At 44.1% G+C, this 72,089-nt stretch overlaps 2 protein-coding genes across 2 annotated transcripts; both read left to right on the top strand.

The window, feature by feature from the left end:
- The first annotated feature begins 5,063 nt into the window (after positions 1-5,063).
- Positions 5,064-7,031, top strand: rgs16 (regulator of G protein signaling 16). Its single transcript, XM_056276669.1, has 5 exons — positions 5,064-5,204; positions 5,445-5,528; positions 5,658-5,719; positions 5,868-6,034; positions 6,223-7,031. The coding sequence occupies exons 1-5, from the start codon at positions 5,161-5,163 to the stop codon at positions 6,430-6,432; spliced, it is 567 nt and encodes a 188-aa protein (XP_056132644.1). The 5' UTR covers positions 5,064-5,160; the 3' UTR covers positions 6,433-7,031.
- A 40,317-nt stretch (positions 7,032-47,348) lies between these two features.
- Positions 47,349-68,549, top strand: LOC130108931 (regulator of G-protein signaling 5-like). The gene is made up of 5 exons (XM_056275571.1): positions 47,349-47,484; positions 50,083-50,196; positions 55,563-55,624; positions 63,201-63,367; positions 65,540-68,549. The coding sequence occupies exons 1-5, from the start codon at positions 47,441-47,443 to the stop codon at positions 65,702-65,704; spliced, it is 552 nt and encodes a 183-aa protein (XP_056131546.1). The 5' UTR covers positions 47,349-47,440; the 3' UTR covers positions 65,705-68,549.
- The last annotated feature ends 3,540 nt before the right edge of the window (positions 68,550-72,089 follow it).

The following is a 72,089-nucleotide window of genomic DNA, read 5'->3' as shown; positions in this document are numbered from 1 at the left end:
CTGGATTTCATGGTTATGTGGTTATTTTTTTCCTCTGTTAAATATTCTGGCATGAAATATTTGAGATAAAATTATGTTTTTGTATTGGTTTCCATTGGTTTGGTGGGGGTGTCCTTAAGATTACTGTACATTAGGGGCATTTGGAGTAAGTTCAAAGCAACGAACAACTATTTTAACAATAATTAATGTAAATATTCGTTGTTTATGACTGATTGAACCATCTGTATTTGCTGATTCTGATAAAATTAACCAATTTGTGAAATAGTCTATTAACATTAATTAAGGTTAATTCATATATTAAGTAGTAATAATAACATTCATTATTAATAAAGGTACAGTTTGGCGACAGGCACGGGCGCAAGTCCATGAATACTGGGATGCCATCCAGTGCTTTACCTGTGCCCCCGTCCATAGGGTTAGTGGCTGTGTCTGGAAGGGCATTCAACGTAAAATTTTGCCACATCAGTATATGGATTGATAAGACCACACCAGATTGGTCAAGGCCCGGGTTAACGACAGCCGCCATTGGTGCTGTGCCCTCACAGGGTACCGATGGAAACAATAAAATCCGCTGTGGTGACCCCTGAGAAACAGGGAACAAGCCAAAAGAAGAAGAAGACGATTATTATGAAAAGTACAGGCACCGTCGCGGCTTTGTGGAATCCTGTGACAACAGAAGCACTCTACTGACAACAAGAAACATGACATATGTCGCCGTCAGGTCGACGTTGCGTATTTGTTCCGAGAAATGAGGACGTCTGAAAGGCTCGAAAGGGAGTGGCATCAATACAACATTGGCTGGTTTTCTCATTCACAAGTAATAAAGCAAACAATGTTTATAAAATCTGACCGAAACAACGGCAGAACTGAGGTGGACAGTCGCTGCGTGCAACAAATACGGACTGCACCTTTAAGTACCACAGCATCCTCCCTTATGCCAAAGATCTGATATGAAGGATCAACAGCACTTAAATGAATCTGTGAGTATGTGAGATCATAGATTAGTGATATGTGCTACACATTGGTGGCAGTTGAGGTGAGTTACCCCCTTCAATATGAAGCGTTTGGGTGTCTAGAAAAGTGCTATATAAACACAATGATTATTATTATTATTATTATTATAAGTAACCAGGTGATCAGTTTGTTACAGCTTGTACAGTATGCCAGTTTCTCAGTGTTCACCAGACAGGGATTTCTTGGAAACAAGTATTTCTTCGAAAATCTCCAAGAGATGCAGCGGACAGGGAACGGCTAATCAAATCGACAGTTCAACACAAAAGAGCTTAAGTTCAGATAATACTCTGATTTGATTCGGTTACGAGGCGCAGCATTTCTTAGAATCTGAAACAAATCTCGATCGGTACTTTCATAACATAACCCAAAAGGAAAAACGTGTTCCCATGTGATTTGATGAACAGGGTTACTGGACAGGTGGGGTAAGTCTGCAAATATAACATTATTTTGCCGAGCTTGTTCAATGGATTTCAATGGATTTCCAGATCTTGAAAAGTTGGGAATGACACCAAAGCCATTCCCACGTGGCTGCCTATTCAACAATGTCAGAAAACTGAAATGTCACACTCTGCTTTACCTTTTCGGAAAGAATAATCATTGGTTGTAGTGTTGACCCTGGTCATGATGTCAGTCTGATGGAGGTATTAAGTTAATAGAAAATGTGTAACTCTCGTATTTCGTTATTTCCATACATCCTTCAGTAAAAGCTGAGGTCTAATACCATTATTCAAATAAATGGTCATTGGAGAACTTTCTAGTCACCTACAGGAGTTAGATCGTGTCATTTTCAACAAATCAGAGGTAAGAGGGACTTCTATATATTGGACTGGGATTCAGTATTTTGCCACCATTACTGTGTTAACCCTTAACCTTTAACATTTTCATGACTGAAACGCATGATTTTATAACCAGACTATTATTATAATTCATGACCATCAGGTAATGTTAGCAGAATAACAGAAACAGCCCTTATGAAAGAAAATTGTGTGTGTGTGTGTGTGTGGGGGGGGGGTGTAATTCTTATATCAGCTAGTTATCCAAGGACAGTAATCTCGCTGCTTCTGGAAACCTCACTCGTTCTTCTACACCTTTCAAAGCAGACTTTCAAAGAGCAGAACCCCTCTCTCGCTCAAACTCTCATTCGCTTTCCGCTCCCCTTTGTCACAGGGGCTGATGGGAGTGCAGACGGCGTCTGAGTGACCTGACGTCACAGCGATGAGTGCGCAAGTGGGCGGTTGCATTCCCCTGAGGCCTTTTAGACCACCAAGAGTCTTTTTCACTTCCTGGTAATGAAGGACGGAACTGAACCCTCCTCAAGTGCTGTGATGCTCTTTCTTTTTCTTCAATTCCCCCCCCCTTTTTCTCCCAATTGTAGTATCTGGCCAATTACCCCGCTCTTTTTTTTGTGAGCCGTTCCAGTCGCTGCTACACCCCCTCTCTGCCGATCCGGGGGGGGGGGGCGCCCCGACCGTCCAGAGGAGGCGCTAGCACAGCGACCAGGACAAATACCCATATCCAACTTCCCACTCGCAGACACGGCCAATTGTGTCTTTAGGGACACCCGACCAAGCCGTAAGTGTTCTGATGCTGGATAGATTAGGTAACCCCTGGTTTGTTTGTTTTTAGGCATATATAATGGACATATTACATGTCATATGATGTTGTTGTGCCAACAGCTGGAAATAAAGCACATCATGGTGCTCTGTACAACGTTTGTTATTCATTGCACAAGGTCTATGAGTGTGGCTTGAGTTGTCCCAAGGTTGAATTACTGCCCCATTTAGCAACACCATTTGGCCCCGGATGTGTTCTTAACAATAACCAAGAATAGCATTGAGGAAATTAAGTTAATGGACTAGGAGTTTAAGACTAGATATATTTGAGACTACTGTAAGCCAGTAAAGTTGCTTTTTTTCCTCAGATGAAATACAGGTTGTACATACAGGGCCTGTCATAGGGCTCTATTATAAAGGCATTTACCCCCACACTGGCAGCAGTCCATGGATGGGGGCTGTTAAACACTTTAGAAAATAATAAAACCTCTCTGATTTTGTTGTTCAATCTGGTTAGCTAAACAGTAAAAGTGCTATTATACTGCTGTACTGATCTTTGAACTAGAGCACGGAGACCGTTTTAAATGTAGACTCGACTCTGGGGGCGTCCGGGTAGCGTGGCGGTCTATTCCGTTGCCTACCAACACAAGGACCACCTGTTCGAATCTCCACCTTGCCTCCGGCCTGGTCGGGCGTCCCTACAGAGACAACTGGCCGTGTCTGCGGGTGGGAAGCCGGGAGTGGCTATGTGTCCTGGTCGCTGCAGTAGCGCCTCCTCTGGTCGGTCAGGGTGCCTGTTCAGGGGAACTGGGCTGAATAGCGTGATCCTCCCACGCGCTACGTCCCCCTGGTGAAACTCCTCACTGTCAGGTGGAAAAGCGGCTGGCGACTCCACATGTATTGGAGGAGGCATGTGGTAGTCTGCAGCCCTCCCCGGATCGGCAGAGGGGGTGGAGCAGTGACCAGGACGGCTCGGAAGAGTGGGGTAATTGGCCAAGTACAACCAGTGAGAATGGGGGGGGGTCCCAATAAATAAATAAATAAATGTAGACTCTATCGAGGTATGTTGTCAGAAATGATCCAGAGATGGATAATTGAAGTATTCAATAAAGTTCAGCCATTTTTTTGGCGCACTGAACCATGAAGGTCCGCGGCCTTTTGTAATGGTAAAAATGAGGCCCCGGAATAACATTCGTTCATCACGCCACTGATCCTTTCGGATGAGACTAAATCCTTATGTAACCCTGCAGGTGTGTGATCGTGTTTTTCTCAAAGCGATCGTGGTCGGGTGTAATTTAAGTTTGAGACCGTCATTTGTGGAGCTGTTTGTTGGCATTTGCAGTGTTCAAGCCGGTTTATGTAAAAAAAAAAAAAAGCTTAATTGGGTACTTAAAACCCATCACGCCTAATTCAATTGTCTATTTACTTGCTCTTTGGTGGCGCTGAAGAGATGCTTTGTCACAAATTCCCCGCTTTTCTTCTCATTTACGGTTCCTCTTCCCTGAAAAACAATAAAGGTTATAAAGCCACGTCAGAGCAGAGCGGTTTTGCCGTACGGAAAACAGTCCGGTTCATTGTCATCAGTACCCGTCATCCAATCTGTTTTAATACAATTAAACATGCCGAATACCACATTTCCTTCTCTGAATCACTCCCTCGAACTAATGTCTTTATTATATTGCGAGAGAGAGGTTGATTGTCCATGTGTTTACCTCCTGGGTTTGCTTTATTAATCCACTTACAGGCTCAGTTATCTCTCCTTTGTGTGTCCAAAAAGGAAAACGTGAACCCAAGTCAAGCCAACTTTCATTAAGGGATTTTATAACCTAGGATGCTACACGCGCAGTAGGTAGCACGTGTATACTCCAAAAATGTACACACACACACACACACACACACACACACACACACACACACAGGATGGTGATGTATATGTATGCTTTGCATCTATGAATCACATGTTTTCAGAGGAGCGGATGGAAACTAAACCCCCTAAAAAGATTTGCTTTGGCATTTTTCAGGGACACCCACAAGCAACATGGCTCAGTGTAGGCTTTTATCACTCCGACAGCCATTTCCCAGCCTTGTCCTTGACCATCCTCCCCCTTTTTACCCATTTTATCATGACTGTCTCTGCCTCTGCCTCTCTCTCTCTCTTTGTCTGTGTGTGTGCGTCTCTCTCTCTCTCTGTCTGTCTCACTGTCTCTCGCTCTCTCTCTCTGTCTCTCACTGTCTCTCGCTCTGTCTCTGTCTCTCTCTCTGTCTCTCTCTCTGTCTCTGTGTGTGTGGGTCTCTCTCTCTCTCTGTCTCTCTCTCTGTCTCTCGCTCTGTCTCTCTCTCTCTCTGTCTCTCGCTCGCTCTGTCTCTCTCTCTCTCTCTCTGTCTCTCTCGCTCTGCCTCTCGGCTGTGATTGGCCGGGCGGACTAATGATGCGTCAGATGTAGGCTTATATAACCCCGTGCTCTGGTTCAGTACAGACACACTGCTCATCTCACGCTCACAGCAGAGATCTCTCCTAAACGGATATATTACCACTTGTGTGAGGGACCCACCCGTCTACCTGCCGGCTCTTACCCGTCTCTGCTGCTGCAGCATGTGCAAAGGACTGACATCACTGCCCAGCTCCTGCCTAGAAAGGTTAAAAAAAAAAAAGATAATTTTATGCAAATGCCCACATGTGTTGATGTTCATGCATATGTTGGTCACGGTAATTTAAGAAAACGATAGAGAATGTCAATTTCTGTTCTCATTTTCTTAGTATGGGCATTGCTCCTGTTTCATGTCAATTCTGGATTGTGATAAAGGGAATATTTAGCTATCAGAGAACCAAGATTCTGTATATGAATCATCTAATGTGTTTTCTTTTTTGTTTCCTAGGGCAAAGGGACTGAAAGCAAGGCTGGGAAGCATCCTGCAGAAGTCCGACTGGCGTCTGTCTTGCTGCAAAATGGGTAAAAACAGGTAGGCTTCGAGCATTTTACTCGCCACATTCATTTGTAGCTATGAAAAGTAAGACTGTACATTTATCAAAACTATATTGTCCAGCAAAATGCAACGTTAATTCTAACCTCAGCTCATCTTTATCTGCAGTCCAACCCCTGAAGAATGCCTGAAGTGGAAAGAGTCATTTGAAAAGCTCTTGTCGTGCAAATGTAAGTGAACTTAAACTGAGACCTCGGTATTTTCCTCCAGACACATCGAAGCCTGTAGACACATAAGCGCACACATGTGCCAACCACTGCAAGGCACACTGTTCACCATAACTGACCCCTTCCTCCTATCTGTATGTCTCTCTCTTAGATGGACTGTGTGCCTTCACGGCCTTCCTGGTGTCGGAGTTCAGCGAAGAGAACATCGCATTCTACTTTGCCTGCGAGGATTACAGGAGCACCAAATCTGCCGCCAAGCTGCCCGCCAAAGCCCAGAAGATCTATGACGAGTTTATCGGCAGCGATGCTCCCCGAGAAGTAAGGACTTACCGAAACCTCTTAGACTGAAAACAGAGCTCGACTCAAACCTGAAGTCAGAAATAGATGCCCCCCCCCCCGTCAGTATTATAAGTCTCACCTTGTGCCCTGTAGCCCTACTCTCACTCAGACAGACAGGATATGTCACATGGACTAATCTAGCAACCTGCATTTCTCTCCCTCTCTAGATCAACATCGACCACGAGACGTGTGACATCACCAAAGCCAACATGCTGTCACCTTCATCCTCCTGCTTCGACCTGGCCCAACACAAGATCTACATGCTGATGGCCAAAGACTGCTACCCTCGCTTCCTGCGCTCTCCAGCGTACAGGGAGCTGGCCTTCCAAGCCAGCAATAAATCCACCAAACAGACCCGGCTAGGGAAGACGGCGTGAAAACGAAATGAACAGATGACAAAAAAAAAAAAATGAGGGCAATGGATGTGTTTGCCTCGAGGCAGGATGGAGACGAGCAAGGCACCATGGCATTATAAACGCTGCATCAGGAGGCCTGACCGAGGTGAAAGACGGAGGACCGGCCAAGCGACCGGCGCCCAACAGATGAGGGTGGTACATCACTACCGGGAAGAATTTTGAAAGAGGATGAAAATAGAGAGAAAGTGAAAGAGAGGAGGATAGCGGTAGAAATTAGAGACACACTTTATGTGGACTTTTGTAGGGGGGGCTGACACATGCAGCTTTGATAGACATGTTGGGGGGGGGGGGGGTGAGCAGCCTGTCTCATGTGTGATGCACAGCAGATGGCGAGACAATCCAACAGGACGACGGCATAAATAGGAGAAGGACGAACTCTCGTGTACTTGTGATATGTGGTGTCGCTTTACTTTTCTTTGTTTACTGACACTGTGAACAGGCATGAGGATTACTGTCTGTCCAGCTACTGTATTTGTTTGTTCATGTCTGGATTTTTTTTATGAGAAAAGCAAAACCGACATGTTACTTTTGTCATATTTATATTACGGTTGTATTTTTTACAAAACAGTAAATAAATTATTTGAAAAAAAAAACTGCTCAAAATGTGTTTATTTTGAATTAGACTCCTAAACACTCTATTTACTTACCCTATTTACTTACTCTGTTTACTTACTCTATTTAATCATTTTTAAAAAAAGGCAAAAAATTTCAAAAAATTATTTTTAAAAATGTACTTTTTTTACACCTTACTCTATTTTTTATTTATTTATTATCATTAATTATCATTGTTTATTTATTTATTTATTACATTGACAACTTACTCTATTTAAGAATGTCAGTTCAATACTTATTTTCACATTTATGATATTCACATACACATATGTATATATAAAGAGCTCTTACTGGTAATCAATATACTAGTGATCTGATTAAACTGATAATCAGCATTAGTATCATGTAAACAATAAACACCAATTTGTGTTTATATCATGAGAATAACCATTTGACGCCAAAAGGAACTGTCAAGATTTCATATACTATAGGAGACAAGAGGGGGACCCTATAATCTTATTTATACAATCAAAATGCCTATATTTACTGGACAAGTGATTGTGCAAATACCCTAAAAAGTCCATATTGTTTGATTTGATCCCCCCCCCCCCAGCATTTGTTGGCGAGGCCAGTGCCAGAGTATATTTGCTTACCCGGCCATTCATTTGCGGAGCAGGTTATAATACAGTACTGTTGGTCCAGTCACCCAGGAAACTGCCGTCGGCTTTATTCTGGGCAACTCTGATAATGGCTGTAGGTGTTAGCTCTCAGCTTTCGCTGCAGATGCTGGATGAAAAAAAAAAACCCAAAAAACAAAACAGTTCCCCTGAGAAAGACAAAAAAAAAATTTTTGGAAACAGGAAGCAACTGTGGATGGGGTGAGAGCATCAGCGTAGTGTGGACAGCCATAAAGCGGCATTATTGGCCTCATATATTTGCTCAAACTATCAACGGTGGGTGACACAGGACAATAAAACTGCCATGGGCTGAGGAGCGGCAACTGATACCAGCCAGCCAAGCTAACAGCCGTAGCATTAACGGGCAGCTAACGAAGCCCAGTCATTTCAAGCTGCAGACTAATGTAAAACACCCCAAAACCGCTACGTGGATAGCGTTGCAAGTGGTCAGTGCTAAATAATGCTGATTATCTCAACTGTGGTTCTTAAAACGTTAGACGTTGCAATGGCGAGCGCTTGGTAAGCAGCGTTTCACCAGCAGGTATAAAGTACAAAATGTGACCGAACGTCTGCTTTGTGTATTCAAATGTTATCATGGTAAAGTGGAGCTGGTGGAAAACAGGTGGTACCCAGACCCGCTGCATATTAACATCCCATAATGCACTGTCCCTCTCCATGGCAACCCACAGACATCCTTATCTTATGGATGCGAGTGCGGCATATTGTATGTTATGTTGTCTTGTGTAAGCATTTGTCACTTACAGTGAGTGACGGTGCAAGGACAAGAGGCGCACATTTAAGAGGGTTAGGGTTAGGGTTAGGGTTACAAGGTTCACCCTGGAATGCCAGCCTACACACTGCGATTCCTCGCCTAGCTCGTCTGACGCATTCTGGCAGTGAGCAAACCTTAAATATAACAGGGTAAACACCTCTGGGTTCTCTCGTTTCCTCGCGCTGTTGACAAAAACGCATTGTATCAGATGAATAGATATGACACAATCAGTGTAAGAATGACAGGTTCCTCTTTGGCTGACGCCAAGTCTGGGCAACGCAGGCAGCAAGATGACAAAATTTCATTCATAAAAAATAAGGTTACTCAAGACCGTCTTAACTTGCTATCAGCATGTATTCATGTGTCCATTTGTAAAACTCTCCAGCCTTCTCCAACTCGGTCATCCGAGATGTGACGTTATCGATTCGACAGCCAATTTTACTGCGAGGATTCCGGCACGAAAGACGTAATTAGTGTCCGTTTGGATTTATTGATTATCCTGCCTCGGATAACTGTTACAGCCATAGAAACTGGCACTGAAGAGGGCGAGTCAAACACTGCAGTACAAATCTGTATCGTACAATCTGCACTGCAGTATTTTATGAAGATTAAACTAATAGGTGGTGGTAAAGTATGAAGGGCAAGGCGTTGCCTTAGTCATAGGTGGGTCGTGTATGGCAGGTAGAATATAGCGATGAGACCGCCAGGGTTGGTGATTTGTGGTTCACTGTGGCGACCCGTGCACATATATGTACATAGGATTGCTTCATAAGAAGGTGTAAAATTTGCCCCAGATTCAAGCGAACCCATATTCCTCATATGTAAGGAGTACAGCAGAATTCAGGCCCTCACAGTCCAGCAAGCATTACACACAGTAACAGACAGGGAACACAGAGTAAATGCAGTAAAGACAATAAGGTGCAACATATGTTGTGGACAACGCGTCAAGATGTGCATAACAATAACTGTAGCTTAGCAACAGTAGATGAATAGAGTAGCAGACCTTGGTGGTCATTAAGAGAGAAGAAGAAACAGGAAAGCCACTTGACATTGTATTCTCACCATGAATGTGTTCTCTGCATTTAACCCATCCTATTGTGTAGGAGCAGCTGCAGCTCTTCTTTCCATTGCCTTGCTCAGGGGCACAGACAGGAGTATTAACCCTAGCATGCAAGTCTTAATAAATATCAATAGACAAAAAAAAATGTAAACAGTAGCTAGAGGAGCATTCAGTTGAATGTAAACTGTGATAAGAATGGTAAGGCAGTGGGGGCAAGGAGGGGTGCATGAGGTTTGACTGCTGTTAGTCAGTTGCGCATGAGGGGTGTGTGAGATTCACCATTCAAAGTTTTCTGTTTAATATGCATGTAGCCTGTGGTTAGAAACGGTTTATGAAGCTGGTGGTTCACATTTGGACACAACAACCGTTTCCCCTCCCCGACACGTTATGGTCAGAAAATATGTCGTACCTCACAAAGTGTAACAGTCACAGCTAAGAACAAATCATCAGGCTGACACTACAGTTTAACCTTGTGAGATATGATGACGTTTGAGTATTTACAAGTAGACACAGTTTGCAAACAGATCTGTTGAATTACCGGAAGGAACAATTGAGATATAACACTGACACCTAGTGGATTGATTTGACATCGCACCATGTTACAATGTAAGTTTGGTCAAAGTCAGGTTTCACGTGCATCCATCCATTCTCCGAACCGCTTATCCTGGTCTCAGGGTCGCGGGGATGCTGGAGCCTATCCCATCAGCCACTGGGCGGCAAGGGGGGCAACACCCTGGACAGGCCGCCAGGCCATCACACAGGGCCAACATAATACCCACACACCCACCCACACATATTCACACCTAGGGACAATTTAGTACAGCTGAGTCACCTGACCTGCATGTCTTTGGACTGTGGGAGGAAACCGGAACCCCGGAGGAAACCCACGCAGACAACATGCAAACTCCACACAGAGGACGACCAGCGGCAACCCCCAAGGTTGGACTACCCCGGGGCTCGAACCCCGGACCTTCTTGCTGTGAGGCGACCGCGCTAACCACTGCGCCACCGTGTGGCCAGTCATGTTTTACAAAGTTTTTCAAATTCAAAGAACTTCAGATGTGGATTACCTCAAAATGAGAGTTAAATGTGTTAAAACACATAGCTCACAGTTAGGTTTAAAAAAAATCAAAACTTTGTTAGCTAGAAATAGCCTGAGAACAACCAATATTCTGCTCAACCCTTTCTCAGGGCCTGGTACAAAGACCAAACTGACACTTGGTGACTTGATGTAGTTTGACTGAGTTTATTTAACAAATATATCGAGTAATAATCAACTGAAATGAATATATAGGGGCCCTGGGTAACAAGAGGGTGGTAGTGGTTCTTTTGTGGCACTTGAATGTAGGTTAAGCTTAACGCGCTAGAGGGCGCTCCAAACCTATGAATAAATCTGAAAACTACAACTTCCAACCTGGTCTCCTTCAGAATCAGAATCATGTTTACTGGCCATGTAAGTTTGCACTACATGGAATTTGACTCGGGTTTCGTGGCTCTCTCAGTGTACTTAACATAGAATAACAACACTACAACAAGCTTCAGATATACGTATACACAAGGACTGACTACATACAGGTGAATGAGAGGTGATAAAGTGCAACGGTGCAGAGAACATATCGGAGATGCTGTAATAGATGTTAGCAGGTTACTTACATACATGCCTGAGGTAGATGGACATGACAGAGGGTACCGGTATACCTACAATGTACAGCACAGTATATACAAAATGGTTGGATTTATTTGACAGTGTTAAGCATTCATTTGAATGACAGCCCACAGAAAGAAACTTTTTATATCTGGTTGTTTTGGGGTACAGTGCTCTGTAGCGCCTACCAGAGGTGAGGAGTTGGAATAGCTTGTGGGCAGGGTGTGATGGGTCTGCGAGTCATGTTGCCTGCCCGTTTCCTGAGTCTGGAGGTGTGTAAGTCCTGAATGAAGGGCAGGTCGGCACCAATGATTTGGCATCTTACTTTAAGGGTTATCCTAAACATTGCCATGCAGAGTAAGTAAAGTCAAAATATTGTCTGGCTTGCTCATATTCTAAAGGAGTATATATCCACGTTATACTGAACAATTGTCAACCCACAGCTGTTTTTCTTCCCTATACAGCTGGACTGACCCCTCAGATATGGACTTAATGTGTTTGACAGATGCTCACATCATGTACCATGTATGTCTGAAGGGCAATGTCTGATTCTCTTGCTGGTCATAAAAACAGCTCTAGACGACCTAATGTGCACATTCCTCGGTGTGATAGGAGTGGACATCTTCTCTCCATCATAGCCACACCTCTCCTTGGCCTGCTCCCACTCGTATTAAACCTCTAAGGGGATTATTTTCCCCTCAAAGCACCCCTCCCCCACCTACCACCCACCCCCGCAAAATACTGAACATATTTCAGAAACAGAACGACGCAGGTCATTATTGTACAAGAGGAAAGGAAGGAGATGAGACGCAAAGGAGGGGCAGGGTTAGGAGAAGTAGGGGAAATATGAGGAGAGGATGGAAAAAAAGAAAGGGACGTGAGGGAGAGAAAGGGAGTGTGAAGAATGAAGTACAGAGACGGAGGAGAGCAGACAGGAACAGAGAGAAGGGCAGTCCATGACAGAACATATGATAATGATGAGATAGGGTGGGGGTAGATCTGGTGGGTTGATGGATCCGAGGGGTGGGGTGGGGTGGGGGTGATAGGCGCAGGGGCAAAGAGCAAGGAGAGAGAGAGGCAACAGCATGTTACACTCCAAGCGTGGGAAATCTCTTGTTGTTTGTCCCCAGTGAAAAGGGAAAACTGTGCTACGTAGTGACCCTGGGTTCCTCAGGGTTCAAACCCTACATCCTCTCAGGATCACACACCGACCAGGGCCAGTAGATGATGAATGCATGTTGAGTCATTCATCCTCTTAATATTAAGATCATGCAAAGCTGTTTGATGTAGTATGTATATGTATGTATGTATGTATGTATGTATGTATGTATGTATGTATGTATGTATGTGTGTATGTAGAGGTTGATTTGAGAGGGAGTGCAAGAGGATGCTAACGAAAAACCAACCCCCGTTGTAATACTGCCACCCCTCCCTTTACATCCCCATTGGGTTAAAATGAGACTCTGTGATATATCTTAATATCTGAAGTAATGTCGTTATGTCTAAATCTGTTATCAATATTTAATTTCTATCCATGTGACTTCTGCGGACATTGTAGTGAATGAATACTGTAATAACATGAATCCTTAAAGTAGTTACCCTCATCATAAAGATGGCGCCGGGTATGGCAGCCATGGTACAGCGCTCTCTAGTACTTTCTTTGTTTTTGTTTATTCACTGTGTATCTGGTTATTCAAACCCGATTACTTTCACTAGAGAGGCATTGCTTAACATTACGCAGTTAACTCCAAATAGTTTTCCATCAGTTTTCACAAGCCTGGAAAGTTTTTTTGGTGATCTTAGTTGGAGGAACAACGGTTCTCTGTGGAACATGGAGGCTAGGCAGATGGGGGAAGCAGGCCGGTTCATTGGTGAGGCTCCGGCAACGGGGATTGGGCGGCACGGTGGCGCAGTGGCTACCGCTGTCGCCTCACAGTAAGAAGGTCCTGGGTTCGAACCCTGGGGTTGTCCAACCTTGGGGGTCATCCCAGGTCATCCTCTGTGTGGAGTTTGCATGTTCTCCCCGTGTCTGCAGTGAGTTTTCTCCGGGTGCTCCGGTTTCCTCCACCATCAAAAAAGACATACATGTTAGGGTTAGTACTCCTGTCTGTGCCCCTGACTGAGGCATGGCAAGACGAACTGGAGTTGGTCCCCGGGTGTTTCACAGTAGCTGCCCACTGCTCCTAGCTACACAGCTAGGATGGGTTAAACGCAGAGTGTAATTTCCCTACGGGGATCAATAAAGTATCTCAAAATAAAAAAAAATTTAAAAATTCGATCTGCATTCCCAGCGATTCCCCTGGTGAATCTTCGCTCCATGCCCAACAAAATGCACGAGCTGCTTCTCCTCACATACGAACAAGAACTTTGTACCTTCTGCTGCCCTTGGTTTCACTGAAACCTGGCTCGGCGAAGCCACCCCCGACAGGGGATTACATCTGCCGGGCTTCCGCCTACACCTAGCAGATCGCATAAAAGCAAAGGGCGGAGGAATTTATTTCTACATAATTGAAGGTTGGTGTACATATGTCACAGTGTTACGTAAATACTGCAGCCTGAACTTGGAGTTCTTGTTCATAAACTGCAAGCCATTTTATTCACCATGGAAATTGTCATTCTTCGTCCTGGTCTGTGTTTACAACCCACCCCGGGCAAGCATGAATGGCACACTGCAAATGATAGCTGACCAGTTTACAAGCAAAAACAAACTGATTCACTTTTCCTAATCCTTGGGGACTTCAACAGAGCAAATTAAACCACAAACTACCAAAATACAGACAGTATATTAATTGTCCCACCAGGAAAATTAACACATGGCATTCAACACCATCATTCCAGAAATCCTCTCCTCCAAACTCTCCCAGCTCACTGTATCCCCCGCCATCTGTCAGTGGATAACCAGCTTTCTGATATGGAGGAAACGGCAGGTGAGGCTGGGGAAAGTCACTTCTGGCATATGGACACTCACTGGTGCTTCCCAGGGACGTGTCCTCTCCCCACTGCTCTTCTCCCTCTACACCGACAACCGCACCTCCAAGGATCCAGCTGTTAGACTACTTAAGTTTAACAGACGACACTACGGCCATCGGACTCATCCAGGATGGTGACAAGTCTGCACACCGGCGGCAGGTTGAATGGCTGGTGCAGTCAGAAAAACTTGGAGATGAGCAGGCTCAAGACTGTAGAGATGACAGTGGACTTAAGGAGACAACCCTCAGCACTGCTCCCCCTACACAATATCCAACAGCCCTGTGTCAACCATGGAGACCTTCAAGTTTCTGGGAACTACCATTTCCAAAGACCTGAAGTGGGAGACCAACATCAACTCCATCCTCAAAAAGGCCCAGCAGAGGATGTTCTTTCCGTGGCAACTGAGGAAATTTGGTCTGCTACAGGAGCTGTTGAGCCAGTTCTACACCGCAGTCATTGAATCTGTCCTGTGCACATCTATCACGGTCTGGTTCGGAGCAGCAACAAACAGGATAGGGACAGAGTGCAGTGAACAGTAAGGACAGCAGATGAAAAATCATTGGCACTCCCCTGCCCATCCTACAGGACTTGTACACCTCTAGAGCCCAGAAACAGATGGGCAGAATCAGCACAGACTCCTGTAAAGCCAATTCATATATGATGTTTGCTTACTTTTAATCTTTGACCATGTGTGATCTAGACCATGTTTAACTTTAGTCTATACTGCTTAGATAGATTCATGTAACATAACAAAAGTAGTGTTAGTTTCTTCTCCATGTGAACAAATAAAGGATTATTGTTAACTGTTAGTGAGTTTCTTACACATTCTTCTGCTAGCACCTGAGTGTAGCAATGTATGTACACAGTAATTGGAGAAATGGCCTTGGTGGGATGTGAGCTGGAATACATGAGATAAGGAGAAGAACAGACAACTGCCCTATAAGAGAGACTGTACTGTACTGATTGGAGTGCACTTGAGTTATCTGTGCTTAGTGTATCTGTTCGTGAACATATCAAAACATGTGACAATACTGCAGGAGCTTTTTGTCTCGCTCCTCATTTATTGTCAGAGGGGAATTGAATAATTGCCATGACACCCCCCCACACCCAGGACACAATCTCTTTGAACTCCTACACTCTAGCAAGTGCTACAGAGCAATGGGCACCAAAACCACCAGACATAGGAACAGTTTTTTTCCCCCCACAGGTCATCTCTCTCATGAACACTTAACAGTATGGTATAGGAATAGACACTTATTATATAAATATGACACTTTGTAAATAGCCCCCTCTGGTCAAGAATGTCTGACCTACATATCTATGTTGTGCACTACCTCTCTAAACCAGATGTGCTATACAAATGTTTGTGCAATACAAACGTACAATAAATAAATATATATTCAACTGCTGTATACTGGTTACAAATGACTAATGTTATTGTTGTGGTTGTAACATAGGTGGATAATATAGTATGTGGTTGTGAGGTGGATGGTAGGTGAATATATAGTGTATACTTCTGATACATATGATAATATAGTGTAAGATAGTGGGAGTATATAGCATTGTATATGGGTATGATGGGTTGTGGAGTCATGGTATGGTATATGATATAGTGTATGGGTAATATAGTTCATTCATTCATTATCCAAGCCGCTTATCCGAATTCGGGTCATGGGATGCTCGAGCCTATCCCTGCAGTCATTGGGCGGCAGGCGGGGAGACACCCTGGACAGGCTGCCAGTCCATCACAGGGCCGACACATTCACACGTAGGGACAATTTAGTAAGGCCGATTCACCTGACTTACATGTCTTTGGACTGTGGGAGGAAACCGAATAATAAAGTAATGGTAATGGGAAATATAGTATATAAGCAATATGGTATAATATATGGGCATAGTTTGTTGCTTACTCAACCATGATAAAACTCTGTATAGTAGCACCTGTTGTGCATACATGCTTGCCTCCAAATCCTGCCATTAATCCCTATATTTCTTGTTTTTTTTTTCCCTTTTCGTTTGTTGTTTTGTTTTGTTTTTTATTTTATTTTATTTATTTTTTTTGTGTGTGAGTGATATCTGCAAGTACTAGAAGCTGTTGTGAACCGGAGTCAAATTCCTCACGTGCATAGGCACACTTGGCCAATAAAGTTGATTCTGATTCCGACCCTTCATTTCTTAAGTTTTGGTGGATTTGGCACCATGTGGTGGTCACAATAATTTGTTTTCGTACCGCAAACCCATTTCCATTTGACACAAATGTAATTCTGAATGTGCAGAGAGCGTTCACGTGCAGGTCGCAATTTGAGAGTAGCAGATTTTGTCCAGCATGGTTTGCTTGGCTGTGGACTATAGCATTAGTAGTGCATAAGGAAGAGGTAGCGTGCATATTTTGGAGAAAGAAGACTGATTTACAAAGTCATCCGACATAGTAATTAATATTAAGCAACATATCAAGCTTTATATTTTAGCACCTACCACTTGCTCTTCCACATTCAACATGCAAGTTCCTTCTACTTCTTTTCCTTTTGTGGCTAATTCAATGCATTTCCTGTGCGTGCACAATTATACTTGAATACTTGGAAGGGAAAAGCGGTTGCTGCCGGCACCAATGTAGAACAGCATACATAGAAGTGCAATTACAGATCGGTATTACATTGAATGACTGTTGCTATGAAAATGTCTGCTGGAAAAGGTATCAAATATGGAATTATTGATATAAAAAAAATACTAACTTCATCTTTAACATAGTTAAAATTATAAACATATGGAATTACTGAAAAAAAGTATGCCGTCGTAACACAATAAAAGGGAAGTCTAGTCAAAGAACCAATCCATAAGACCAGAGAATCTATTTCTGAGCTCACAAGTAGTTTAGAAATACATTTAGTCTAAGAAAATCTTTCATGGCAAAGAATGTGTAGGTCTATGGCTGCAGCTTAAAAGGTTTTTTTGAAGCCTGGTCGTCCCCACCAGACCCTCAAAACGGTTTTAGATACGATGAGCCCTGTATGCATGCATGTATGTAAAACTTGCATATTCTTAGTGAAAGACACATGTATGGATTCAACTATGGACAGCCAAAGACAGGCAAAGAGGGGAAAGAGAAAGACGCAGACAGACAGGTAGGTAGACAGATATAGCCAGACAGACAGATGGACAGATTTGTTTGACTTCCTAATATGAAATTAATATTGATTTTTTTTCCCACCATCTATTCACCCCCTGAATTGAGGGCTTAAGTATTGCCAGGAGTCAGAAATGGTTTCACAGTATCGACGTCAGAGCACTGACCTGACCCTGGATGAGGGGAATTTCACATCGTGCCTCTGCACATCATCAGTACGTCTCTACTTAAAGTACTACCAGGTGGGAGTGTTGATTTTGTCTTCGCTGTTGTTGGTTTATTTTTTTAGCTTTTCACATTATCGCAAAATTGACCATTTCGAATAAGCTATCTCCACTGAATACTCTATTCGGAAATCATCAACAATGCCTTTCGTTAGCTAGCTGAGGGTTTTATCCCTAGCATGAAGAGTGTATCGTGGTTCAGCCTTTCTTTTCCTTTTCAATGTGAATCACTTCTGGCTCTGAATTGAGAACAATTCTGCCAGATCAGACATAGTTTTAATTCACAGTGAGGTCTTCCTGCTTGTACGTAGATGTTGCAAGACTAAAGACAAGATAACTGACTATAATCCAAGTCTGTCTCACAACACAACCCTGTATGACTAAGACGGGGGTTCAAGTTAACTTTCAAAATCAACTGTCAAAAGTAAAAAATTAAGTTTTTTATTAAATTGTATTCTCTTTAGTCAGTGTTACATTTCCCAAAAGCTGTCCTCCTTTGTCTTGAAAAGTACCATGCACAGATTTCTTAATGATTGTGGTTTTAAATACAAAATGATGACAGGTATTACAATATCTCTCTCACACACACACACACACACACACACACACACACACACACACAATGTAGGAGAAAAGGGATACTGTGAGTTAAGAGAAGAAGACCACACTAACACGTTTAAGTGAATAAACTGCTTGTATTAAATCTAATAACAAAGTTTCTGTGAGTTGTACCAAATAACCGACCACGGACTGCTCTGCTACATCCTGCAGTATTAGTTTTAACATATTATTGTTATGTATTGTATTCTTCTTTTTTTTTTTTAGAATTTCATCCAAATAACTTTTAGTTGTGCCGCATTTTACTCAAACAAGCCTTTATAACCTGTATTCAAATCACGACGAACAAGTGCGATAGAGACAAGCTTACAAAGGGAGGTGAAAGCGACCAAAAACAAAGATTACATGGTATTTTATTACACACCCTGGTTGGGGTAATAGGAGAAAATATAGGATCATGCCTGATGACAGAGAGAGAGAGAGAGAGAGAGAGAGAGAGAGAGAGAGAGATAGTGTGTGCACACCTTTGTACACCTCTCTAATGCTCGTGTGTGTATGTGTGTGTGTGTGTGTGTGTGTGTGTGGGTGTGTGTTTGTGTGTTCACCTCTCTAATGCTCAGTCAATTTAGACAGGATAGGCAGGTGTATCAAGATAATGCTTCCTGCCTGGGGAGGAGGTCTATTCTTAGATGTGCACCACCAAGCCTCAAAGAGACCTTCCAGGCTTGTTAAAGGTTACTATGTTTCAATATGTTTCAAACCAGTGTGTTGTCATAGCTTGATCTGAACATAACAGGTACGTTTAATTTAAGGGCAGGATGCTTGTGGCTTCTTGATTGAGTGAAGGGTTGGTTGGGGTTTTTTTGGGGGGGGGGGGTTTGGCCCTGTTGCTGGCACGATTCCCCTGATTTCTGCAACTGAGAGATGTTTTTAGATCATCGTTGGACATGATGTCAAGTATAGGATCATCTCTGATGATTTTTTTATTTTGATATACTTTAATGATCCCCGTAGGGAAATTACACTCTGCGTTTAACCCATCCTAGCTGTGTAGCTAGGAGCAGTGGGCAGCTACCGTGAAACACACGGGGACCAACTCCAGTTCGTCTTGCCACGCCTCGGTCAAGGGCACAGACAGGAGTATTAACCCTAACATGCATGTCTTTTTGATGGTGGGGGAAACCGGAGCACCCGGAGAAAACCCACCGCAGACACGGGGAGAACATGCAAACTGCACACAGAGGACGACCTGGGATGACCCCCGAGGTTGGACAACCCCGGGATTCGAACGATTTGCTTGGAAATTAAACAGTTTCGAGACACGTCCTTGTGACCAGAAAACTGTCTGGTTTAAATCCGGCACTGGCCTTACAGAGCTATGGGGGAAAGTAAAGGAGAAATGCCCCTAACTACCGCAAAGGCACCCTTTGAGCAAGGCACTAATGCTTTGTGATTTAAAGTGAGATCAAAATCCGGTATATCAGCCATGTATGTTCCCATATACGGGGAATTTAACTGGGCTTGGTTCTCATGGCTCAACATCAGACGATAAATGATACACAACAACAGCCAAAAGGTTGGGAGTAAGGAAGGTTCAGCGATGATAAAGATTGGTAAGGATAAGGGAATGCTGTCGATTAATAAACACTATCATGTAAAGATGAAAACTCCTATGTGCAGTAAACACAGGATATTAGGACAAAAAGGGCCCCACCAGAGCCCATGGACTGCCAGACATGTGGTCCCCCCACAACCCCCCACACCCGCGGCACCCGTCTTGCTCCCACACAGTGGGAGCAAGTCCGACGGCTGCCCCCAGCTCTGCGGCCCACACTCTGGGTGACGAGTCGCCACCCAGAGGCCCCAGAAAGCACCTGGCAGTGTTCACAACACCCCTGCCGCAACGCAGCAGGAAGGACACCACCCAACGCCAAGGACGGAGCGGTTCACACCAGGGCCGACCACCCACCCACACCAACCTGCCGACGTCCCACCCAGTAGTTCCAGTGCTTAATGCGCACTCGTGTCATGTATGGAGTTAAAATGGCGGGGTGCGGGGGTTTGAGTCGTCCAGGATCATGACCCAAACCACTCACCCCCCTCTTGCCCAGCCGACCCTGATCTGGTAGTGGGTGGTGTTTGGACTATGGTTTGTATGAATGTATGCAAGTACTAGTGTGATTAGGCTTAACATTTCAGGAAATTGTCGAGGTGCAAGCAGGTGAAGGAGCGACGCGGGCTGTAGGATTTAATTGTTGCTCTGGCTGCAGCCATTTGTTAATACATTGAAGTTAAAGCCAGACCACTGCAGTCTTTGGTTTATTGTAGTTTTGTCAGTTTATTCTTGTTTTTTAGGGGTCCAAGCAGCGACACCTGCGGAACCCTATTGTTTTTCTAAGGATTATTATTATTGTTGTTGTTTTAGCTTCTTCTTCCCTGAAAGTGTCTGGGCAGCAAAAACTATACGTTGCACAGACACCACACTTGGTAGGTAGGTTCCAGAACTGTTAACGATCTTACAGAAGAGATATGACCTCGACACACGTGTAGGGGGCGCTGCAATAAGCACATTTACGTTTTTGGGTCATATCTCGGGTTTTGCGTCATATCTCGGGCTCCGTATGGAATTTTTGAGAAATTATTTTTTTCCTCTAATTCCTTGGAAGCTCCCGAATCTAACGCACCCATTCCCGCCAATTTCTGCCTGCCAGATTTTCCCGCCATTTTCAAAAACCGGAAGTGAGTAAAATGAACTGGTCCGAGGCAACTACGGGCAGCATGAAGTCCAGATTGGCTCTCAACTCGGTAAAATCTTGGTGTAATGTACCGAGCATTTCCAGCTTGTTGCTGATGGAAGCCAGGACACGTAACGCCACATCGGTGGTCAGTAGGTTGTCTGTCGGTGGATTAGTCTGTTTTCTTCCTCTTAGCCGATTTGTTGCGGTCATCCTCAATCGCGTAGGCTACCGGTTGTAGCAGCGATCAATAAATTGTTCAAGGTCCTCAACTCTGGCGTTTAAGATGTAAAGTCTCGTCGGGTGACCAACATAATTTGGAGCGAATGTTTTTTTATTTTAACTACTAGTTTATTTTTATCGTTTAACTCTTGCAGCAGGGCGCCGCCATGTTGGATCTCTTCTTGTTCTCGTGAGATCACAGCATGCTCACTTCTCAATCTCCTTGTAATGTATTAAGGTGGAAGCGGACAACTTTTTAAACCAGAAGAATTCCTTTGAATAAGACATGAAGACGTGCCTTGTTTGTTTGATTGCCAATAAAAGAGGAAAAAAAACAAACTTTTTAAACAGCCCTCCCCAGCGTTTCCAAGTGGTATTATTGTTTATGTAATTAATTAATCAATCAATCAATTTGTTAATTAATTGTAAAGCACTTTTAGTGGCTGTTGCAGCTAGAAAAGCGCTATATAAAATGTAACTGATTGATTGTCTGATTGATTGATTGTCTGATTGATTGATTGATTGATTGATTGATTGATTGATTGATTGATTGCGACGCTGTTACAAAGACTATCGTACACACATTTGACTTGGGTTTTCCTCAGAGCCTTGCGCCACACAGGACACACGTGCTTATGTTTACACATTTCGGTGAAGAAGCATGTTCACTGATGCGGTAAAGTGAAAGTGTCATACATTTTATACTGAATTTGGGAACTACTGGCAATTGTAACAATGTGCATTGCATAGTAATAACAGAATTTTAAACACGTTTATAGTTTACCTAACTTACCTGGAAGCATCTTAAACTATTGTAACCGAACTATTTTCTTGCCCGGTGCGGGATTCGGTGTGTACTGCACCACAAGGCGACATCACTAACCGCTCGGCTAAAGGGTCAGACCCGTTAGCTAGGGGGCTAACGTGTCTTATTAGTAGTTTACACTATTCAACCATTTGTCTGGCTGCTTATCAACGCCTTGATTATAACTGAATAGAGTAACTTTCACTGCTCAATTTAGAAAGGCCGCCAAAAGAACCATGTTCCTTTTATTTTCAAACGGACAATGGGTCGTTTCTGGCTGTTCGCTGCATGGCTAACGCTAGTTACGCTAGCTAACGCTAACAGCCAGGGACAAAAAAAAACACGATTATTTCCTTTCTCCCAGAAACAAACATCTATGTTTGCTAAAGGAAGAAACATACGTCTATGTTTGTTTATCATAGCACTGAGATTGGGCTCGTCGATCCTGGCTCGTCTTCTGGCTATTAGCATTACCTAGCGGTAGCATTAGCAACATGGCTAACCGCTAGCAGCCTGGCTACTGTGTCCAAAGCAAGAAACAACCATAAAGAAATCCCAATTTGAACCAGAAACCCCGATCTCTTTTCTACGATAAAGGGGGGGGGGGGGTAAAACGTCCGGCAGTTTTAATAAGTAAGGGGGTTGTGTTACTCACTGATAAAGCAGAAATAATGCCAACTGAAAGTCGGTTTGGGACCCTCTCAAGTCCCGGAGCTCTGACCATCGAATGAATGCCCATCCGAGATTCACTCGTTTTATTTCGTCTTCTATCACTCTCCCTCGTCACCTTCTTTGCCTCCTCCGACAACTTGGTTTGTTTTCTTTTGCCGGGTAGTTTCCACAGTTACTTAGTCCACCCTTTTTTTTTCTTTCTTTGTTTTTGTTACTTCGTCCACCATTGCCTAGCCCGCCACTACTAGGTGGTTGACGCACTTCCTGTGCCGTAATGCGCTCTTCGCACAATCTTTTCCGCATTCTAACGAATACTGCTTGTGTGTTTCCGGTCTATCGATGGCGCTGTTTTACACCCGTTCTTTGCAGGAGCTCCCAAAGCTCAAAGTAACAGATGTCCACAGAATTTGCCAGCAAACAACACTTAACACCAACCAGCAAACTGGACAAGGGCTTTAGGTTGTATGCCGCATCCTACATTCACAAGACATACATCAGGCCATTAATTAACCCTCAATAAAATCATACACAGTCACCAAAATCATGTAAATTGTAAGAAGAATCATGTCATCAACATACGAGATATTGTTACCATACCTTATCCGAATCAACATTCGGATACGGTTTTTTTTATGTATAGGCTATTTTAACCACCAATGCATCATCGTTAAATATACAGAAACATTGTCAGCGGTCACACAGTTACATCGTGGATGGAGGAGCACAGGGTTCCCAATGACAAAAGTAAACAAACATTAGGCTACACTGACGACAGCATTTTTATAATGTAATTTATGTCCAATGTTAATGGTTGATGTCAAACAGTTAGCTAACGTTAGACTAGCAGTTACATACAACTTGGACCTCAAGTTACCTGGTATAGAATCGGATGTCGGCGCCTGCAACCCGCTGCAACCCAAACTCTCGCTGGACACGCAACTCCTGCAGCTCCTTTCTCGGGTCTTCAGTTTCTTTGTCTTTCCTCTACAGATGACAAGGACATGTCCAGTGCAGACGGTTCAGGGACAGAGCAGTAGTGGTGATCCCTTGTGCTACAGTGTTGCTCCTCAGGAGGGTCTGGATCAACGGGCCGTTTTGCTCTCTCCCACACACTGCGCCATCCGTGGTGTCTCAGCAGTATAGCCGCTCCATTCCAAGAGCATCGGTACGGCACCTTTAACAAGCCTTCTTCGACCATCAAGGGTTGATGGCTGTATGAGCTGATCAGTGGAGAAGTGTCTGCTACAGACCTTAGTGTGAGAGGTGATGGGGAAATGATCCCGGCGTGTGTTTACCAGCCACTGTCTTCTCAGGTCAGAATGGACTGGAAAGCCATGGAAACTCAGTATGCCCTGAAACATGGAGCTAGCCGAACAAAGTGGGACGCGGCAATGCTGAGAGTATCTATTTTGTTGTTTCTGAAAATGTTCGGTCTTGAACTTTTTTTCCGGGTAGACTCAGGATGATGAGCAAACCGTCATGCTAGCTAGCTAGCTCGGCACCAGCGCGATGTAGACAGAGGGAGCGGAAATGTACAATTTCGCAGCGGAACTACGTCACATGGCCTAGTGCAGTGTTTCTCAACCGGGGGTCCGCGGACCCCTAGTGGTCCTGGGTGTAATTGCAAGGGGTCCGTGAAAATAAAATATCTAAAAAAAAAAAGATCCTATGACATGTATAGAAATAGGATTATTTTACTCAAATGTGACTGAGACCTTTATCTACCTAAACTATAAAGGGTAACAGGACTTTTTTCTCTAATTACATGTTTCACAAGTGTAATTTATTGTATTTTAATAAGAGATCTCGCTCCCGTTTGCATTGTTAAAAGTCACTGCATAAAAATTCTGTTTTGTTACATATATCTGAAAGTTACTGAATACATATTCTGTTTTGTTACATATATCTGAAAGTTACTGAATACATATTCTGTTTTGTTACATATATCTGAAAGTTACTGAATACATATTCTGTTTTGTTACATATATATCTGAAAGTTACTGAATACATGTTCTGTTTTGTTACATATATCTGAAAGTTACTGCATAAGAATTCTGTTTTGTTACATATATCTGAAAGTTACTGAATACATATTCTGTTTCGTTACATATATCTGAAAGTTACTGAATACATGTTCTGTTTTGTTACGTATATCTGAAAGTTACTGAATACATATTCTGTTTTGTTACATATATCTGAAAGTTACTGAATACATATTCTGTTTTGTTACATATATCTGAAAGTTACTGCATAAGAATTCTGTTTTCTTAACTATATCTAAGTTACAACTGAAAGCTCTTATGTTTGCCCCAAAGAGTGAATAAATGCTATAATGCAATTTAAAATGCAGTTTCTACTGTTTCCATCAAATTGCAACCCCCCTCCCCCAAGATCAGGTGGAGGGGTCCTCAGGGTAGATCAAAAATATGCAGGGTGTCCAGGACCCCAAAAAGGTCGAGAACCACTGGCCTAGTGCATGTAGCGCATTGCAAAGTGAAAGCGGGGCTTATTAGAGAACAAATCTAAACGTTGATGGTGTCATTATGGTATCGCTATTACACTGTGAAATCAACATTTACTTCATAATGTTAAGTTAAAGCAACAAAAAAAAGTTGTCTACTTCCACTTTGGGTGCCCACTGATGAATTCTGTCAGTGTTCATCTACACTGGGAATCAGGCATTTGGTGTTTTTGGAAGAAACAATAAACTTAGGAAGCAGTCCCGTCTACCGGCAATTAATGCACTAACCTGCAAAAATCTTTTTTTTTTCAGAACAGTCTAGAAACTCTAAATGGGATCGAATTGAAGTTTGAGGTCCCACGTGGGAGACCTTTGACCAGCGTGCAGTACTCACAGCACATTATACCGCATGCTCCGTTCACACTGGAGCTAAGTGGCCTTGCCCCAGTTTAGAACTTCATTCGTTCAAGTTCAAACTCAGCCCCATTATTAATGGGAGCAGCAACAAGTAGTAATAAATCCTGCTCAAAATACATAGCAACAATCGAAGATGGATCCAGTTTCTATGCAAATAAGCTTGGGTATGTGTGTATGCATGTGAACGGGAGTTGACAGTAATTGATGAACAGTAATTGCACAACACTGCCTGAACGTTTCATTCCCCTTTTACAAAAAAAGATCCTGATTCAACTCAGATAGACAGATAGACACAGATAAAATAATTTCAGGTTCATAGGCAGGTTTTTTTTTCTTCTTTTTGTTTTTGCTGCAATTGCTGATGAAGACATGAAAACACAACCGAGTCCAGCTTCTTTCTGCAGAAACAAACCAAACTTGAAGGGCCACCTCCAAATTCTCTGACACCATGGATCATGTTTACCCCCACCTGATATTGAAATTTCTAAATTTGTTACTGTTCATACGCGTAATAGTATTCGGTCCTCTTACGTGTGTGTGTGTGTACGGACACACAACATGAGCGACTCGAGCCTTGGCTGTCCAACCAAAAACATGCAAATGTGAATGTGGCCTCAGAAAGCTGTCCAGATGAACTCTCAATTAAATGTGTTTCCATAGAGCTTTCACCGACCCAATTATACGTTTCTATAGGGGTAAGGCTTCCCACCCTGGAACTCAACTCTGCCCGACCCGCCCAAATTCTACTGCTTCCAGATTTCCCAACACCGAGCGGTCACTTCCAACTGTCGTTATTTTCCACAATGCCGCAATTCCACAGTGTCAAGTTTGGTTTGGCATCTCATCAGTTTAAAGGCTGTTCGGCCTCATCTCCAGCCCTCTGAGAAAGGCACAAGCACATGGACCCCAAGCTTGAATGAAACAGATTGGGTCAAACGTTGCTGTTTTAGAGTGCTGGGATTTATGTAGCGCATCAGAAACTGATGTGGAAGGTCCTCCACTATCAAAATACACAGGTTTTGTGGTCGATCGCAACGTTTCGCATGGCTTCTATGCAGAGCATGTTGTTTACCCAGAAACTGGAGCGTGATGAGGGTGGACAACCTGGGTTTGTGCTGCGTGAGATAAATTACCTGGTAGATGTGTTGAGTATGACCCGTGTTACATCAAAGCCATACAGCCAAGCAGAGAAAGTCACTGTTAACATTCTGTGCTGACCGCACCAGTGGAAAATCCTGTTTTTTTCCCCCTCCGAGTAAAGAACGCAATTTATTTCTCTAAGGCAGGAATGATAACGAATACATCACTATTTATCTTTGGATTTTTTTTTTCTTCTTCCTTTTTCCTTCAAGTGTCCCAAGTCCCAGTTGCGTAATAGACAAAGGCCATGTAACTCGAAAGAAAACACGTCGTCGTAGCTCCGTTCTGCCCCGCTTTAAGCGCCAGGTTAACCGGAAAAGCTTCAGCAAATAAACCCCTTCTCCGAAGCAATTAATGATGCTGTGGGAAACGCAATTTAATTTCCTCTCGCGGGCCTCCGGACCGGCCGCTGAGAAACTGGACACCTCCTCAGCCGTCCGGCAGGCCCCGTTCAAGTTCGGCCTCATTGACTTCGGGGCGGATTTAAAACGGGGCCTTCTATTGGGGATCTTTCCTTGACCGCTTCTCGGCTTCATGCATCTGTAAATGTTGTTTGTTGTTGTTATTTTCATCAATTGCAGCTGGATGAAATATAGGAGAAAGGCAGGCGTCATTCATCATTTTCACAATATCTAAGAAATACTGTGTTTCGGTAAATACCACATGCATTCCCTTTGGTAGCTGTTTCTGCCAAATTGCCATCTCGTGAGGACCCCTACCCATGACAGAGTTTCAATATGGAGAAGAACTTACAGTGTTAAACAAGTAAAGAAATCATCGAGAATATTTTTATACAATTACACAGTTGAAGTTCTCAAGCTTGGCGGCACGGTGGCGCAGAGGTTAGCGCAGTCGCCTCACAGCAAGAAGGTTCTGGCCTTCGAGCCCCGGGGTAGTCCAACCTTGGGGTGGCGTTTGCATGTTCTCCCCATGTCTGCATGGGTTTCCTCCGGGTGCTCTGGTTTCCTCCCACAGTCCAAAGACCTGTAGGTCAGGTGAATCGACTCTAATAAATGCGGGCCCTGTGTGATGGACTGGCGGCCTGTTTTATTTATTGATTCTTCTTTCTTTTTTGCTGATAAAGAGATCATCAGAGTTCATGTACCACAAAACAAAGCAAATGAAAATATGTAACATACACAGGGCAACACTACACAATCACTCACACACACACACACACACACACACACACACACACACACACACCTGTAATGCCGTGCAATGCAACTGGGCTCACGACATCAAGCCTAATGAATTAAATACCACATTCCACAAAGCACGACATAATATGCCACAATGCTGCACAGACCACCGCAACACTACACTATAAAGGCCATACAGCGGTCAAGTTGTGTGTTTGGGGGGGGGGGGGGGGTGTTCACTGCAATCGACTATCTTTTCAGCACCCCGTACCCCACTCTCCCAGCCTGAAGTGGAGCCCTATTCTGTATTTATCACATAACCCCTGCTGCAGACCTGCTGACATTCTTACCCTTTAGATAGACAGATAGATGGAGAGAGAGAGAGAGAGAGAGAGAGAGAGAGAGAGAGAGAGAGAGAGAGAGAGAGAGAGAGAGAGAGAGAGATGGATAGATAGATAGATAGATAGATAGATAGATAGATAGATAGATAGATAGATAGATAGATAGATAGATAGATAGATAGATAGATAGATAGATAGATAGATAGATAGATAGATACATAGATAGATAGATAGATAGATAGATAGATAGATAGATAGATAGATAGATAGATAGATAGATAGATAGATAGATAGATAGATAGATAGATAGATAGATAGATAGATAGATAGATAGATAGAGAGAGATACAGATAGATGGAGAGAGAGAGATAGATAGATAGATAGAGAGAGAGAGAGAGAGAGAGAGAGAGAGAGAGAGAGAGAGAGAGAGAGAGAGAGAGAGAGAGAGAGAGAGATACAGATAGATGGAGAGAGAGAGAGATAGATAGATAGATAGATAGATAGATAGATAGATAGATAGATAGATAGATAGATAGATAGATAGATAGATAGATAGATAGATAGATAGATAGCTAGATAGATAGATAGATAGATAGATAGATAGATAGATAGATAGATAGATAGATAGATAGATAGATAGATAGATAGATAGATAGATAGATAGATAGATAGATAGATAGATAGATAGATAGATAGATGGAGAGAGAGAGATAGCTAGATAGATAGATAATGTATTGCTCTCCATTAGGGGAAACATTTTTGCCACAGCCTGCACACACACACACACACACACACACACACACACACACACACACACACACACACACACACACACACACAATTAAAGGAACATTCTGTCAATTCTTTCTGTCTCTACTTCCTCCCAATCACACGCAAGCTCACAGGCACACACACAGAGCCACAAGCACACATAATTGCTCACACACACACACACACACACACACACACACACACACACACACACACACACACACACACACACACACACACACACACACACACACACACACACACACACACACACACACACGGTCTTACGGGGCTCTTGCTCTGCTCTGCAGTGTTTATCTCGGTGCTCCATTTGTTGACCTTTAGCCGGAGGGGAAGCGAGCGAAACGTCAGCGGAACCACTCGGAGATCTGAATAAGCCGGGCTAGGGAACGATAACAAAACTCAGACTTTAGCCCAGGACTCTTGGGTGGATTTTTATGGAATAATGTCAGGCCGAGATTACACCCACTTTCCTGTTTGGCAAAAGCATCTGGCAACCGGCGAGTGGCCATACCCTCGTCTCTGCAAGGGAGCAATTACGGCCGACAACACAGCTCATTGTGCTCGGAAAGCCAAACAACGCGTGCAGCTGCCCTTAAGTGTTGTGTACCCGCCAACTGATTTCAACATAAATTACACATTTCACACTTTGTCAAATGTGTGCCACTCCCTCCGGATATATATATATATATATATATACTCTCACTCTTTGCGCAGTGATGAAACTACGCTGCAGAGACAACGGCGTCTGAGTGGCAGTATGTTACTGTGTCGGTGGAGCTTTCAGCTGGTAATTGCCTTGCTTAGCCGAGCATTGAACATATGTCCGCCGGGTAAACAAAGCGCCCGTCTACCAACCGGTTCCAGGTTGTTTGAACAGCGTCGCAGTAATCATCGCCCGCCTAAGTACACATCCACTCAAAAGACCCCACCCCCCCCCTCCCCCCCCTTGGTGAACTTCAGCTTCCAGTAAATTCTCGGATAGCAAACTCCTTTGTGGCTTGGTGTGTATTTAAGCTGTTTGTGCGATGCCACTGTGGCTTTTTTGTCTCGCTGTTAACAGGACATGCGTTGCGGTTCTGAGGAAATGGCAGTTGGCACAGGGATGCTGCTAATGAAGTGTGGATGGGGTGGGTTGATGAGTCACGAGCAGGTTGTCCCCAGTACTCCTCCGTAAATGTTATTTCTACAGGCCAGGTGTGGACATGAGACAGGGACAGTGTTCTATTAAGGTCAATCCATCCATTTCCCCCTCTGAGGAGAGAATAATATTTCCAGGTATGTGGTGGTATTGACATAAGCGAGTGTAAAGCTGTGAGCAAGCGCAAGCGCGGACCACTGAAGTCATAATCGAGAGAACCGATGGCGAGGCCGCTTCTGATCCTTGCTGTAACGTGCCGTCGCTTCTGCCTTGCTCACACGAAACCGTTGCGACGTGTTCGAACGCACTAAATGTGGAAATTCCACTTCAAGCAAATGTCAGTATGAGTTCAGGGAAGTGCTGGCACTTCTGTAATGGTTAACACAGCAATGCTACAAAAGCCGTTTGTGAGGGCAGCCGTCGTGAAATGAACTAGATGCGCTGGGGTGGGCTGTGGCAATGCTCCTCTTTGGGGCAAAGTAGCATTTCCGGAAATCCTTCAGTATCGCTGTAAATGAGAAAAGCCAGAACGTATACGGAACAAGCGCGGGGGCACAAAAAGATGTAAAACGCCGTGATGCGATTAAGAGAACCAATCACGAGATGTCTTCTGTTACATGTTTCGACGTACCGTCCTCTCGTACCGTCCTTAACATGATTGAATGCCCTTAATACAGAAAGGTTGCTTAAAGCAGATTATACTGTGAATACAAGGTAGGCACTGCCATGCTTCTCCTGCATCACCACCTCGCTGTGCTGGAGAAGCTTGCATGTACCACTGATCCGAACAGCTACGCCGTCTGGAGCTTGGCTCCTGGTAGGGTCACCCAAGGTGGATAGGTCAAGGGGGAGGTTCCAGACAAAGTGTGATCCAACAAAGACCTCAACGGCGGAACCGGCGGAAGATGTCTCCAGGTCACAACGGCAGTGAAGGTGGATGAAGGCTGCAACAGAGGGCGGTCCCCAATCATCTTGGTTCTCAACACCATTGGACTCTGGCCATCCCCCCGCCAAGGACCGTGTGGTGGCTGCAGGAGCATCAGCCACTCCACGTAAAAAGCTGTCCCGCTCAGGCGTCCTCCCATTACGTGCTTCCAGGATCGGCCTCTATGCCCACCTGAGGATCCAGGGGGTCATACTCGACTCTGGGATGAGTACTACTTTAAAATCAATGTCCTAAGATGGTGCAGGGAAGACCCTCCTCTGTTGCTCTCCCTGAGGTTTCTTCCTATTTTTTTCTCCCTGTTAAAGGGTTTTTTTTTTTTTAGGGAGTTGTTCCTTATCCTAATGCGAGGGTCTAAGGACAGGATGTTGTGTTGCTGTAAAGCCCCTTGAGGCAAATTTGTAATTTGTGATATTGGCCTATACAAATAGAATTGGCTTGACTTGACCCTGAGTGACCGCCACTGATGATGAGGCACAGGTGTTCCCATAAAAAATTAATGCAGCACTGTTATGGAAGCCCCGTGTGAAAGCAGCCATATTCTATTAAATTTGATGCAGTGGTTTGGGAGAACCTGGGCCGAGCATCGTATTTAGACAGGGGACCCAGAATTTCTAGGGACCCCTGTCTAGGTGAAGTGCATTCAGCAATGTTTTCTGTTGGGATGAGTACTTTAAAATCAATGTCCTGAGATGGTGCAGGGAAGACATCGTTGGAAGATGACTCTGAATGCATGGATGCTGATATATGGTAATTGTTCTTATAATGATCAAAACGTAAATGAACTGGCTCAAAGTCAAATGACGTTGCCACACATTTGATTAATTGATTTCATGCCCGGAGGCCTGCCCGGGGCGTCTCCCCACCTGCCGCCCAATGACTGCTGGGATAGGCTCCAGCATCCCACGCGATGCTGAGAGCAGGATAAACGGTTTGGATAATGGATGGATGGATGTCAGATGACGTGCCACTTGCCCTCTTTTTTGTTTTGTCCTTTTCTCTCAGGTGATAAGAGGCTCACTTAAAACAAAAACGTTGTTTTGTTTGGTGTTATAATAAGATGCATTAAAAACATATCCATTGAATATTAATATGACTTGGCTCGAATCCGTGTTGATCAGGATGACAGATAGAAACCATATTAGGGGACCAATCTGGGATCATTTTTGGAATTATGTTTCATTGTTTGACGATGCTTAGATCCTTAGATCGTTAGATAGCCAGGACATACAAACCTTTTAGCATATTCGCCATATTTATAGACGTAGTTGTTCCAAAAATTCCTACTCCATATCTCCAGTTGTGTGTTGGCCCTGTGATGGACTGGCCTGTCCCACCTGCCGCCCAATGACTGCTGGGATAGGTTCCAGCATCCCCGCGACCCAGAGAGCAGGATAAGCCGTTTGGATACTGGATGGATGGTGTTGGGGCGCAGCTCTCCAGTGCCCCAGCAAGCTCCTCCCACGCGCTACGGCCCCCTGGCGAAACTCCTCACTGTCAGGTGAAAAAAGCGGCTGGCGACTCCACGTATATCGGAGGAGGCATGTGGTAGTCTGCAGCCCTCCCCAGATTGACAGACTGGGTGGAGCAGTCACCGGGATGGCTCAGAGAGCGGAGTGATTGGCCAGGTACAATCAGGGAGAAAGGGTGGGAGGGGGAGTCAAAAGAAACTTCGATCGCTTGTATTGAAGACGAGCGAACTGCGAATATTACTGTAAACTACTAATAAGACACGTTAGCCACTAGCTAACACCCCGTATCGAATCCCGCACCGGGCAAGAAACTAACCGGTTACATTACTTTAGTCGAGCGGTTAGCGACGTCTCCTACGGTGCGGGCGACACGGGTTCGCGTCTCGACCGCGGCAGTTCCCGTGGTTGCCCCCCGAATTCGCTACAATACTGTAACGGTCTCCCGGACTGCCCCTCGAATTCGCTACAATACCTTTATCACGAACTTGGCCGACGTACTTCCGCTTCGTCTGAGTGGGGTTAAAATCGGTCCACGCAGACGTGTTCCCTTATTTAAATGCGCGTGCCCAGATTGTGAGGCAAAAGGGGGCCGCGAGTCTTGTGTTTGTAAATGGATTTGTTTCGCCGTCGGTTTTGCGAATCGTAAAGATGGTAAAAACAAGCATCTGCATTTTTATCGCATGCCGGAAGGGAAAACTCCCAATCGAGAAATGAAGAAGACGAGCGTGGATTCATGCGATCCGGCGGGAGAACCGGAAGACGTGGTCAGAAGCGCAACTATCAAACGCCAAGATTTGCGGAGAACATTTCATATCTGGTGTAAACTACTAATAAGACACGTTAGTCCCTAGCTAACAGATCTGACCCTTTAGCCGAGCGGTTAGTGACGTCGCCTTGTGGTGCAGTACATCCCGTATCCAATCCCGCACCGGGCGAGAAAATAACCGGTTACGTTGGTGGCAGCGGTGGGATCCAGAAGTGTGCAGATCCTCAGAAGTCTCTTCGGAGCGCGGGAAGAACAAAGCGCGAGGGCGCGCTTCCGGGGAGGGTGACGACTGTAAACTACTAATAAGACACGTTAGTCCCCTAGCTAACGGGTCTGACCCTTCAGCCGAGCGGTTAGTGATGTCGCCTTGTGGTGCAGTACACCCCGTATCGAATCCCGCACCGGGCAAGAACATAACCGGTTACACTGGTATTTATTAGTTTCTTACACAAGTATTGTGATTGAACATACGGAAGTAACAGCTCTAAAAGTGATGCTGTCCTAGTAGAGTAACTGCCAAACCACAGTTTGAGCTGTTAATACCTAGCCTTCCTCAAGTCTGACAACGAGTCCATCAGCTTTCTTGTGTCATGACGTTTGAGGTCATAATTTGACCCCAGCCTCGACCTCATAGCCGTACAAACTGTGATGTACCTGTTGAGCTTGCGTAGCTATGACGTAGGATGCCGTAAAGTGTGCACTGTCGAGCATTCAGTAAACGGACACATGTGGAACTGCGAGCCAGCTGTATGTCTCGTCGTTACAAAACAATAGTGTCAGAGGACACTTGGAATGGCACAGTTACAGCCACCGTCGAGTCTTAGTCTAGAGGGGAATCTGGCCCAGAATTGGGAGGTTCGGATCCAGAATTTCGAGTTGTTCCCGCAGAAAAAGATGAAAATGTACAGAGTGCAACGTTCCCGCACGTCGCGGGGAGAGGAGGCCATCAAGGTCTACAATACGTTCACCTTTGCGCAAGCTGAACGAGGAAAAATAGCTGCACTAACGACGAAGTTTCAACAGTGTTGTGAGCCAAGAAAAAAAACTACCTTACATTCGCCACGTATTTTTCCTAAAGGGCGCAGGGTCAAACGGAGAGCATTGATGCCCACGTCACTGATCTCAAGAACAAGGCCAAAGACTGCGAGTTCGATGAGTTGCATGAGTCCTTGGTGAGGGACAGAATAGTGTGCGGCGTAAGAGACGATCAGCCGAGAGCTGTTGAGAGAGGTGGACCCAGTGGCGTCCCCAGAAATGTTTCATAGGGGGGGCCAAATGGGGCCACTGAAAATCTTGGGGTGGCACAGCAAAACCAAAAGCCATGACTGAATTTCGGGAATTCTATGATGCTGTTGTAGTATACTGTATAGCCTAGTGGAAAACTGTCAATATGAGAGTTAAGAAAAATATACATGATTGCTTTAAATGAACAGCACCTAATGCAAAATATCAGATAGAAGCATATTATGCATAATCAGAAGCATATTCTGCATATGCGACTCGTGGCTGGGGGGGCCAGCGGGGGGGGGCAGGGATAGTATCAGGGTGGCCGTGGCCACCCCTTGGGGGCGCCACTGGGTGGACCCCACGTTGAGCAGAGCTGTAGAAGTCAGTCGCGCCAGCGAAATCTCCGTTAACCAGCTAAAAGTGCTCAATGAAGATGTTGAAGTGCACCAAATAAATGCAGTGAAAGACAAGAGAAGATATGACAAGAGTAAAGCAAAAACTCAAGATGAACGAAAAATAGATGTAGACTGCAACAGATGTGGTTACAAACACGAACAAAGAAAATGCCCAGCTTATGGTCAAACGTGCAAAGCTTGCCAAAAAAAAAAAACACTTTGCAAAAATGTGCAAAAGTACTCAAAGCCACCCGGAAAAAAAGTGCACGTAGTTGAACAAGATGAAGAAAATGACAGCATGTTCATAGGCACAGTAGAGGTAGAAATGACTGGAAAACTGGAACAGATTAATGCTGTAGTCAAACAAGCGATCGATAGTGACACAGAAAAATGGACTGAGAAGCTGAAGATAAACAACAAAGATGTGACATTCAAACTAGACACCGGCGCAGAGTGCAACGCCGTGTCAGCAAAACTCTCCAAAGCACTTGAACTGAAAGAAAAGTGAAAACAATCCACCTGCAAACTACTTACCTATTCTGGCCACAAGATGTCACCGGTGGGTCAAAAGTCCACCACCTTTGTTTACAAAGGACAAAGACGCAAGGTTGAGTTCCAGATCATTGATGAGGATGCTCCAGTAATACTGGGCCGAACTGCATGTCAAAAACTAGGCATAGTCAAGAGAGTCTATGAAGTCACAACAAACGGAGATGACATTCTGAAGGACTATGATGATCTGTTCAGTGGCTTGGGTTGCATTCCAGGACAACGCCACATTAAAGTCGACAACACAGTCTCACCGGTCGTGCACACTCCAAGGTAAGTTCCCGTTGCTCTAAAGCCGCCCTTTTCAACCACTGTGCCGCGGCACACGCGAGAGATCGTCAGGTGTGCCGTGGGAAATTATCCACTTCCACTTAATGGGTCCAGAAAAATATATTTTAAGCTGCGCTACATAATTAATTTCCTACAGCGCTCGTTGGGCGTCTATGGCTGCGCTATGGTGGTAGGCCTACGCAGTCAACGACTAATGTAGTACTCTCCTCTGCCTGTGGGGGCGGTAAGTAGCGCGATTAGTAATTTTTTTTTTTTATTTCAGACAATAGAATTAGAGATGCAGGTAGACCGTTAGCCACAAGCGACAGCGCGCCAAAAATGGAGGAATATTTGAAGAGAAAAGGTGTTCCTGATCATGTTGATCCTGATGTAACGGGGGCAGTTCTATGCTGGTCAGCCTGCTGCATGCCCGTCACTCTCATCGTTAGCTCTGCGTTGTGTTCTAGTTAGGTGGGGCCCCAGGTGTTGTTGGGGGGGTCCTCAGTCTCTCATCATCATCATCATCATCATCATCATCATCATCATCATCAAGGAAGGAGGGGGGACACACAGGACTCTATTTGGCCCACCTTGCCATTTATTTTGGTTTCAAACCCTTCGACAAACGTCCAGTCCTCCAGCGGGAGCGGTGTTTCTTACGGACGTGGGGGTCGAAGCTCAACCACTGCCCGGACTTCACTCGTGTGCGTTAGAAGGAGAAACCGTCCACGGGACTCCGATGTAAGAAAGGATAAACAAGTATTTTATCCCACAGCTTGCAGTATCTTCTTACAGGGATACTCAAGGTTACGTTCTCCTCAACCAGCAAAACTGTGCTACGGTAAGAAACACGCGTGGCTCGGCTCGATCGCTGCTTGAGACTCCTCCCACAAAACAAAAATGGCCTCTCCCGCGTTCCCTTTTCCGTGTACCCACAAGACCTCTCTCTTAAAGCGACAGTACAGGTATATGACAGTCGTTATAAAACATACATAAAAGTAAATAATGACATAAAATAAAATGTAGTAAACACAAATAACAGCACACCGACAGGATTTGGTGATATTTCATACTCAAACAAAATAAAATAAAAACATTGATTTTAACCTGGTTAAACTGATCAAAGTCGGACTAACCCAGATGAAGAGCCCACAACAAATCAAAAACGGTGAGCTCCTCAAGCCAATACAGTGACACTTATCTGTCATTTGGATGTTCTTTCATGGGAGATTCTACCGCACCGATTCCGCTGTGCTTAGTATGTGGAGAAAAGCTAGCCAACAGTGCCATGGTCCCTAGTAAGCTTAAACGTCACCTGCAAACGAAACACCCGTCTCTCCAAAACAAGAACACAGTATTTTGTTCGTTTGCGTGATCACACTGAGACACAGGCAACTCTGATGAGGAAGACCACAAAGGTGTCTGAGAGAGCTCTCAAAGCTTGCTACCTAGTAGCTGAACTCATGGCCAAAGCAACAAAAAAAACACAGTAGCAGAGACATTAATATTACTGGCCTGCATAGCCATTGTGAACAAAATGCTTGGCCCAGATGCGGTTAAAGAAGTTGACAAAGTTCCCCTCTCGGATAACACGGTTGCCAGACGCATCGATGACATGCCTGCAGACATTGAAAGTGCTGTTTTGGAAAAGATACGTTCCAATGGGAAATTTGCATTGCAACTTGATGAGCCTGAAAAAACAACGGGAGGACACTTTTTTTGGGGGTCACGTCAGAGTATCTCGAACAAGGAGGACTTCAGCGGGACAATTGCACGAGTGTCTGCACTGATGGAGCAGCAGCCATGCTCGAGCAGGGCAAGGGCTTCGTTAACAGAGTGAGAGAGAGAAACCAAGGGGGGATCACACGCTGCTTTTTGCATCACGAGGCACTTGTTGCTAAAACGTGTTGAATGGTGTCGTGCGTATGGTAAACTTTGTCAAAACAAGACCTCTGAAAAGCCGCTTATTTGCAACTTTATGTGAGGAGATGGGAGCGGAGCATAAGGCCTTATTGCTCCATACGGAGGCCCGCTGCTTATCTCGTGGGAAAGTACTGGCCCGCGTGTATGAGTTGCGGGAGGAACTGAAAACCTCTTTAACTGATGAGAAGTGCGATGACCCAAAGCTGCTTGCAAGTGACGAACGGTGTGCAAGGCTCGCATACATGTTGGATGTTGTTCAACACCTGAATGAACTGAATACTCGAATGCGAGACCAAAACAAAAATCTGATCACGAGCACGGACAAGATAAACGGATTCCATTCAAAGGTCTCCCTCTGGCGACAACACCTGGAAAGGGACACTCTCGAAATTTTCCCAGTGACCCAAAATGGCAAGGATATGTCGACACTGCCGCGTTGTGTGAAATAGTAAGTGAACATTTGAAAACTCTTGAGGAGAAATTATCCTTTTATTTCCCCTCAGCTTCCACTGAATCTTTTTACTGGGTCAGGGACCCATATAGCTCAGCAGTAGTTTTCGGAAAGGACATGACTTTGCAGGAGCAAGAGCAAGTCGTGGAACTGAGACAAGACCGTATTTTAAAACTGAGCTATGCTGATCTATCTCTGGGTAGTTTTTGGTTGACTGCTGTCAAAGACTTTCCAATCATGGCAAACAGCCATCACAACGTTGCTCCCATTTTCTACAACCTATCTCTGTGAGCTTGGCTTTTCAAGTCTAACTACCATAAAGAATAAAAACAGAGAGTGACTGAGAGCAGTCGAGCAAGAGCTCCGTGTGTCCCTCTCGTCGATTCCTGCCAGGATACCAGCTTTGTGTTCATCGAAACAGGCCCAGGTTTTGCACTGAGTGAGTATACCTCTAAGTCCTTGTATTACATACTATGATAGGCTATGTACTGTTTCGTTTTGTAATATTTGGGATGGTGGTGTGCCGTACGACTTTTTCTATGTCAAAAATGTGCCGTGGCTCAAAAAAGGTTGTTGAAAAACACTGCTCTAAAGGAAAAAATAGTCGAGGAACTCCACAGGATGGAACAAATGGGAGTGATGGAGTGATAGCGAGACAGGAAGAACCGACAGACTGGGTCAGTAGCATGGTAACAGTGGTCAAGCCAAACAAAATCAGGATATGTATAGATCCACAAGACCTAAACAGAGTGATCAAGCGTGAGCACGATCCACTGCTCACAGTCGAAGAGGTTGTAGCAAACATGCCAAAAGCAAGGGTATTCTCTGTCCTCGATGCAAACCAAGGGTTCTGGCAGATAGAGCTAGATGATGAAAGCTCCAAGCTCTGCACGTTCAACACACGCATAGGAAGGTACAGGTTCCTGCGTCTGTCCTTTGGCATCTTGTCTGCATCAGAAGTGTTCCAGAGAGCTGTTGCTCAGATGATCGAAGGCCTTGATGGCGTGGTCAACATCATTGATGATTTCTTAGTCTGAGGAGAAACAGTGGAAGAACATGATCAATGACTCAGCAACCTGCTGCAGAGAGTGAGAAAGTACAATCTCAAACTTAACAGGAAGAAGTGCCCGATCAGGACAACAGAGATAAAATACATCGGTCACATACTGAGTGCAGATGGACTGAAACCAGATGAAGAAAAGGTGAGAGCTGTGGTGCAGTATCCTCCACTTGAAGACAAAGCAGGACTGTTGAGTTTCATGGGCATGATCCAATACCTTGCGAAGTTCATTCCCAACCTATCGGGGGTCAGTGCTCCACTCAGAAAGCTGCTAGAGGACAACACAGCATGGCATTGGGAAGACAAACAAAAGGAAAGCTTCGAAAAGCTCAAAGGATTCCTAACAAATGCACCAACACTGAAGTTCTACGACATGAACAAGCTGCTGACACTATCAGGAGACGCCAGCTCAGAAGGCATGGGTGCAGTCATACTTCAAGACAAGAGACCTGTGGCATATAACAGACTGTCAGCATAGGTACGCACAAGTTGAAAAGGAACTGCTAGCCATCATCTACGGATGTAAAAAGTTCCATCAGTACATATATGGCAGAGAGGTACACGTCGAGAGTGATCACAAACCATTCGAGAACATATTCAATAAACCGCTTCACCAAGCCTCGCTGAGGCTTCAGAGGATGCTGTTGAGGCTTCAGAGGTATAGTCTCACAGTTGCATATAAGCCAGGCAAAGAGACGCACATCGCCAACGCACTGAGTCGTGCTTACGTCAACGAACAAAGCAAAGACCTACTGGGATAGGAGTTGGAGGTCAACTGGATCCCGCCTCAGCTGCCTATCTCAGAGGAAAAACTACAAACGCTCAGGAAAGCAACACTGGAAGATCCAGAAATGCAACTGCTGAGAGAGACCACAATGAAAAGATGGCCCAACGAGAGATCAGCTGTTGCGAAAGAAATCCAGGCATACTGGTCATTCAACGAAGAGATCAGCTACTCATCAGGCTTACTGTTCAAAGCTGCAAAGCTGATAGTGCCAAGTCAACTGAGGCAAGAAATGTTGGAGAAAATCCACGAATCCCACCTGGGAATCATCAAATGCAAAGAAAGAGCCAGAGACTTTCTCTATGGGCCAGGTATGTCAACGCAAATAGAGGACATTGTATCTCAGTGTGCTGTCTGCAATGAGAACAAGAACAGCAACCCCAGAGAACCATTAGTCTCACGCTCACTACCAGGAAGACCTTGGGCTAAGATAGGAACGGACGTCTTCCACTACAACGGCCCAGAGTACTTACTGTGTGTAGTTTACTACTCCAAATACCCTGAGATCACAAAGCTGAGTGACACTACAAGCCGTGGTGTCATCACTGCAATGAAGTCCACATTCAGGAGACATGCCATCCCAGACATGGTAATTTCTGATAATGGTTCACAATATGCCTGTGCTGAGTTCAGATGTTTCGCCGACAGCTGGGAGTTTCAACACACCACTTCCAGTCCTGGACATGCTCAGTCAAATGGAAAAGCGGAGAGAACTGTACAAACGACCATGACTCTCCTCAAGAAAGCACAAGGTGACCCATACTTCGCTCTTCTTGAGTACCGCAACACTCCACTAGATGGTGTGGATTTTTCTCCGGCTCAGCTGCTCATGGGTCGTCGACTGAAGTCAAAGCTGCCTACCTCCACCACACTGCTCACTCCTGAAAGCAAGATCAATGTACACGACAAACTGAATGAAAGGCAACAAAAACAGAAAAGCTACTTTGACAGACAGACAAAACAGCTACCTCAACTACAGACGGTTGAAAACGTCAGGCTTCCACGAGGAAAGGTATGGCAACCAGCAGTCGTGCTGATCAGGCATGAACGGCCCAGATCGTGTGTTGTTCGCATGTCTGATGGAGGAATATACAGGAGGAACAGAAAACATCTGCTGAAGACCTCAGAAAAAGCACACCCAGCAGAAAGAGCTGACACAAAGACTCATTTCCAGAGAATGTACTTAAGGCTGAGCAGTCAGCAGACATGGCTGTTACTCACAGTACAAAGCAGGTCATACCATACAGACTTTATCCAAGGTCACAATGTCACACCACACGTTCTGGAAGGCGGATCAACCTACCTGCTAGGCACAAGGACTGAATATGCAAACATGTTTACAGGCTGAATATATATATATGTATAAAAAAGGGTGTTTGAGAAAGCACTAGTTCTGTCCCGTATCAGGAAAGAACCCAAAAGCAGACGGGACAACCAGGTAAGGGAAGAATCAAGTCTTTATTGAAGTGACCGATCTCGGGGGTAGAGCAGGAGTTGGCTCAGTGGCAGGTAGGCAGGCAGGCAGAAGTCCATGAATGGCGACGTTCCAGCGAAGACTGGTCCATAGTGGAGGCCTTTTAAGGGTGAGGGCGATTGCTTGATGGCCAGCTGGCGTGCCGGGGTGAGGGAGGGGTCAGCAGGTGTCAGCTGGTGTAGCAGGTGTCAGCTGGTGTGCTGGGGTGAAGGAGGGGGCAGCAGGTGTCAGCTGGTGTAGCAGGTCTCAGCTGGTGTAGCAGGTGTCAAGGGCGATCGCTTTGATGTCAAGGGCGAGAGGCTGTGACAAGTTCATGTTTTTGGTGTTTAAAATACAAAGCAAAGTGTTAGCTTATGTATCTGGCAAAAGTGTTTAACAGTTAAGATGTTTTATTTGTTTACTATTGTTTAAGACATAGAGAAAAAAAACACAATATACTGTTACACAGAGAGATCTGTGAGTTTCATAGGTACGCGTGTTGTTTCTTGGCCATGTTTTGCCATACATGCTGCGCGCGCATCTTGTTTACAACACAGCTTTTACGTCACGCAATAAGGGGTCTATTGCCCTCTACCACTACTACTACTATTACTACTACTACTACTTTCGGCTGCTCCCGTTAGGGGTCGCCACAGCGGATCATCCATTTCCATTTCTTCCTGTCCTCTGCATCTTCCTCTGTCACACCAGCCACCTGCATGTCTTCCCTCACCACATCCATAAACCTCCTCTTTGGCCTTCCTCTTTCCTGGCAGCTCCATATTCAGCATCCTTCTCTCAATATACCCAGCATCTCTCCTCCACACATGTCCAAGCCATCTCAAGCTTGCCTCTCTTGCTTTATCTTCAAACCGTCCAACTTGAGCAGTCCCTCTAATATAATCATTCCTAATCCTGTCCTTCTTCGTCACTCCCAATGAAAATCTTAGTATCTTCAACTCTGCCACCTCCAGCTCCACCTCCTGTCTTTTCGTCAGTGTCACTGTCTCCAAACCATAGAACATAGCTGGTCTCACAACCATCTTGTAAACCTTCCCTTTGACTCTTGCTGGTACCCTTCTGTCACATATCACTCCTGACACTCTTCTCCACCCACTCCACCCTGTCTGCACTCTCTTCTTCACCTCTCTTCTGTACTCCCCGTTACTTTGGACAGTTGACCCCAAGTATTTAAACTCATATGCCTTTGTCACCTCCACTCCTTGCATCCTCACCATTCCACTGTCCTCCCTCTTATTCACGCATAGGTGTGTTAAAAAGCCAACTTTCAGTCACCTTTGAATCTGTCTGTTATAGTTAATTTTGCATTTCAACACAGTGTATTACACGACTGCAGGCTTTTTTTTAAAAAAAAAAGTGATTTGAATGAGGGTCACGAAATGCTAACAGCCCTGAAATTACCATTATCATTGATTAGCCAGTTAGCATGTTGTGATACTTGATCAAATCACTTTTTTTATAGACATGCAGTAGTCTGAGAACAGAATCATAAAGTTTATTATATGTCAATGACAACACCTGTATCGTGTTATATGCTGTGCTGAAACACAGAATATGTGATCACAGACTTGGCAATGAGGGAGAACCAGTCTTTACCCTTCGAAGCAGAAGTGAAAAAGGTCAAAGATTCTTATGCCCCCAGTGGGGAAATACATGATATAGCGGTAATTTTAGACAACGTAGAACATTTTATTGCAGATTATACCTTTTACACACTAACTGTATTATATTTGCCTTGCTCATTTAGGATGTGGGGAGTGGTGGGGCAACGCCCCAATGGCCTCTATTGGCCAGCCGCCCCTGCATACAGTTCATTCCAGAGCAAGTTTACGAAATCTCCATGATGAAATCTATCTAAAGTGCATATTGAAATACTTTACTTTGAACAATGATGATCAAAGCTAAAAGAAAACTGACACCGAGGACCTAGGGAATGATCCATGAAGCTGGCTTTAAAAGGTGGAAGAAAACAAACAAAACTCTGGTCTTATTTGTTGCTGATGGAATTAAAACATTATCACGCACGACTGACATTTCAGTTGAACTAAACAAGTGCTGAGCTTATGTAATGACAATTAATTTCTCTGTATTGTCTGGCTCCTATAAATGAGCATGTGTGCTTTCTAAAAAGATTGCCATTAATATGATTCCTGTTGCAAAGCCATCGTCGCCTAAAACATGCTGTTCACCACTGGCTCCATTTGGGAGGCACCCGAGTCACTGTTTTGGGGGATCAGCATGATCTTCGGGATGAGGATGAATTGTTCATTTATTTGATTGTATGGTGGATTAAAGGGAACATCAATATTCTGTTCGTGTCTGCTCTTCTTGCTAGGGTTTCTTGATATTGATCTCAAGTGGTTCTTCACAGTTGGATTTTGGTGATTGTTTACTTTCCATGCCCTGTACACTTTCTGCAGACCACGCACACATTTTTCACGTTTTTAGAAAGCGGCTTCCTCGCCTGACCTCAAAATTTGGTTTCACAAACCCCATACCCTTCTCAAGCCTTTGGTTTGAGAAAGGATAAATGATAACACAAATTGAAAGCACTCTTTAATCAAAAGCAGTAACAAATTCTACGATTGACTGGTTGCAGGACATTTTTTTAATAAATGCACTGAAGATTCATGGGCTGAGGGCTTGGTAAAACTAATGCAAGAGCTTTGTTTTACTAGTTTCAGTGGATCCTGAAATTTGATCCATCAGAATTACCGTCCATTCATTTCTGCATCAGATAATAATTTCAGATACTAAAAATTGAAAACTCATTATTCTAACATTGATAAAAATGTTCGGTTGAGGACAGCCCCCGGTGTTATTTCTACCATGCCTTTTCAGTCTAATTAACTTTATCCGTGAAAGACCATGATGCCAAAGTAAACTGATCATGGGACCAGAGCAGTTTTCATGACGTGATGATTTTAGTATGTGTTGGTCTATGGCGAAACTATTGTCGGCAATTTTGCAATTTTGAAACAACATTGATAAGCTCACCAAGTCTCCACATAAAGGGGTGCGTAAAACAGCTTTGCTTTAGCAATATTCATCTGTTTTCATCTTGAATGGTGCCCGTCAAATCATCAGCTTTACATGCCAAAGACATCTGGCTGAGTGCTCTTGTCAGGTAAACACGTGATCAGTCCTGCCATTCAATGGTTTTCAACATGATGAGAGATTTTTATCCCACCATGTGTCTCCATACTGGCATTCCTTTCTTAGGATGACTGATTTGAAATTAACAGTCACATTGCAGCACCATGTCTTGCTTCTGTGAGCTCATGTGGAATTCAAACTGTTGGAAGAAACACTTACCTAACAGCAACTATGTTTGGGGTTTTTTCATGGCACTTTATTGGTTGATGCATGAGCTTTTGAAATATTCGAGTCTAAATTTTGATTAAAAAAAAACTCATAATTTAAAAGTTGCATGAGTTCTCCTGCAAAAATCTCACTTCAGTCAGATATGTGGTTCACCTAAACAAGGCTGGATTGCGGACCGGGCATGCCAGGCAAGTGCCTTGGGGCCCCAGACCACGAGGGGCCCCAAAAGGTCCAATACACTCCAGCTGCGACAGCTCTGTCTGGGGCTGAGCGCAGAGCTGTCTGGGGACAGAGGTCTCCAGATGGAGCTGCTGCAGCTGGAGGCTTCTCAAAAGGTCAGGGGTGTTGTGCTCGTGTATAGTAGGGATCCCCAATCATACCCTACAAGGGACGTTTGTTCCAACCCTGCATTGGCCCAAGTTAGTCTCTATTGATGCGGGAGCCCCAAGCTACAGTCTCTACTGATGCAGGGCCCCAAGCTACAAAGTCCATGCAGATTGGCATAGCGTCGACTACCATGCATTAGTTTTACATAGTTTTAATTTAACAGTGTTTAGTATTGTTTGTGTAGCCTATCTGACGGGGCGAGGTGGGGGCAATGGGCATGCATGCCCCAGAGCCCCCTGGTGGGTTAATCCGGCCAAGCACCTAAATAGTATATTTTAGGATCTTTGATACTTCGATGAGCATTGATCTTGATAGTGAACAAGAACGTTCCATTAAAATACAAGCAAACCAGGAAATGTAGATAACCAGTCAAACTCCAGAGAATCCAGGAGAAATGTTGGTCAATATTAATCAATACTGGCTGATTATTACTGTGCAATGAAGCATCTCTTTCATGCTTAGCCCCAAATCATTTCCTTTCCTGTACCTTTTTCTTACCAAACCATTCCACAACCCACACGTTGGAGCTGTATTTGTCTAAACCTTGCTGTTAAATTATAAGCAAAATGTTGGCACTTCTGGCTGAAATATGGATGAGTCGACATGGTGTCCAAGGTGTCCAATGACCTGTCCAGCTAATCATATACATTCACCAGTTGGAAGGCTCCTTTTGCACTTACCACATAATTTCAACTGAAAAAAGTAGGCTGATGCCTCCATACTTAATGAGGGTTTTACACAAAGTGAAGTAAGAAATTAAGAAAAAGTGACCACTATCTAATATAATATCTATAATCTATTATCTAATATAATATCTAATAGCATGACATACTTTAACAGATTTTCTCCTCTTTATGACGTTAAAGACATTGAGACATTGAATTAGAGCTTAATGATATCGGGAAAAATTAACATTGTGATGTTTTTTTTGCGTTTTGCAATATGTGTTGCGATACCAAAGAAAAAAGAGAGGCTTCACATAATTCCACCAAATACATGCAGCTCTTAACTTCAACAGCTCCGTTTGGAAAGAACTGATCCCTCCATCAGTGGTGAGGGTGGTTTTACAGGGGGAAATAAGACCGTTGTTTGATACTCTGGTTGATTCGACGTGACACCTTGTACTCAGTTAACACTTACCCATCAATCCGGGGTAGTCCGTGATGGACACAATATCCATAATGAACTTTGCTTACCGCCAAAGAAGGGGGCTCATCTGCGAATGAGTCAAAAGAAGAGTGGTGTCGAGAAAAGATCGAGATTACAGGACACTCCGTCTCACTATCCACCAATATAAGATGTTACATTACACTTAGAGCTGCAATATCACTTAAGGGAATTAAGATTCAAGATTTAAGGGAATTAAGATTCAAGGTTCTTTATTTGTTACGTCTCATTATACAAGTACAAGAGGGTAAAATTCTTGTGTTTCGGCTCCTCGACACTGCAGCAACAATACTAATAAATTAACAACGAAACAGAATAAAAAAGTAAAACATGATGACATAGATAACATTTTATTGCACAAGTAAAATAGAATAAAATAAAATAAATGATAAAATACAATAGAAATAAATGGAAATAAGTAAAATGATGAATAAAATAACTGAAATGCAAACTTCTTTTAAATGAACTTGCTAGTTTTCCTTTCCTATCAAACAGTAAAAAAAAAGTTTGAGCCTCAGGGTGACGGACAGGCCCGGTCGCCTTACGTTGATTGCATCATTTGCAATGTGACTTCTGCACGTGTATATAATAATAATAATAATAATAATAATTTTATTTATATAGCACCTTTCTAAAACTTACAAAGTGCTTCAAAAAACTAAAATACAGATAAAACCAGACAAGGCAGGAATAAGAGTAAGATCAAATAAGAGTAAAATGAAAAACAGTAAAAATAAAAACAAATATCAAACATTTGTAAAAGCTTTGATAAAAAGAAAAGTTTTAAGACGAGATTTAGAAGAAGCTAAAGACTCAGTTCGTCTTAGCTCAGCAGGAAGAGCGCTCCATAGTGTGGGGGGCTCTAACAGCAAAAGCCCGTATATATATATATAGTAGATTCAGTGCCGATGCTGAAACAATGTATTGTTCTGCCACACATCGAAGGATGGATTTTAGTGCACAAATGTGATAAAGCCTTGTAAAGCTTTGGATGCCGGACCAGTGAGCGTCTCCTCAGCTGAACGTTGCACTAACCTTGATGGTTAATCCCATACACTGTGGTCCCAAATCTGCTGTTTTCCCTCTCAAAGCCAACACTTACAGGACAGACAGGGGTCTCTGCACGCCGCCGAGCACAGCGTCTCAGCGAGCCGTGCAGCAGAGATCCCGGTCTGATTGGCTTAGCTGTTGGCCCGCAGCCCAAATGCTGTCTGTATATATATAACTGCCCATGTGTTGAAAGCCACAGTCGGAAAGAAAAAAGGAAGGGAACTTCGTGTGTCTGTACTTGATTTACTCTTAACACAGGGACTGAAAGCTCAGGAAAATGTGTAAAGGATTAGCAGCTTTGCCCCAAACCTGCCTGGAGAGGTGAGACCATTATTTGCTATTGTGATAGAGTTGAAATGCAGTTCTGTAAAAAAAAAAATATCAGTATGTAGGAAGATGAATTCAGTCCCTGCGTGTGTGTGTGTGTGTGTGTTTTTTAATCTTACATGTTCATGTTTTCCAACATAACACGGATTTTGTTTGACTTTTACACCAAGTGAAATTTACAAAGATGGGCACTTTATCTGAATTTACCTTCATATTTAAGATTTCTTTGGCTTTATTGAATGTTTCTGGTTGTCTTCTGGTGACATTGTATAGTCATGTATATGCATAACTCTATAAGCCATATACATACATATACATATAGTCGTGTATGTGTGTGTGTGTGTGTGTGTATATATATATATATATATATATAGTTATATATAGTTATATATAGTTATACAGGACTATACAGGACTATACGTGAAGTCATGCATGCATACAAAATACATACATGACTATACATAGTGACTATGCATAGTCATGTATGTACATACATATGTTGTGTTTTCGAGGGACTATGTGACGTCATCCCAGCTGAAATCTTAACAGAAATTTGTCATTTCTACTGTTGAGATAGCAGTGATTCTCGGGTCAATTGCTTCCACCTGCAAGAACTTAACTGAATTTACACTGCCAGCTCTGCTCGCTTTTTTTCCCCCCACATCTGTTAACCCTCAGCGTCCCATCATAGAGCTAATACACGAGTAAGAATGACATTTAAGCCGTCAAACCATTCAACCAGCATGGATCCTGTGTAAAAAGTGGGGCTGCAATGATCCTTTTTGGATCAAATGTTGAGTTCCGTATCATCTAGAAATAGATTTCAGCGATAGAAAAGACTACCACGGCAGAAATTGAGCTTTTTAACGTGTCACCGTCTCATGGAAAATATTACAAACTCAAATCATGAAATAACAACCCGACTAAAAGGTTTGTGTTAGCGCTGAGGCAAACAAAACAGCCATTTTAATCCGTTTTGCAGAATCTAATAATAATGAAACGATAAGTCAGCCCCCCCCCCCCCCCCCCGCGTGGTGTTTTGCAGACTTTCCCTGAACAAAATAAAAGCTTACTGACGTTTGACCTGCATGACTCAGGACGTTTTAGCATTGCCCGGACCATGCCGCTGACAAAGAAAACGCACAACTGCCACATCGTTTATCAAACAGCCCCCGAGGTAGGAAAAAAAAAGAAAAAGAGGAAGCACATTTACTGTCTCAAACAGAAGCGTCTTTATTCAGTGAGTGACAGATGTATGTCTCACGCTCGAGACCCGGTGGTTTGATCAATAAAAGTATTAAAGAGGGAACAGCTATCGGATCATTTCAAATTCCTCGGGTCTGCAGATGGGAAATGGGAAGACAACTTCCCCAGCACCCAGAAGAAGGCTCACCACACACAGGACTGTTCTTCCTAAGGCAGCCTAGCAAAATGTGGAGTGTGGAGAGTTGCAATGTTCTGCAGAGCTCTAATAGAAAGTGAGCACGCTTTCTATTAGAGCTGCGTGGTAGGGCAATTCTACTGCCCACGAGGGGAAAAACAACTGTTGGACAGACTCGTGCACACAGCTTCAGAATTAATTGACTGTGAACTCCCCGCCACTTCTGAGTTATACCGTGTCCGCATTCGGCGGAACGGTTTTCAAAGGTTAATGGACTCCTCACAGCTGGCCGACCCGCTGTTCGGTCATCCCCCACCGGGTAAAAGACTCCCAGTATCAAGACCAGAACGTCTCTCGCTTCCCCACCAGCACTTACCCTGCACCAATCCGCATCCTAAATGCTTCACTGGCTGTACAAGTACAGTCTCTATAGCACATGCACTTTAAGGGCCTTAAGGTTGCATTAATTGAATTATTGGGATATAATTGTATGTCTTTGTGCACACTCCTCGTGTGTATTGTGTGGCTATCTGTTTACGGTCGTTAATTTTGAGCACACTAAAACAAATTACAAATCGACTGTGAAGTTGATATGGCAAAAAGAAATGATTGGATCTTGAATCTGAGCCACCGTGATCTCACAAATTATTGATCACGCTGTTTTACTTTCCCTCCAGAGGAAAGATGGGCTATGCTCCCGTCGCTTTCATTTTTCCCGCTCCCTTTTTTGTCCTCTGTTGTTGCCTCCTCAAGCTAAATGACAAACTTTGACTACTTTCGGTCAGAATATGGCGATGTATGTGTAGCTTTGCGGATTTCCGAGACCAAATCACCGTCAGATTTATGGGCCAAGTAAGTTTTGCTATGCAGTGCAATGAATACTCTGATAGCTCACATTAATCCACGTTAATCACATCACAGAAACAAATAACAAAAGTGTTAAATTAAAAAAATGTCATTTTAAATGAAACATCTTGTGTAAATAAATTAATTGTAGAATCATTTAGAATAATGAGTAGTATATTGTCATTGTCTAGCATTACACTACATGGGAAATACCAGCAAACACGTCGTTTTGTGTAACAAAAGACCCCTTGACGGTGCTAATGATATATCCTCTTGTCCTTTACTGTAAGCTATTTAACGGCGGGACTCAAAAGAAAAAGAAAAAAAGAGTGTGTCACTGAAGTTCTCTGTTTTCTTTCATGCAGGGCCAAAGAGATCAAGTCTAAATTGGGAGTGTTGCTGCAGAAGCCCGAGAATGCCATTGACCTGATCATCCCCTACCCTGAGAAAACTGAGAAGAAGCCAGAGAAGCAGCAGAAGTGAGTAGCCAACATTCCTTCCTCATATAGACAGACAGATGGACAGACGCGACAACGGGGAGGGGGGGGATGTACATCCCTGTGAGGAATAAGGGATGCTTGTCTGCATAGCCTGATGATTGATGGCAGCCCAGCAGAGCGGCGCTGAGAGCCGGCACGACATGTGGGGATCAAAAGGTTCGATAAGTACCTTCACCCTGCTAACAGAGACAAGGTTATCAGTGTCTCATGGAGCACGGATAAGGTCTGGTACTTTATGAAGCATTACGTTATGCCATGAAATAAACTGGGATTTAGATGGAGAGACCTAGACGGTACAGATCTCCCCTCCATCTGCATGACTAACAGCCATGTCTGTGATGTCTGTGCAACTTATGGTCGTTCTCTGGGTTTTTGGGTTTTTTTTGCATACTGTCTTTTTTTTTTCTTTTTTTTTGTGTGCAATGGTCCTGTCTACATGAGTCATTGAATCATCTGCACTTGACTGTGGAAAGAATTTCCTCAGAAGTACAATAATCCATCCATCCATCCATCCATCTACTTTCAGCTTTCAGGCACATTATTCACTATGAAAAATAGGGTAAAGTATTTTGTCCTAAATTCTCTTTCATTTTTGACTGAGTAGAAATGAATGCCATTTACTGGCATCAGTACTATAAGTAACATAAGGTCATACTCGTGAAAACAACAACGAAACAATTCATAATTTAAAAGAGGCTTAAGTGTGATAGCACTCATAGATGCCTCAGGTCAATATACATAAAACAACTAAGGAGAATGCACAAATATATATATATATACACTACCGTTCAAAAGTTTGGGATCACCCAAACAATTTCGTGTTTTCCATGAAAAGTCACACTTATTCACCACCATATGTTGTGAAATGAATAGAAAATAGAGTCAAGACATTGACAAGCTTAGAAATAATGATTTGTATTTGAAATAAGATTTTTTTTACATCAAACTTTGCTTTCGTCAAAGAATCCTCCATTTGCAGCAATTACAGCATTGCAGACCTTTGGCATTCTAGCTGTTAATTTGTTGAGGTAATTTGGAGAAATTGCACCCCACGCTTCCAGAAGCAGCTCCCACAAGTTGGATTGGTTGGATGGGCACTTCTTTGAGCAGATTGAGTTTCTGGAGCATCACATTTGTGGGGTCAATTAAACGCTCAAAATGGCCAGAAAAAGAGAACTTTCATCTGAAACTCGACAGTCTATTCTTGTTCTTAGAAATGAAGGCTATTCCATGCGAGAAATTGCTAAGAAATTGAAGATTTCCTACACCGGTGTGTACTACTCCCTTCAGAGGACAGCACAAACAGGCTCTAACAGGTACTATTTAATGAAGATGCCAGTTGGGGACCTGTGAGGCGTCTGTTTCTCAAACTAGAGACTCTAATGTACTTATCTTCTTGCTCAGTTGTGCAACGCGGCCTCCCACTTCTTTTTCTACTCTGGTTAGAGCCTGTTTGTGCTGTCCTCTGAAGGGAGTAGTACACACCGGTGTAGGAAATCTTCCAATTTCTTAGCAATTTCTCGCATGGAATAGCCTTCATTTCTAAGAACAAGAATAGACTGTCGAGTTTCAGATGAAAGTTCTCTTTTTCTGGCCATTTTGAGCGTGTAATTGACCCCACAAATGTGATGCTCCAGAAACTCAATCTGCTCAAAGAAGTGCCCATCCAACCAATCCAACTTGTGGGAGCTGCTTCTGGAAGCGTGGGGTGCAATTTCTCCAGATTACCTCAACAAATTAACAGCTAGAATGCCAAAGGTCTGCAATGCTGTAATTGCTGCAAATGGAGGATTCTTTGACGAAAGCAAAGTTTGATGTAAAAAAAATCTTATTTCAAATACAAATCATTATTTCTAAGCTTGTCAATGTCTTGACTCTATTTTCTATTCATTTCACAACATATGGTGGTGAATAAGTGTGACTTTTCATGGAAAACACAAAATTGTTTGGGTGATCCCAAACTTTTGAACGGTAGTGTATATATGTGTGTGTGTGTGTGTGTGTGTGTGTGTGTGTGTGTGTGTTGACAGTGTTTACTAAAACACAATTTTGAATTTTGTGTCAAGTTTAACAGAAAATCAGCTTTTTATGTCTGGATAAAACTATAGTTTCCACACAAATCAAACCAATGGTCAAATGCTTCTACACAAGTCGAACAGAGTCTTTTGTGCTGAGACACTTTAACAAGCAAAAACAAGCTAAATTAAATATTCATTTAAACACTTAAAGCTGAAATATGCCAATTTTCTGCTAAAAAATAGTTGCTGCGCATGACTTTTTAGCAGAACTGACACGATTTTGAACTTTTCTGTGACAGTCTACACGCGCTTACTTATTTTTACTCTTCCGCTCTTCGTTTTTCAATCTCGCCGGTTTAATTTTCGGTCTGCTGTGTTTTTTTTTTGTGTGTTTATGCGCCAAAATCAGTCTGTTATTCTTAGGAGGTGCAGGAACTGCTGTGAAGTACAAAGCACAAAACTTGTTTGTTGATTGGGGATAAAACATCCAGCAGTAAGCACCGGCATGTGCTTTCCGGGGCCCCCCGGATGGTGGCTCGTCATGGTGGGTGTGGGCCACGGGATGGGGGTGACTGTCAGATTTGCTCCCGCCGCTTGGCTTTTCTGTGACGGGTGCCGTGGGTGTGGAGAGGGTGGGGGGACCACATGTCTGATTATCCACAGGTGCTGGTGGGGCCCTGGGGGGGGGGGGTTGCCGTCAGGTGGCCTGGGTTAGGGGTATTCAGCTGCACGGATAGGTGCTCGGTGCGTACGGCCAGATGGGGCTTCTACCCGGCAGCAGTGCGGTGGGCCTCACCCCTACGTCAGGCGTGGATGGGCGATCCCGGCAATGCATCGGTCTGTCAGTCAAGGGGCCCTGCTCCAGGCCGGCGGTCTGTGCCTCTGGCTCGGATCCCACACCTGCGGGTACATCCTGTGCCTGCACCTAGGAGTCGGCGTTGGAGGGACGCCTTAGGAGTCCAGCTTATACTTTTGTGGACTAGTTTGTGGTCCTCGGGAGTGTGCAGGCTCCTGCCCCCCCCCCCTCGTTGGCTCGGTGTTCCTCTGGGGTTTCAGTGCTTTAGGCTCCGGCTGTTTTCTTGGTCGTGGGGTGTCGGCATGACTGCGAGGCCCTTGGGTGGCTACGTAGTCTGACTGCTGCTCAGAAGCACTACGAAGAGTCCCAGGTCTCAAACACCAGACTTTATCGGGATTAATCCCGTGCACTCACAGGTGGACACTTCAAGTACACATAGATGGACATGTCACATGCACATACACATTGCTAGCTAGCATCTGCCTGGAACAGTCTCTTGATTACACCCTTCCAATTAGCGCTTTCTCCCCGTATTTTCTTTTTTTTCTCGTAGAGTTTGAAAATAAAAACTTAAATATCATGAAGCTGCATTCTGGGATCTTTAGTGGAACTTTTGCATAACGACAACGGCACATCTGCTAGTGTATCTGCTATCCATGGCTACTAACACTCCTCTCTCACTCCACTACTTCCGGGCTTAACGCGACCCAAGAACGTCTCACATATACGACACTTTAACCTAGAGCGCCCCCTTGTGACCAGAATAAACATTAACACTAACACCAGAAACATCACTAGGACATGTTACAGAGCATGGACATTACACTTGTCTCTGTCCTATCAGATGCACGTTGTCGTTTTTCGTTTCCGAGTCTCCTTGTTTCACTTGTGGGGATTGGTCCCCTCTTGGAGAAGCGATGCTGATTGGTTCTTTAGTTGATCAAGCATGATAATGAGGGGGACCGGCGGTAGCTATAGCTGCATAACACAAGCCCTGAGCGCTTGTCACCCCACAGATCCTTCTAAGGATGGGGTTATTATAAGCGGGTCATGATCATTGATAAAGATTGCCTTTGCAGGTGGAGAACCTGAACTCCACCTGCAGATTAACTCTGTCTAGGACACATTTGCGAGCAAATTCCCTTTGTCATATTCCAAGCCCGCCCACAGCACAGGTTAAAAAAAAAGAAAGAAAGACAAGGGGCGTCTGGGTGGCGTGGCGGGCTATTCCGTCGCCTACCAACACGGGGATCACTGGTTTGAATCCCCGTGTTACCTCCAGCTTGGTCGGGCGTCCCTACAGACGCAATTGGCCGTGTCTGCGCGTCGGAAGCCGGGTATGGGTGTGTGCCCTGGTCGCTGCACTAGCGCCTCTTCTGGTCAGTTGGGGTGCCTGTTCGGAAGGGGGAGGGGGAACTGGGGGGAATAGCGTGATCCTCCCACATGCTATGTCCCCCTGGTGAAACTCCTCACTGTCAGGTGAAAAGTATCGGAGGAGGCATGTGGTAGTCTGCAGCCCTCCCCGGATCGGCAGAGGGGGTGGAGCAGAGACCGGGACGGCTCGGAAGAGTGGGGTAATCGGCCAAGTACAACCGGGGAGAAAAAGGGCCACTGCCTATGCTTTGTAGCAGTGGGTGGATCTGGAGGAAGTCAGGTTACATTCCGCCAATCTGCAGCTTGCAGGTGAGAAGAAATGTTCAGCGACTACACCTACATCGAGGGATGCGCAACGCTAGTCTACACCCTCCCAAACCACCATGCAATGGCGGCACCACAGAAGAACAAGAGAACTGGCTAGTTCAATAACTGTGACGAAAAAGGAAAAAAATTACAGCAACTGGAACAGCCTCCAAAATGGATGTTAAGCCAATGTTAAAAATGCCACTAAACGAGATCAAACTGGACCTGAAAAGGTATCCTAGACTCCTGCGGGCCTTTGGAAGACGTGAAGGTTTCACCGAGGGTATGAATTCACTCTGTAACCATCAGTGGCTCGTGCTTTCAACAATAATGAAGCGTCTGAGGACGTTAAAGGAAACTTTGAGTGGCTTTCGGCCTTAAAATTTTCAGACGATCATAAAATATCCCGTGACGGCCCGGCGGGCCTGTCCAGGGTGTCTCCCTGCCTGCCGCCCAATGACTGCTGGGACAGGCTCCAGCGTCCCCGCGACCCTGACAGCAGGATAAGCGGTTCGGATAATGGATGGATGAAATATCTTAGAATAATGATAAGCTTATCAATAACATTGCTGGCCTTCCCAACAAGCTGGCGTGTGAATGGCTGCTCGCGGGAGTAACAAGATGTTATCTGGCTCCTCACATTCTTTCAGCATGCTGTCAACTCGGCAAAGCCCTGCTCACAAGTTGACATGAAAACGTTCCCCCAACTATGTGGTAAGGTTAATGTGAAGAAAGGCGGTGATAAGATTAAACAAAACTAAGTCTTCTACCACTCAAACTGAGCGCATAGTGGGATGATGTCTGACTTGTTATGTCTGAGGGTCCTGATACATTCCTGTTTTCTATTCCAGGCCTAGTTCAGAGGACGCTGCTCAATGGCGTGAGTCACTGGACCGAGTCCTGTCCAACAACTGTAAGTCACACACACACACACACACACACAAACACACACACATTTGATTGGTTCAACCTGGCCTCGCTTGTTTTTATTTTCTAATGATGAATTGACCATTTAATGTTGAGCTCGGTCAAGCCTGGTCTCAATCTGATTGGCTAAAACTTTTACTTTTTTCTCTCTAAAGGAGGCCAGCTTTGTCTGGCCTCCCTTGAGCACTGGTAGAACGTCATGACTACCAGAAGGGGCGCTGTTTCACTCCCTACACTAGCTAAAGAAGAAAAAATATGGTAATACATGAAATGTATTGATAACAAGGAAAAGGGCAAAACTCAATAAAGATACAGCCGTGGAAATAATAACTTTAGTTTATTAAAATATATTTATGTAATAGTTTTATGGTTTAAAAGAACTAAGAACTCGGGTCGCTGCGGTGGGGTGGGAGGGGGTCAAAAAGATGGACGGGAGGACGGAGGGTAATCAGGATTATAGGAGGTTTCAATGGGAGTTGGAAAATCATAATAAATCTCGATCGAATTATGAGAGTTTGGCAAGGCCAGAACACGCCGATGTGCTTATCTTGGGTACACGTTATTTTATTTTTTTCTGTATTATTCACATCACATACTTTTCTATTTCATTCCATCTCACTATGTGAATGTAAATGTATGTACATTTATAATGCACATGTGATTACCTTAGTGAGAAGATGGCGATGTGTTGTGGAATGTCATCACAATGGTTCAGTTACTTGATTTTGATATAGAATTGTTTATTTATTTATATTGATGATTTTGGAGGATATGCTTCCTCCATAATGAAAGCAAATGTCAAGAAAAAAAGGGAAAACCCATAAAAATTTGGTCACCAAAAAAAAAAAAGAAAGAAAAGAATATATGTATGGGGAGGCCACGCTTTCCCTTGGCCTCCGAGTGAAACCGGCTCTGGAGTAACTACATCGATCAAGGATGCTGAGAGAGGCAGTCGTGATTCAGCAAGCAGCATGCAATGGAAGAACAGTGTCCCGGGACACAATGTTGTGCAGTGGAGAAAGCTGTTAAGTAATCGGCAGCGAAACAGCCTTGACAACATTCCTGGTGGCCCGGTGGAAGCTGGCGGAGAACCGGGTAAAGCTTCAGGACAAGCAGCTATTCGCAACCTGTGAAGAGCTGACATCTTCCCGTGAGTAGGTGGATACCCGTTTCCTCCTACATGCAAATCATGCCCGCCAGAATGGCTATCAAACCTCCGTTACAGTGAGTTGGGATGCAGCCGTCATGATCCTTTGTCTCGGACAATGTAAGAAGATGAAACTGCCCCCTGTGTCAGAAATGTGGCACTTGGAAACGGGCAAGGTACATCAACATCAGCGACCTTTGCCCAGCTCCTTGGAGTTGACCTATGGGATGCTCTTGTAGGTAGGTGTACATTCTTTAGGGGTTGCGATACTGTAAGTGCTTTTGGAGGACGAGGAAAGGTCAGTACTCCCAAACTTGCCAAAGGAAACAGGACGTTCCAAGAGTCCTTCAAACCCCAGGGAACATCCTGGGCTGTATCAGAGGAATTGTACAGCAATATGTAATCATTTGGCTGCAGCATGTATGCACCATTATCTAGCCTAGCGTATGTGATGTCAGTGACCTGCATGACCCGCTGTTCTGCACCGAAAGGGGTGAAGTGGAGTCCAGTCTACTTCCCCCCCTTGCAGCTGCATACAGCGCGCCAATTACCAGGCAGCAGTCTGCAGGCGCTGCCCGGAAGGACAGCCGGGCATCCCAGAGCCAAAAGGACATGGATGGACAACTGATGACGAAGATCTGCTTATAATAAATACAATAAATAAATATTCACCATATTGCTCTAATAATGAAATAGTGTATTTATCAGTAATTTCTAGACATTTTGGGGCGCCTCACCGAAATAGATGAGCAATATCGTCCACTTATTCTCACAGGTCTGCTAATGTTAGACTGGTTGCAGGGACCCCCCAGCACCAGTGGCCATCTTGGAACGTATGGCCTGCAAGTGTGTATAGACTCACACGCTTCTAGACTGCTCCTGCCTTGCCAGCAAACTGAAGTGCACAGAAATGTGCAAGCTACAAACATGTAGCAATCAGAGGGAGGAGGAGGAGGAGGAGGAGGAGGAGGAGGAGGAGGAGGAGGAGGAGGAGGAGGATGTGAAACCGGTTGACTAAGATGATAATGATAACAATGATGATGAATAAACACAATACGAATACTCGAGAATGGATATTAGTATGACGGTATAATATGACTTTTGTGATGATGATGATGATGATGATGATGATCATCATCATCATCATCAGATGAAGGACGAAACGTTTTCCCGCTAAACCTAGTGTCCAGATGACCTGATCCAACTTTTCTGGAAACACCTACACACAAATGGAAATGGGGTTGGGAGCGTCAGCCTCCCACACGCTACGTCCCCCTGGTGAAACTCCTCACCGTCAGGCGAAAAGAAGCCGCTGGCAACCCCACGTCTGCAGCCCTCCCCGGGTCGGCAGAGGGGGGGTGTAGCAGCGAGCAGGAAGGCAAAAAAGAAAGAAACTTAAGCAAAAGTCAGATGGAGACGTGACCATCGAGACACGCTTCTGTTGTAGAAACCTGACCAAAACTCAGAATTTCAAAATCCATCCATCCATCCATTATCCAAACCGCTTTATCCTGCTCTCAGGGTCGCGGGGATGCCGGACCCTGTCCCAGCAGTCATCGGGTGGCAGGCCGCCAGGCCGGCACAGGGCTGAAATGTTTCATAATCACATTTCGATGGTATCGCCCTGCGTCAGCTGACTCACAACCCAACACTGAGTCCCAGTCTGCTAATTATACATTTGTTAAAGCTTGCGTCCTCATTGTATAACAGCTGGCATCCAGGATTACCTCTCCCCTGGAAAGAAAGCATGCTTTCCTTGGGGGTCTGGCGTCGGTCTCGGTGTTCTCACAGATACATCTCGCCTGACTCTAACCTCATCAGCTGCTCACAGGACTCCTGTGCATGCAGCCGTGTGAAAGCTGCTTGGCTAGAGCTGCTGCAGTGTCCAAGGACATCTCAGCGGGTCGAACAGAATTACGGGCGTTGGCCATCGGGGGTAAAGGACCTGTGACTTTAGGGAAACGGGGCCTTCATGTGCCAGAGACTAGCCACCACCTCAGCTGTTTATAGCAGAGACAGACCAGTGCACAGAAAGACCCGGGGCGGGGGGGGGGATGATGAACCGGTCTTAGTGGTATGTGTAAACTTGCTGAAAATCTCCCCTGCGTTACAATTGTCTGTCAAAACAGTCGCACTTCCAGGTGTTACGGATCGGTTCGAGTCGTGGTCTCACACTGAACCTGGGACGACGCCTGCTCAGCATCAGCATGCAGAAGCCAGCTCTCCGCAGCCCCATTAGTAACACTTGACGGGCGGTTGCTGAGCAGCCACCTTAACCACAGCCGTCAGAGGACAGGGGAAAGGGAGAGAGCGATGGGGGGGGGGGGGGGTTTACGTTTTCATGCATGTCTACATGCGGCAACACTTTATAACGACACAAATGAAGCATCAGTTACGTAACTACTGAATTCCTCATTTGCAAAGCACTTGTAAAAACATTTGTAAAAAATTTGTAAAGCAAGACGTGCACCAATGGTTAGTGTGTTAATAGATGTTTTATAAATACTTATTAATACTGCAATGCATGATTAATTCATGCACAAATCTACACCTAAATACATGCGGCAACACTTTATAACGACACAAATGAAGCATTAGTTAAGTAACTACTGAATTCCTTATTTGTAAAACACTTGTAAAACACTTGTAAAAACATTTGTAAAAAATTTGTAAAGCAAGACATGCACCAATGGTTAGTGTGTTAATAGATCTTTTATAAATACTTATCAATACTGCAATGCATGATTAATTCATGCACAAATCTACATCTAAATACATGCGGTAACACTTTATAACGACACAAATGAAGCATTAGTTAAGTAACTACTGAATTCCTCATTTATAAAGCATTTGTAAAACACTTGTAAAACACTTGTAAAACACTTGTAAAACACTTGTAAAAACATTTGTAAAAATTTTGTAAAGCAAGACATGCACCAATGGTTAGTGTGTTAATAGGTGTTTTATAAATACTTATTAATACTGCAATGCATGATTAATTCATGCACAAATCTACATCTAAATACATGCGGCAACACTTTATAACGACACAAATGAAGCATTAGTTAAGTAACTACTGAATTCCTTATTTGTAAAACACTTGTAAAACACTTGTAAAAACATTTGTAAAAAATTTGTAAAGCAAGACATGCACCAATGGTTAGTGTGTTAATAGATCTTTTATAAATACTTATTAATACTGCAATGCATGATTAATTCATGCACAAATCTACATCTAAATACATGCGGTAACACTTTATAACGACACAAATGAAGCATTAGTTAAGTAACTACTGAATTCCTCATTTGTAAAGCACTTGTAAAACACTTGTAAAACACTTGTAAAAACATTTGTAAAAAAATTTGTAAAGCAAGACGTGCACCAATGGTTAGTGTGTGTTAATAGGTGTTTTATAAATACTTATTAATACTGCAATGCATGATTAATTCATGCACAAATCTACACCTAAATACATGCGGCAACACTTTATAACGACACAAATGAAGCATCAGTTATGTAACTACTGAATTCCTCATTTGTAAAGCACTTGTAAAACACTTGTAAAACACTTGTAAAAACATTTGTAAAAAAATTTGTAAAGCAAGACATGCACCAATGGTTAGTGTGTTAATAGATGGTTTATAAATACTTAATACTGCAATTCATGATTAATTCATGCACAAATCTACATCTAAATACATGCGGCAACACTTTATAATGACACAAATGAAGCATCAGTTACGTAACTACTGAATTCCTCATTTGTAAAGCATTTGTAAAACACTTGTAAAACACTTGTAAAAAAATTTGTAAAAAATTTGTAAAGCAAGACATGCACCAATGGTTAGTGTGTGTTAATAGGTGTTTTATAAATACTTATTAATACTGCAATGCATGATTAATTCATGCACAAATCTACATCTAAATAGTTTGTTAATCATATATTTACACTTTCTAAAGGATCTTATGCTGCTTTAGACTCTGGCGAGCGTCAAGGTACTGCCGGCCTTTCAGTCTCTTTTGTAAATGCTTTGCAAGGCATAGAAAGTCCTCACTTTAGATAAAATACTTCACTAACAACTAGTGACTGCCTGAATTAATCGTGAATTGCAGTATTAATAAGTATTTATGAAACATCTATCAACACACACTTAACTATTGGTGCAGGTCTTGCTTTAAAAATACTTTACAAATGAGGAATTCAGCAGTTACGAATACTTAATGCTTCATTTGTGTAGTTATTATAAAGTGTTACCCTATATGCCTGCTTGAGTTGTGTGTGTGTGTGTGTGTGTGTCGGGGGTTATTGCTGTTATGGTAACATCTCCTGGGAGATGTCTAAATGATCCCAGCAAAGTTGAGTTATTACCCAGTAGCTGCAAACCTGCCAAGCTGCGGTTATTTATCCCCACAACATGTAGTATACTTCTGCATGGTATTTTTCTTCGTTATTTTGCACAGGACTCTGAACGAGTTATACTTTTCTCAAACGTGGTCACGATCTCAGCTGCCTTGCACACGTTGCAGTAATACACAATGCATTTGGCTATTATGTAATGAAAAGGGTGGTGGGGGGGGGGGGATGTCTCAGCTGCCTTAAATAACTTGTATTTTAATCAGTTCTAGGCTTGTGAAACTTGTGGTGCGTATGTGGAGCACTATGCTCCACTTCATTTCATGCAAAAAAGATGAAAGATAGAAGATCCAATTTGAATCATGACATAATGTGAAGGTCTTCACTTTGCTTTTGAGTATACAGTGTGTGTCTGTGTGTGTGTGTGTGTGTGTGTGTGTGCACTTCTATCCTTGTAGGTCATTTCAAAGCCGTGCAGTATTCCATGGCTACTCGGTGGCATTTTGTACCCAAACCAGTCATTTAGATTGCAGATAAAAGCCTGACACAATAGAGGGACGCTTATCCTGGGCCGCATATGCTTTTTCATACAATGAGACGTAGTTGCAGGCATTGTGTTATGCTAGTCACTGTGTTATACTTCAGTAGTCCTCATAATATGGCAAATAACAGGAACGGGCAGAGGTATTATCAAGCTTTTGTTCGATAACCGTCGCGCTCTCGGTGCCTTCCAGCCCTTTCAGTGGTGGGTGGCGCTGTGGCTCGAGACACAAAGCGAAGTAGATCGCTAACGTGATATACTTTACATACTTTACACCACACCTCTGGGTATTCAGGCCAGGCTTTGCTTATCTGCATATCTGAGGTGGATATTTCCGTTGACATCACGCCGGCGTTCTGATCCCAGCTTGTTGTTTGAGGTGTATACGTGTGTTTTATTTATTTATTTATTTATTTATTTATTTATTTGTTTATTTTGGTGAGACTGCGGTCAGAATCCATTTGCAGAAGTTCACCTCACCGTCCGGTACGTTGTTCTCGTTTTTTTTTAGTCTGAATTTGAAAGAAGAGTTTGCGGCGTTACGTCATGGAGTTGGACAAAATGGGAAAAATACTCCTTATTGGTGAAGTCAAAAAGAAAAACCACCAAATCTAAAACAGCTTCAACAAATGGGAGCGTCCGTCAACTGGACGTCTATCTACACACTTGCGTACCTCCGTACTTTTTTATTAGTGAAATAAAAACAAATGTAGTTATTATTGTTTGACGTTAAAGGGAAAGTTAATCGATTCTACACATCAGACACTTCCAAACTTCCACTGGGGGGGGGGGTATCTGTGTCTTAGTTGGTAATCTATAGAAGAAGAAAAAAAAACAAATTCAGTGGCTCTGTTGGTTATGCTATTATTGTTTTTGTGAAGCAGTTTATAAGGTGAAGCCATTTTTAAGAGTACAACAGTAGCACTTTATGCTTGACTTCCACCATGAGTCTCAGAAGTGAAGCCCCCCCCCCGCCCTTGTCATCAGATGGACGGCAATGCTAGCCCGTGGCATTCTGGGTAATGCAGTATTCAAGGTTAACGGACATCGTAGACGGCAGTATCTCTCTGGCTGTGCTGCAGCGGTTTTACATTTTATTTTTCAGATGGTCTCTTTACAGCACACCGACTTGGTATTAAGGCGGGGGACTTGCCCTTTAACAATGCCTGGTCTATTCTACTCTACCATGTACAATACTTCCCTACTATACAAGCATACAATGGATAAGATTATAGTGTAAACTGATAACTGAAAAGACTATAGGATTATGATTAATTAATCATTGAATTATAATAAAACTTGAGACTAACACTGAAAATACTACATGGCTACTGTAAGTAATGATATAACTATACAAACACAGTATTCCTGTTGTGATACTCTAGTGTATAAAGACCATGAATAGTTCATGTCAGTGCATTTTTGTAGGGGTCTTTTCAACTCTCCTTGCCTTGTTTCTCCCCTCTCTCGCTCTCCCTCACCCTCTCCCTCTCCCTCTCCCCCCCCCCCCCCCCCCCAGATGGCCTTGCTACCTTCCGTAGCTTCCTGCAGTCCGAGTTCAGCGAGGAGAACATCGAGTTCTGGATGGCCTGTGAGGACTTCAAGAAGACCAAGAACCCAGTGAAGATGGCGGCCAAGGCCAAGAAGATCTATGAAGATTTCATCCAGACCGACGGACCCAGAGAGGTCAGAGACTCTTCTGGCTTCCCGTGCAAAAAAAAAAGAAGAAGAGAAGTATAAGACAAAAAAAAAAGAAAAGATAAAGACGTACAAGCAGAGTGAAAGTAGCTCATCCAGGAGTCAACGTGTAGTTTCACGTGCAGCTTTGTGCTGAGACACTTCTGTCTCTCCGTCTCGCCGCTGGAACTGGCCCACCATTTCATTTCCTCCGCCCAAATGACACTGACACTTCTACACATAGGGGATTTTGCCTCGATTAGTGTAACAGTGTGTTAAGCTTAGCTTCTTTTTTTCATTAGGAAACGTGAGCCATCGAGTCCCCGTGTTACGGCCGGCTTGGTCGGGCGTCCCTACAGACACAAGTGGCCGTGTCTGCACGTGGGAAGCCGGGTGTGGGTAGGTGTCCGGGTCGCTGCACTAGCGCCTCCTCTGGATGGTCGGGGGTGCCTGTTCAGGGGGGGAGGGGGAACTGGGGGGGAATAGCGTGATCCTCCCACGCGTTACATCCCCCTGGCGAAACTCCTCACTGTCAGGTGAGGAGCCCTCCCCGGATTGGCAGAGGGGGTGGAGCAGCGACCGGGACAGCTTGGAAGAGTAGGGTAATTGGCTGGACACGATTGGGGAGAAAAAAAAAGGGGGGGGGTGTGAACCACATCATACCCATACCTACACGTCACCATCTCTAATCGAGCGGTACTAAAGTGGATAATCAGGGCGGGTGTCCTCAACTACGTCCTCATTCATCAATAGGCTGATTCATCGTGAGCATGTGACTGGATGTGATTTGACAGGTTGCCATGGAGTCCCACCGGGCCAGACGTCTGTCAGTATATTTACATGCATTCTCATCACATCGCGTCTGGCCCCGCTAGACTAGCTGACAGGCATCGTGCGACCAAATGTTGGGAATCGACGTCGTGGAACGTCTTGTTCGAGACGGGCTTGTACAGAACCAAGTATCGGGTTGTCGCCTCAACGCGGGTTTTTGCCGGTGTGTCGGCTTCGAGCGTACCGTTTTCGGCTGAATATGCTCAGAGCCGCACACAACTCGGTACTTTGCGCCAGCCAGTAATTCCAGAGACGGCCGGTCGGACATTTAAATGCATGGGTCTGACCTTCAGAGGAAGCGTTTGCCCCCTCTACAGCAGTGGCTAGCGGACGGGGAGATTTACCAGACGGTATCCGAGGGCCTCGAGAGCTCCTGGCGTTGAAAGGGAAGTTGGCAAACTTTCAGTATAGAGGAATCGAAGTGGCGACGCCAAATAGAGTTAGCGGACAGGTCGGCTGCAGCCAAAGTTGGCCCACCCTGTACTGCCGTTGTACGCTTTTGCTCTTCGATGTGTTGCAAGTCATTCCTCTATGGTTTGTTTGCTCCATGGAAAAGAAAGAAAGGTGGGCGTAGACAGACGGTATTGGTTGTTCGTTCAGTGAATGTGGGCTCCGAGGGGCTGCAGAGTGTGGGGGGAAATACACTAAAACAAATACATCATTACACATCGACACGATGAACACACACACACACACATACACATTCTGAAGAGGAACATTGGAGTTACTTTAAGAGAAGAAGGCCTTACTTGAGTTATAACAAACAACTCACAGGCCTGGTTTCTAAATCACTTTTATTAGCAAGGGAGTGGAAAGAAATTTATACATTGACCCCTTTTTTTCAAGCGTTACAGTAAATTATTCATGTCGTAAACAAAGGCACAGCCCTCTGAAATTGTTCTGGAATTGACGCAGTGAGTCAGGGAAGGGAGGGTAGGATGATGGGGAACGAGGTAAGAGACAGTTTTCCCGTGCTTTGTCTACTTGGAGATGAACAAAATATCGACCCCTTCCAAGAAGAAAATGTTGGCTTCTAAATGAAACGCTCAAATTATGTAAGATTTCTTTATGTACTCTTGAATCGCCTTTTAGGAGGTTTATCCATAGGAAACATTGCATGAAATCATCATAGGGGAGCAGATGATGTTATCGGGGAGGATGATGGCGACCATCTGGGATAGGATATCAGCTCCTCTTCTTCTCTGAGCAGCTCATCATTATCATCATCCCACACTGAAACTGAATCACTGTATTGTCATTGTCATCGCTGATGTCATCATCCTCATCATCGCTATCATCGTCACAGTACTGTTTATATATTGATTGTGATATTGCTGTCCCCAATGACAGGTGAACATTGACCACTTCACCAAGGATAAGACTCTGAGGAACCTGGTGGAGCTGTCCCCAATGACCTTTGACCTGGCCCAGAAGAGGATCTATGCCCTGATGGAGAAAGACTCCTTCGGACGCTTCCTCCGATCAGAGCAGTTCCAGGAGCTCCTGGTCAATTAAGCGAGCCCAAATGAGAGAAGCCATTTCAATCAGCAATTAGTACGATAATTCAGAACCCGCAAGAAACCCTTAAAAGTTAAGTGTTAAGCTAAATCAGAACTAGGTCATTTGGTTCACTTTGATAAAATTGCTTTTTTCAAATACGCCCAAACCCCAACCTCCACTCCAAAAAGACACCTTTTATGCACGCAACATCCACGGTACAGAGTAATTTATAAAGATGACAGTCTTTCATTTTTGACTTTGGTGCTCATCCACCCTCATGGATAAGCACGGAAGTTTAATTTCATAACATCTGCATATTATGCAAATTTTGGGTTTAGGAAATTTTGTCCATAAGGGCTGATCTTGAACTGATGATGTAACAGGCGGTGAGGCTGGAAAATTGTGACGAGAGGTCACTTTCTGAGAACGGCCTCATTTTAAACTAAATTAAACCTCATTTATTATCAGCAGAACTGACAGATCTGTATTGACTAGAACAACTTCAGCTAATAAATGTACCCTTCACCAAAATACGGGATATATGAAAGACCTTTTTGCAATTTGTCCTATGGAAGGTTGAATCTGTGTAACAGTTAACTTGGTTATATTAAAGCTCAGTCAGTTAAAGAAGTATAATATTACCGTTTTGTCTCGACCAGGGATTGGGTTTTTTTTAGTGTGTCATAGCTTTCCAAAAAAAAGGGAAGGGACACAAAAGAGAAGAATCATTTGACCCTTTATATGACTCTCCATGGCCGACGCCGAGTGATTCATCCTCGAAGGCCATCCAAATTTCTGTCTGGGAAAAGAAAATAGCTGGAAAATTATGCTGAATCTTAACCGCTAAGAGAGTCAAACAGTCAGCTCTTCTTCTCAAGAAACAATTGGGGGAGCGGGGGGGGGGGGGTATATGTGCCTTGAGACATTTCCAACAAGGCCCAGATTATTTTGTTTTCTCAAGAACCGTGTGCATTGGTCAGCCTGTCACCGTATATCAGCATCCCGAGTCAGAATGATCAGACTATAGTCCCCCTCTCTCTCTCCCTCTCTCCCGCTCGCTCTCTCTGTATGTCTCTCCCTGTGTCTATATGTCTCTCTCTCTCTGTATGTCTCTCCCTCTGTCTATATGTCTCTCTCTCTCTGTATGTCTCTCCCTGCGTCTATATGTCTCTCTCTCTCTGTATGTCTCTGTCTGTGTCTATATGTCTCTCTCTCTCTGTCTATATGTCTCTCTCTCTGGCTGTATGTCTCTCTCTCTCCCTCTCTCTCTCTCTCTCTCTCTGTATGTCTCTGTCTGTGTCTATCTCTCTGCGTCTATGTCTTTCTCTCTCTCTGTCTGCATCTATATGTCTCTCTCTCTGTCTGCATCTATATGTCTCTCTCTCTCTCTCTGTCTATATGTCTCTCTCTCTCTCTCTCTCTCTCTCTCTCTCTCTCTCTCTCTCTCTCTCTCTCTGTATGTCTCTTGCTCTGTCTCTGTCTGTCCGTCTCTGTCGGTCGGTCTGTCTGTCTCTCTTTCTGTCTCTCTGTCTGTCTCTCTTTCTGTCTCTCTTTCTGTCTCGCTCTCTCTCACACACAAAACACAGAAACACACTCGTATGAGCACAGTCGGTGAGTTAGGATTTGGATCAAGGCCCACTTTGATTCTAATGTATTCTATGAGAGCTGTCCTTGGGAAAAGTATTGTGTTGGCTCGGTGGTTAGCCTCCCTGGCTACCGCTACATTGCAAGTTGTAGAGATGGCGAAAATCAATAAAGAGAGAATCTCAAAAGAAAAAAAGAAAAAAAAGTGCAGTACAGAGAAAGATATGTCATCCCATCTAGCTTCCATAAGTCGTCCCATGTTCCCTGATGCAGTGTTATTGTGCAGGACAATATAGAAGGGTGAGAATGTGACGATGCAAGACCCAATCTCAGCGTTGTGATTCTGTTTTCAACACCGTTTTCTGAGCGGACGGCACGGAGAAACCACTTAAACTTTCCATCCTCCGTGAAACATTCCTGAGGGTCTTTGCCATGAAAGGGAAAACGTAAGGAAATGGGAGCCATCTATAAGCCACCCACGTATAAACATAGTCACACTTGAGCCTCATAAATAGAGGTAAAAGTTAATAGAAAGGACACTAATCACACAAATACGAATGGGGGCGTCTACACAGTTCGCCACTATGCTTTTCAGAGTGACGTCACTGAGCCTTATCGTTCCACAGACATGTAACCCGGCACCAAATACTGTAAGCGAGCTGAGACAAAAGATGAACTCGAGGATGGAAAAGGTGTCATGCTCACTGTTAAAGAATCAGTAATGTACTCTCACAGTCCTATGTAGCGATCATGAAGTGTCACTATATCTATTCCTGCATGCTTTTTTAAAAAAAAATATTTACCGAGAGCATCTGTCATATTAATCACAAGAATGTTCTAGATACTCAGCATTTTTTATAAGTCCTTGTTGACAACGTAGTACCAAGGCTAAGAGCCATACAATTTGGATTGATTTTTTTTCTAAATATGTATTGTATGTTTTATAGTGTTACACAATAATTAGAATTCCACACTCTGAATGACAGCCCACACATCTGAATCTATGAATTGGTCACAGGAGAAGAAATGTCCCTTTAAATGGCATGAATGAAGGTTTGCTGTGACACAGATTGGCCAGTCTAGTGTCCTAACCTAAAATGTCGAGCAAACACAACAAAAATACCCACAACCAAACTAAAGAAATGGAGGGGGAAAAAACAAAACAAAACAAAGACTTAATTCAATGCTGGGTACTGATAATTTGATATAGCTATTTGCATGTACATTCTGTAGTCAACCTCATAAAAAAAAAACATAAATGCATTCAATTTCTGAAGATGTATTTATTTTTCCATGTAAATATCTACCGGTTAAACATATTTGTGTCTTAAGTTATTCTTAATTACCGCGCTGGAATCCGGGGTTCTCTGCAACAGAGACTGGCGAGGACTATTCAGAGTCCTCACGTGTCATTTCACTATCATAAAAGAACAAACATCTGATTTTGAGTTGTCACTTTTTTTCTTATAGATATCTATCCATACTCTCTCTCTCTCGCTCTCTCTCTCTCTCTCTCTCTCTCTCTCTCTCTCTCTCTCTCTCTCTCTCTCTCTCTCTCTCTCTCTCTCTCTCTCTCTCTCTCTCTCTCTCTGTGCGTGTGGACATGAAACATTCTTTGCTTTATCATCAAAGGGATCCATCCATCCATCCATCCATCCACCCATCCATCCACTCATGATCCGAACCGCTTATCCTGCTCTCAGGGTCGCAGGGATGCTGGAGCCTGTCCCAGCAGTCACTGGGCGGCCAGTGGGGAGACACCCTGGACAATCACACAGGGCCAACACACACACACACACACACACCCACACACACACACACATGTTCATACCTAGGGACAATTTAGTACAGCCGATTCACCTGACCCACATGTCTTTGGCCTGCCACACTTTGGTCTTTCTAGCCATAAGAGTTTGTTCTTTACTAAAAGAAATTGAATATTTTCTGACCTTATACTTAAAGAATTCCCATTTGTGTACATGTGATTGAATTTCCGGGTCATTTTGAGACTCCTCCAGCATGGCTCTGATTTTCTGACAGTGCCCTTCACCTTTCAGTAGGCTTGAGTTGAATTTTCCGAACACCTTTGCAGTTTCTGCTAGCGTTCGTTGGCCTCATCGAAGGGGCACCAGCCTCAGAACGCCAAGACGAAAGCCGACGTGAGCGAGGATCTAAAGCGTGCTGCAGCAATGTGTTTATGTGCACTGGACTCCTCGCTCTCCCTTTTCCGATCATCTGCAAAACCTTTTTTTTCTCACTCCTCATTTTCTGTTTTTCCGGATCGATGCGTGGCTTTGCCACGCAGAGAAAGAGCCGAGGAAAAACAAGAAAAGAAAAAAAACCCCAACAAGGTTGCGTATTTAAAAAACAGAGCGGAAACAGATGCGGCTGTGGGAGCAGCTGCCAACACAAACACTGTCAGCGGCTAGCATGGACGCATCCATTTCTACTCCAAGTTCCTAGAAATAAATGGAAAGGGCCACAACCTTTTGTGGCCCCCATAGGGGGCTGGGACATTTCTGACACATGTCTCACCGTGTGAAGCTCACCGCAGCTATAAGTGCACCGTGTGCACATAAACAAAGATGTCCAAGTTCCTCCACGGTGCCGAGAAAACAGCAGATTTCATCATCGCTGTGCACTGATGTACGGATGTGATTTAATGTACACTACAATACCTATCCCACCCCAACATGATGTTGGGGTGGGATGGGTTAAGATTAAAAAAAAAATGAAAAGGTAAAATTGTACTGAATAATAGCCTAATAATCTCAGAAAGCAATAATAATAATAATAATAAAACAGCATTAGTATGTCTTCTGGTTCACTTAATGTAAAGAGGGGCAAAAGTAAAAGAAATGCCAAAACGTAGAGACGGACAGTGAAATTAAACTGATGCATGATCCTGGAAATTACCCGCCTAACTACAGAGAGACCAATGTGCACTTCAACTTTTACATTTTTCCCCAACTTCTTACCAGATGTGTCAGAAAAGGATGTGATGGTTCAGCTGGGATGACAATATGGAGCTGTCACCATTACTCCGAGGTTGATTCAATTCATTCGCTCTTCCAGCAATTGGTTTTTAAAAGGAAAACCTGCAGGGCGTCCGGGTGGCGTGGCGGTCTACTCCGTTGCCTACCAACACGGGGATTGCCGGTTCGGATCCCCGTGGTACCTTGATCTTGGTCGAGTGTCCCTACAGACACAATTGGCCATGTCTGCGGGTGGGAAGCCGGATGTGGGTATCAATCAATCAATCAATCAATCAAGTTGCATGTGTCCTGGTCGCCGCACTAGCGCCTCTGACCAGCTGGGGCACCTGTTCAGGGGAAGGGGGAACTGGGGGGAATAGCGTGATCTTCCCATGCCCTACGTCCCCCTGGTGAAACTCCTCACTCCCAGATAGCATCCGGATGTGGGCCACTTCAGGCAGTGATGCGGCACTGATGGCCTTCTTCTGACCCTGACAAAACGGATGTGAGCCTGAAGTGGCCCACAAGTATAACAGCAAATATGGCCCACATATGCCAAATCAAACGTGGGCCTTTTTTGGCAAAGATGCGGTGCTCTCGGGCGACCCTGAAGTGGCCCGTGTGGTAAATGGTGAATATGGCCCAAATATCACAAAGCAAATATGGGCCACCTTCGGCAAATATGTGGCACGTGCAGCATTGCTACGGCTTGGTTCTGGCCCAGATCTGGCAAACGGGAGTGGACCACCCAAGTGCCATCATTCCACATGGTATGCGGGCCGGATGAAGTGTTGGGTGTGGGACGAGTCTGGGCCACGGCAATTTTGCTATCTGGGCTGTCGGGTGAAAAGAAGCGGCTGGCGACTCCACATGTATCGGAGGAGACGTGGAAGTCTGCAGGCCTTCCCGGAGTGGCAGAGGGGGTGGAGCAGTAATTGGGACTGCTCGGAAGAGTAGGGGTAATTGGCTGGCTACAATTGCAGAGAAAAAGGGGGGGATCCCCCTCCCAAAAACAAAAAGAAGAAAAGAAAAGATACCCTGCAGGTGCCACTTACATGTACTGGAGGACAAATGAAACCAAAGATAAGGAACCACACGTTTTAGCTGTTATGATAATACCTGACGGCGTCTTAACACGGCCACGTTCTTCTAAATCCACAGCATGGATGGCCATGTTGACTACATATTAGTAAGACAGTATGAATAGTGCAAATATGTTTAGCTCATTATTTGAAATGGAAACGGATGATCTGCTGTGGCGACCCTTAACGGGAGCAGCCAAAAGTAGTCGCAGTAGATGTTTAGCTCATTATTTCTTTTCTCTCAGGCGCAAGATGAAATATTTCCATCAGGAGTTGGGAAAGAGGTGATATTTACCCTCCCTAGTCTAAAATTAGACTGTGTTGATGGATTAAAGCCATAAAGCTGCAATCTATTAATCATTTACTCAAGTGTTTTAAAGGGGATTATGACATGAGTACCCTGTAGACTTGGACGGAGCACTGGAGGCTGATTGCTCATCTGGCACGCTGTAAAGACCTGACTGTTCAGCAATACAGAAGTCATTGGCAGCATTTACGCGTGAATAAAAAAAATAGTACCTTGCTTAACATCCATGTGTTCAACGTTGCCCGTGGAAGTATTTGAAATTTCCAATGCTCTAATTTTATCACATCAACTGATGGTACCACAGGTGCACCAGGTCTTCGTGGGCATTTATACTGTGTGTTCATAATGAGCCATTGATGATATTAATGCCACATTCATAACCTGTATTTAGGAAATGCTTCCCAACAGGTCCGGTTCTAGAGCACAACGATAGGTAGGCGATAAAATTATTT

This window comes from Lampris incognitus, chromosome 3, assembly GCF_029633865.1.
Source record: "Lampris incognitus isolate fLamInc1 chromosome 3, fLamInc1.hap2, whole genome shotgun sequence".
NCBI lineage: Eukaryota > Metazoa > Chordata > Actinopteri > Lampriformes > Lampridae > Lampris > Lampris incognitus.
This window is presented reverse-complemented; position numbering and strand designations above follow the sequence as displayed.

Excerpts from the sequence above, each read along its gene's own strand:
- rgs16 (XM_056276669.1), top strand. The coding sequence starts at position 5,161 with ATGTGCAAAGGACTGACATCACTGCCCAGCTCCTGCCTAGAAAG. Across the intron at positions 5,529-5,657 it reads TGCAAAATGGGTAAAAACAG|TCCAACCCCTGAAGAATGCC; the intron begins GTAGGCTTCGAG and ends CTTTATCTGCAG. Across the intron at positions 5,720-5,867 it reads AAAGCTCTTGTCGTGCAAAT|ATGGACTGTGTGCCTTCACG; the intron begins GTAAGTGAACTT and ends TCTCTCTCTTAG.
- LOC130108931 (XM_056275571.1), top strand. The coding sequence starts at position 47,441 with ATGTGTAAAGGATTAGCAGCTTTGCCCCAAACCTGCCTGGAGAG. Across the intron at positions 47,485-50,082 it reads CCCCAAACCTGCCTGGAGAG|GGCCAAAGAGATCAAGTCTA; the intron begins GTGAGACCATTA and ends TCTTTCATGCAG. Across the intron at positions 63,368-65,539 it reads AGACCGACGGACCCAGAGAG|GTGAACATTGACCACTTCAC; the intron begins GTCAGAGACTCT and ends CCCCAATGACAG.